General features: G+C 43.6%; 3 protein-coding genes and 1 pseudogene across 3 annotated transcripts; 3 read left to right on the top strand and 1 right to left on the bottom strand.

Moving 5' to 3' along the window:
• Positions 1 to 11,452: 11,452 nt before the first annotated feature.
• LOC136460061 (uncharacterized) lies at positions 11,453 to 12,728 on the bottom strand (annotated as a pseudogene).
• Positions 12,729 to 16,531: 3,803 nt separating this feature from the next.
• On the top strand, positions 16,532 to 17,851 carry LOC136460060 (uncharacterized protein At5g19025-like). Its single transcript, XM_066459898.1, has one exon. It carries the CDS (start codon positions 16,808 to 16,810, stop codon positions 17,468 to 17,470), a length of 663 nt encoding a protein of 220 aa, XP_066315995.1. The 5' UTR covers positions 16,532 to 16,807; the 3' UTR covers positions 17,471 to 17,851.
• Positions 17,852 to 44,579: 26,728 nt separating this feature from the next.
• Positions 44,580 to 48,057, top strand: LOC136460059 (NADH--cytochrome b5 reductase 1-like). Its single transcript, XM_066459897.1, has 9 exons — positions 44,580 to 44,835; positions 45,730 to 45,871; positions 45,955 to 46,045; positions 46,141 to 46,218; positions 46,414 to 46,494; positions 46,594 to 46,683; positions 47,274 to 47,339; positions 47,656 to 47,742; positions 47,835 to 48,057. Exons 1-9 carry the CDS (start codon positions 44,724 to 44,726, stop codon positions 47,925 to 47,927), a joined length of 840 nt encoding a protein of 279 aa, XP_066315994.1. The 5' UTR covers positions 44,580 to 44,723; the 3' UTR covers positions 47,928 to 48,057.
• Positions 48,058 to 62,864: 14,807 nt separating this feature from the next.
• Positions 62,865 to 65,834, top strand: LOC136460058 (cysteine synthase-like). The gene is made up of 10 exons (XM_066459895.1): positions 62,865 to 63,155; positions 63,419 to 63,528; positions 63,607 to 63,664; positions 63,746 to 64,009; positions 64,126 to 64,263; positions 64,742 to 64,793; positions 64,917 to 64,966; positions 65,079 to 65,138; positions 65,252 to 65,332; positions 65,408 to 65,834. The coding sequence occupies exons 1-10, from the start codon at positions 62,898 to 62,900 to the stop codon at positions 65,495 to 65,497; spliced, it is 1,161 nt and encodes a 386-aa protein (XP_066315992.1). The 5' UTR covers positions 62,865 to 62,897; the 3' UTR covers positions 65,498 to 65,834.
• The last annotated feature ends 6,255 nt before the right edge of the window (positions 65,835 to 72,089 follow it).

The following is a 72,089-nucleotide window of genomic DNA, read 5'->3' as shown; positions in this document are numbered from 1 at the left end:
CTGGCCGCCCCCATGTCCACGATGGCCGGCCTCGAGGCCGCGGCGCCCGCCCGCGTGTCCGCGACGGCCTGCCCTGAGGACGAACAGCCACGACTCCCAGAGACTACCGAGTTCATTTGCTTCCCTCAAAGGGCATAACGGTCTTTTCCCATTGCCTCACTTGGACAACTAACGTTAGTTGACGAAAATATCAAATAGGAAAGAAAAACATAAGTGGAGGACATATAGGAAAGAATTTTAATTTGGATGTCAAATAGAAAAGCATCATTATTTCTGATGTCAAATAGGAAATTTTCTCTTGATAAAACACCACTCGTCACAGACTAGCTAGGGCCAGCTTCTCTCTGCATGCGCACAAGTGACTTGAGTGAGTCAGCCAACGGCATAAACTATCCACAGAGAGATTAGATTACACATATACAACGTTCCAGTTCCTACCTTTGCTTTGTCTTTTTACAGAACATACATCAATACACATGTGAGCTGTCGTTGCTGCGGCCTTTTGATGCTCGGTGGAGCAGAGAGCAGATCAATGAACACAAGCGAGCGTTGGAAGTTGGGGGGCTTGGGGCAGGCACTCCACTCACATGCACTGTTAGCTTAGCTAGGCCGGACGGACGGCCGGCCATAGTGCAGATCACATGCTTGGCCACTCGCACAGTTGCAATTTGCGTACCCCACCACACTCACGACGCCTTTACCGCCACAAAAGGCAAAAGGTTCAGTTGATGATCAACATCATGCATCATGTTCGCTTAATCGTATCAGCCATGTTTATCAGTTATAATATATAGTGTTTTTCTCTCACAACAAAACAACATCAACCAGCTTATAAGCCACAGAAACGATCAAGCGAACATGGTGATGGCTCGTGCAACAACACAAATGTCATCATAAATTAAAGTTTTTTTAAAATATCTGACGCACGCACTAGCAAGTAGCAACTCATCAGCTAATCTTTGATTTTATGTGTACGTCGTCTCTATACTATACAGGATGAGGGTGCGGTGGGAGGTGGAAACCTGGGCGAGGTGGCGGCGAGGATGGACATCGAGGTGAACGACTACCCTGGATCCGGTGCCAACAACCGCCATGAGCCTAGGAGCCCTGGGAGACCATGAAGTTGCTTGAAGCCCATCCCGGCCTGCGTCTCAGAGAAGAATGAAGCGCATGCCAGCATGGCATGGAGTCTTGAGGGTTTTACAAAACTAGCACGAGTACATTGTTAATTAGCTTAAATTATACTAGTACTAGAGGTTAACGAGTCTTGTCGCGTACTTAATTAGCTTACTACGCCGTATCGTCGTGGGTATACGGCACGGTGCTGATGGCGCCTAAGCTAGCTGTAGCATATTTGTAAGGGTCTTCACCACGCACCGTCAGATCGAGTGAACGAGCTGGCCGTGCTGTTCCGTGTATAGCTAGCTAGCTAGCTAGCGGCGCCTCTCGAATCTCGACCAAGAAGAAAAGGAAGCTGGCCGTTCGTTCTGTATGTACGTCGAGTCGATGTCTCCTGCTGTGACTCGATCGTTTTCACTGTGGATGGGTTTGTTTTCGTACTGCTCGATGTCAACGCCGGATCTGCTTGAGATACCTTTTGCTATCTTGATCTGCAACACAAGCATCAGTTAGCATCGTCAACAACTATAGTACTCTTGATCTTTACTTGTGCGGCTTTCATGGCCTGTGTGTGCTGACGGCCGGCTTCGCCAGTTCGTCAACAACTATATATGGCTGTCCCTTCACAATGCAAGTCGCATTCGCCTAGGACTTGGACTCGACCGAGACCTCCTCTGTCCTCTGGCGTGTGCCGGTTTGGCGTCAATAAAAGATGCTGAACTGTTAAAGCTGTAATCTGACGCAACGACGGCTACCTTACTGTGCACTGGCCAGGGGCCTGCAGGTGGGCGGCGTGTCGCCACACGTCTAGTGTCAACTGTGGGCTCACGAGTGAAAGAAGAATGGCGCGAACGTCGTGTCGTAAAGTTGAATAGGAAGGATGAGCAGACGAGCGAGCAGCAAACGCGAAAGAGATGGGTGAGATCGAATTGCAGGATTCACTGGGGGGATGGACTCCTTTTGAACGTAGTAACGGCAGGGGGAATGAACTCGATCAATCGCGATTCGGTTCAGTGAATATAGGCAGATTAGCTCCAGTCCTTACTTAATACGGAGTACTACAGTACATCCACGTTCTTACTGGACTAGTAAGCTGTAAAGTGCAGCTAGGCTATTATTTTTCTCAAATATGATCACTGATCACATATACTTCGATAAAGAAAAACTAAATGCAGCGTTAAGGTATTTTTGAATTATGAATCTAATTTTATACTAGTTCTTATATACACCTAAGCATGCATGTCAATGGTTTGATTAACGTTGTACGTAATATGTTTTTATTTCAAAATGTACTATCTTTGGACTAACACTACTCTTTTCTTTCAAAAGCTGGAATCTTAGTTAATCACGAACATGAAGCTCTAAACGTCTAGTATGTCATTGTTATGCTTCTGTCATTTGCATATTATTGTTCAGATGTTAAAAAAAAGGACGCACGAATCACGGGCTGCAGACAGTAGTTGCCGACCACAAAGGATGCATACAAACCAGTTCTGTCTTGGGGTGGCGACACACTCTCAGAAATGTCAGAACAATTCGTCCGGTTCCTTCCAGTGGCGCAGGAGAAATGACATGTGATCATAATAGACCATTTATTTATTTATATATAATAACGTCCAGGTCCAACTAAGACTGCATCTCAGCGTCTTCCACGCTCTCTATCTGCACTTTGACTCTATCCCCGGCCCGGAGAGGGGAATCAACAGCTACAGTACTGACAAAGCGCAGTACAGGTTTAGGCGGCTGAATTTGCCGCCGCCGAATTTCCTGTAGCCCACTGTATCATTCGTTTGTATTTGGTAATAATTGTCTAACCATTGACTAATTAGGCTCAAAATATTCGTATCGCAAAGTACAACCAAACTGTGCAATTAGTTTTTGATTTCGTCAACATTTAGTACTCCATGCATGTACCGCAAGTTTGATGTGACGGAGAATCTTCTTTTTGCATAGTGTCTAAGTTTGGATTTTGGGATGAACTAAACATGACCTTAGCCATTGTACTATTGAATTTCTACAATCAAAGTTGACAAACCAGGGCAAGCTGCTAATGGTTTGAGTTCAGAGCGACGAATACAGATATGGGCTCAAAACCCCTCCTGTTCTCTCTCTCTCTAAAAAAAAACAAAGAGACCATCCTTTTCGTTGTGTGCTGCCATCCGCGGGTCAGCAGCTCATCAGAGCTGATGAAACATCTGGCGGCTAGCACTAGCTTTGGTTGCGCTCTCGTTATCTTGTCATCAAAACCATCGTGTACGGATCAATTCAAGACAGATTAAGGTCTCCTTCGTTTCTCTCGGATCGGAAAGAGGTCCATTCCACCTGGATCAGGCCAGCACGCAGGGACGGACATAGCGGTGGGGCGGAGGGGCTCAAGCCCCCCCTACCCATATCGTAGCAGTGGAACCCCTGTGGAGCCCCCATGAATTTTTAAGGCAAAGTTCTATAGCTGTTGTAACATGGCTTTGGCGGGTGGCGAAGGCCTCCGACAGCGAGGTGTCGCCAAGGCGTCTTCGACCGTCTTAGGGCGGAGACCCGACGCTGACTAAAGGAACTTTCCCGGCTATGCGCGAAGAGTGCTGAATCTCCTTTTCATCGCGGACTCCGCCAAGGCCAGGCACGCATGCCTCCGACCGCTCAGGCGGACGCCGCCCCGTTTTCGACTTACGGGCGTCTCCGGTAATAAGGGCGGAGGCCGCCCTACCTCTGAACTAATCAAACAAACGATCTTGCCTAAGTGTGTGCAGGTACTCAAGCACAGGCGCTCGCGGCCCGCGCAAACGCGCCAGCATGGCCCCTGCGCGGCCGGGCGGAGACCTACGGATGATGACTCCGCCCGGACCGGCGGAGACTCTCCAAGGCGACGGCGCGCCCCTGGAGATGGAGGCCAGCACCGAGGTGCGCGGCCGGGCGGAGACCTACAGATGATGTCTCCGCCCGGACCGGCGGAGACTCTCCAAGGCGACGGCGCGCCCTTGAAGGCGGAGGCCAGCGTCGAGAACCATGGCCCCCGCGCGGCCGGGCGGAGACCCGCGGGTGATGTCTCCGACCGTCCGGCGGAGACCCGCCGAGGCAGCGGCGCGCCCCTGAAGATGGAGGCCAGCGCCGGGGACCCAGGCCTTTGGGCCGAAGACCGAGGTATGGTGGGCCGGCTGCTCATGGAAGCCCATCACTTGAAGACGGTATGGCAGGATTGCCCCGCGAACAAGAGGCTAGCGGCGGAATATTCCAGGAATATACTGTAGCAGTTGAGGGGCATTGTAATAAATTCTGTTATGTAGTAGTTGAGTCCTATAAATAGAGGACACTTGTAACCGTGCAGGTTGGTTGGTAGATGGATTAATGAAACCATAGCTTTCCGTGCCATTCTCTTACTCACCACTCTCCCCCCTGTCGTTCCTATCCCGAGTCTCCGCCCTAGGGCGGCGGCCGACGGGCGGAGGCCTCGGTCTCCTCCACGTTGTTGAAACCGCCAGTTTCAACAATAGCGTAGGGGGGCTGAGACTTAAGATCGAACAGCAGTGTTGTTCAGCCCCCTAAAATATTTTCTGGGTCGGCCGCTGCCAGCACGGAATGAATACAGTCCAGCATGGAATAGGCGTTCGGTTAAGACTGGAACCAATCCCCACCTATGACCCACAGGAACGAATCCCTCTGAAATTTGGGTCCAGGAATAAAAAGTGGGCCGGATTCAAGCCTGAGCTGCCGAACGAGGCCTAAACCAAATCTGTCGTGGACTTCGCTTTCGCCCTTGTAGTTGCACCAAAACCGTGGTCCGCGCTCCATTCCGCGGGCTCCAGAGCTATACCTGAATCTGACGCAAAAAAAAACAGACGCTAGATCAGGGGTTGATTAATCATTACAAGATAACGAGCGCGCCCTACAAATGATTTAGGGGCTTGCCTTGATAGAGGCCTGGCAAGCGTTGTCTAGCCAGGTTATGGTGCCTATGCGTCCAAAATCGTACGTTTGGGGTGCTACTTGGCTGCCGTCTTGGCGTCTTCATTGAAACAGTTTCTAGATGTATTCGTGGTTCTAAATATTTTAGCTACAGTGCAAATTTACAGCTACAATACTTCTAAAACAGCCAGCCGAATAGGCCCATTGTTGCTCTAGATAATTAGACTGCTAAAATGTATCCAAACAATTTTTTGTAAAATTGTGTGTGCGGTTCCTAAAATTTGATCTCAACATCTCTTGCCTCACGCAAGGCTTCCCTATCAGTACACCATAGAGTTATTTACTTACGATGATGTGCAGAACGCTATCATTTTATATTGATTTCTACAAATCTTGTGTTAAGTACTTTGATGTCTAAATAAAAATTTCAAATGTAAAAAGTTTTTACTTTAAAGTTTTAAATCTTATCGAGCACGATAACTCTGGTACAGAGCATCTCTCCACCCGAAGTTATTCGAAAAATATAAAATTTTGAATTTCAAAATCTAAGAAATTAAAACATATTTTTTGGAACCCTAAACGATTTCAAATGAAAAAATCATCAATTTCAATTTTGTAGATCCCTTCAAGCTCAATAAATTTGATATAAAGTTTGTCTTCATCCTACTTTAGTTTTAAAAAGTTATGAATTTTTTCGGCTAAACTATTTTTAGATGCTAGTCAATTTACTAACCCTGGTTGAAAATCGATTTCTAGAGTTGGTTGGTGTTTTGAATTGTCTCTCGAAATGTCTCTATTTCTAGAGGGATTTTCTAGAGACAGTCTGTAACACCCACGGCTCCTAATAATGAGTGCATTTCAAGGACGAATGAAAACACCAACGGTCTCTGAAATTATTTTAGAGATGGTTTTTGATACCACCGTTGTTGAAAAAATGAGTGGGCCTCCGAAATCCTTCTATGTAGTAGTGAATATGAATGTTTGATTATATCCGTGAGTAGTTGTCTGATTGAATGAACGTGAAGTAATTACCTAGAGACATATTCCATGGAGCGTTGGACACATATTTGAGTACTTGTGTTCATGAAATTTTCTCAATTTTACATTTTTGTGCATAATTAAATAGAACCTTTCGTATTTTTTGCATGTTGCAGGGAAATTTGCAAAACCACCTTAAATTCCACTTCACATAGAAGGGCATGGTCAGGGACGTGCCACCCCACGCCCAATTTTTTACGATTTGGCCTTTTTTTTAAAGAAAATTTACGTTTGGCCCCTTGGGAGACGTAAACTCATCTTTGGACCCTGAAGGTCAGCGTCAGGACTCATGGCGCTGAGGTAACACGTTTCGGCGCCACAGATCTTGGCTCCGAGGTGCCTGGCCGAGCACAGTAGGGCATCCTAGGTGGCGTTGACGTAGCCAGTACCTCGGCGTCAGAATACATGGCGCCGAGGTCGGCGCCACAGATCTTGGCGCCATGTATTCTGGCGCCGAGCATGGATTCAAAACCCACGGCCAAGTTTCCCTTGCCGAGACTGCTTTCATTTCTTCCTCCTACCTCTCGGGTTCTTCCTCTCCCTAACCCGTCTAATCTCTTAAATCGACGAATTTGACCTTGGATACTTAGATTTGATCCATACATCTTCACGAGCAAGGTATCCTCTCTCCCCTTATTATTTTTTACGCATTGATTTGGTATATATTACGTCTATTTTACAACCCTAGATACGTGATTACCTAATGTTTAAAGTGATTTTATATTTTTTGTATTATGTAACGGTAGGATGCCAAGGCGTGGTAAAGCTAGTAAGCCAAGGTAATCTCTTATCATCGTGTTATATTATGTTTTCATTTATGTGCAACAAATAGAAAAAACCTAGGTATAGGGTTTAATATTCATTGCTTTCGGTTCTTAGAACAAATTTGGTTTAATTGTAGTTATGGCCAGATGACCGAAAATACCTTCGACCTATTGCCTCTGCCTAGTGGTGTTCCAGTGCCCATGTGCTGGTGCGGTGATCCTTGCAAGGTAGCCAAGTCCGATGAAGATGACACGTATAGGCAGAGGTATTGGATGTGTGCCAATTTTACGTTTGAGCCTACACTTCGTCAGCGCCGCATTAATAAGATGGTGAGAAATTGATGTTGTGTAATAATTATTTTGTGTCAAATGAAGTCTTGCATGATTTATTTGTTTTGTAACAATTGCATTTGTTGCAGACCCCTCCACCGCTCTGTGATTTTGAGCAGTGGATCGACACTGAGATCAAGTCGGAAGACAGGGAGTGGATGCAGAACTGTTACGGTGGGAGGCAGAGAACAATGAGATGATGAAGAAGAGATGCAGAGAGGAGGCTCTAGAAAAGAGCACAGGGAAGAGGAGGAAAGGAGGTGTGTTGCTTCGTACAGGGAGGAGAGGGAGAGAAAGCTTGAGCGTGCACTCCAAGTGAAGGCAGCGATGGAGGAGAATTCCGATGCCTAGAGGAAGGGAAAGTGGCATCGTTGCACTTAGTAGTCTTCATGACTTGCTAGTTCTATAGTTTATTCATAAACAATGTTGTCTAATCTTGGATTTTGCATTGTGTTGTCATGTAATACACTTTAAGTATGGACGTACCTAGGGCATGTTCTGTGTTATTTAGTTTGTCGTGATGTACTTCAAATGTTGTTATGTTGATTAATGTACTCTATTATTGGACCTTTCATAGTGTTGTTGGTTTCATTATTTGTTGTCATAATATTGAGTTTAATATTGCATAGATAGTGAAACGAGCTCACGTAGTGCAAAAATAAAACATAACAAAATAGTGGATTACCTAATTCAACACACACAACATATGAAATGGCATGTGATAACATGTACCAAACTAGAGTACAGAGGTCCTGGACTAAACTTAACATGCCTTAGGTAATTAAAGCAAATAACAAGCACATGAAATGACATGTGAGAACCTGTGCCAAACAAGGGTACATAGTTCCTTCGACTAACCTTAACATGCCTTAGGTGATTAAACCAAAAAAACAAACACATGGAGGGGGCAGGGGCGACAGCCGGTGCCTCCGGTATCGGTGGCGGTGCCGCTGCGCCGGAGGGGGAGGAGGGGACGGCGCGTCGGAGGTGGACGCGGCCTACTGGCGGGCACCTGGGCAGCGGGGGCGGGGGCAGGGGCGGTGGTCGGTGCCTCCGGTGGTCGGTGCCTCCGGTTTCGGTGGCGGTGCCGCTGCGTCGGAGGGGGAGGAGGGGATGGCGCGTCGGAGGCGGACGCGGCCTACCGCTGCGTGGCGGGCATCGACGGCGGCGGCGGCGGCGGAGGAGGAGGAGAGGAGAGGATGGGGAGGCGATCGGCGCGCGGGGGACGACGGGCGGTGGCCTGCTGCGGTGGAGCGGGCGGCAGCCGACGGAGGAGGCGCGGGCGACGGTGAGGCTGGCTGGCGGCGGCGCTGAGAGGGAGAGACAGAGAGCGTGAGAGAGGGAGAGATAGAGCGCGAGAGAGAGCTGTGGCGGCCACACGCGGTTATCCATGCTCGGCGCCAGAGTGCGTGGCGCCGACCTCGGCGCCATGTGTTCTGGCACCGAGGTACTGGCCACATCAACGCCACTAGGATGCCCTGCTGTGCTCGGCTAGGCACCTCGGAGCCAAGATCTATGGTGCCGACTCCCAGAGTCAAAAGATGAGTTTACGTCTCCCAGAGGGCAAACGTAAATTTTCTTTAAAAAAAGGGTGAAATTGTAAAAAAAAAAATTGGGCACCTCACGCTTGTCGAAATGTCTCTCTGTTTGCATGTTGCAGGGCCGACGTCAATAGGTCCACTTGGCCCAAAGTGTTTTCTGACCCATCTAAAACCAAGCCCGTCGTAGATGTAGATATCAAAGGTGCACGTATACCCAAATCTACTTACCCAAGAAGAGCGGTTGGGTTCCTTGTTGCAGAACGGCCTTTGACTTCGTGAATCTCGAGATCTGTTGGCTTAGTTTTTTTTGAAGGTGTTCATAAAAATAGAGTTTGTGTACATGTGTTCATAGGGGTGAGTATACATGCGTATTGTAAGCGTCTATGTTTTACTGTGTAATTCTAAAAAAAAGAGTCGTTGCCAAATTTTGAAACCAAAGATTAAAGAAGTCATAAAAAACACCTCAATATAAACAACCATGGTTAGTCAAGACTCAAACCCAATGATTAGATTCCACCGTAGCAAATCTAACCAATGGCCTTGTTCGGCTTACCCCATATTCGATTTGTTCGGCTTCTTTTTTCAGCCGGAACAGTGTTTTTCTCTCACAACAATTCAGCCGGAACAGTGTTTTTCAGCCAGTTTTAGCCAAATTTCAGACCAGCGAATAGGACCTGATTTTTGCCATCGAAGTATTGTAGTTCCACTTATCGATATTATATTCACTAAAAATATCCTTTTTAAAAGATCTGGTACAACCGGCTTGTATTAATAAGAACGAGTTAGAAAATTACACGGGCAAAAAGCACACAACAACCATGCACGAGCAGAGCTGCCCAACATGAACAAAAGAAAAAAGAAAGCTACTTTTGGCTAGCTAAGAGCAACTTCAAAAGACTATCTATATCATTTATAATTGCTTAGAATAGAGATTTTGATACCCTCCAACCCTTGTTTGGTTGGTTATCCACATATAGCCATCTTCTATTTTTGATTTCTCGCTAGCCAAAAATAAAGAGTTGAAAAATGGCTACAAGATATAGAAAACTGTCGGAGGTAGAAAAAATATAGATAACATTTTTATGACTCTCCAAATTATGATTTAGAGAGTAAGCTTTAGAAAGACTGTTGTAAGTGCCCTAAGGACGGGCACCAACAAGGTCATGAGAGGCTCCCTCACAGTGTTCCTGGGATCTTTGCTTCCGCTCATGCTGAATGCACTACATGGTAAGGATATCAAGGGGTGTTTGGTTCCTTGGACCGCGCTAGCCTCGCCTAGCCTAGCAAATCAGCGCACATTTGGTTGGCCGGTGAGCAGCTCTCATTTTCTACGGTGTCCAGGCCAATGTGAGCGAGCCAGAACTGCTCTCCGACGTTGGCAAGCCTATTCTTGCGGAACGAGGCGAGACGAGATTGCTGGACAAACCAACCAAACACGTCCCAAGTGTGCGGGCTCCTTTGTCCTGGGCCAAAAAAGCCATAGCAAGGCTTACCCTACCTAAACGAAAAACTAGCGTGAGTGCATGATGATTTTTGTGGTTTGATTGACTGTTGCTATACCTAAGCAACAGGTGGATAAAGAAAACAACAGGTGGCAGATTTTTGTGCTTACAGGGTGACCTAGGAGTTTTGGAAAACTAGAGACGATGGCTGTGTTTTCTCTAACACGCTTATCAAATCACCGAAAAAATGGTGGCTCACAAGATCTTTGGATTTCTTCAGCGATGGTAGAAAATGGCTAGGAAGGAAGAAGTAAAGACGTTGGAGGATTTGACCGAGAAGATGAAAGGAGGCTTGCTGCCCTGGTGAATACCAAGACCGTGCGCTCCTAACGGACTTTTGCCTTTTTAGCTTAAAATTAAAGACGGCGAGGAAAGATGATTTTGATGATAAGAAGGCAGGAGAAAAGTGACGCAAGACGAGGAAGGAGGAGGTTTTGTAGCGTTTGTGTCTAAAAAAAATATCATGTAACTACATTTTTACATTACACTATCATAAAATAGTACATTTTTTTTGCTACAAAGATACTATTATAAAGCAAACCTTGGAGTTTTTTTTTTGGGGAAAACATGGATTTCATTAGTTTCATTAGTGGGGACCTGGGCAGGTTGTGCGGCTTTCAAATTGGAGCACTGGATACACTAAGGCCTTGTTTGGCATGACTCCAACTCTGGGTAGAGCTGCTCCACTCCAGAACTCCTGGTGGAGTCAGCTCTGGGTGGACTTGGAGTTGTCTGATGGAGGTGTTTGGCTGTGAGGGTGTCCCCAGCTCCAGAAAAGAGGAGTTTAAGGGTAGATTGCCATTGTTGCCCCTCGTTCGATTTGAACTACTTCTCACAAATATAAAATGAAAGTACATGCAGTGAAGTACTACTGTTGTACTATGCCAAGAAGATTTTAGAAGGCACACGTTTGACTGTCATCGATCTGTGGCAACTACTGTGAAAAGATGAAGAGGTAGCTGCTGCACTAGCTGATTGGTGAAAAGATCTGTGGCAACTACCGTGAAAGTACATGCACTAGCTGATTGGTGAAGCTGGCGGCCGGTTCAGAGTGGCAGAGCAGCATTGCATTGCATTTGCATTCGGAATTTCAGATTTCGATTCAAAATTGAACAGAACAAGGCAGTTCAGACAATGAAGAATGACCTCGATAATGGTCATTAACCAACTGCAAATGGTTGCAATGATTGATCTGAGTACACATAGATCCAAAATAAGTTCATAGTTCCAAAATAAGGTCGTTACAATAATCATTGCACTAATTCCATGCTAGGGCGATGGATGTAGCCATATTATCACGAAATGTGTCCATAGTCACAAAGCTTGATTCCGAAGTTGATCCATCGGAGGCATGTTGAGACACGGCATACTTGTTGTACCTTTCCAGAATAGTAGGATGAAGGTAGGATCTCTATCAAAATTAGCAAAGTCCACATCAACACTAGCATGTTCACGTATGAAATTGTGTAGGACCATGGTAGCAGCAACAATCTTCTTTTGTGTGACCATTGAATAACCGGGCATCTTGTAAAGGATTTGCCATTTCATTTTTAATACTCCAAATGAGCGCTCAATAACATTACGAACAGATGAGTGTATACGGTTGAACTTCTCTTTTGGAGTATTTGGTTCCATACCTCGATGCCACTCGGGTAAGTGGTATCTTTCACCCTTGTATGGAGCTAGGTACCCCGGACGATTAGGATAGCCCGCATCTACAACATAGTACTTGCCTACACATATGTAAAACAAGATAAGTTTGTGCATACAAATATGAAAAGAACGTAAGCAAAAATATTTACCTTGAGGTGGATGTGGGAAGACATCTACATCTGCTTCCAATGCATGGTACAATACACTAGTGTCATGCAAAGAACTCGGTTGACCCGCAGCCACATACGTGAAGCGCATATCAAAATCACAAATGGCAAGCACATTTTGAGTTGCAATTCCGGTCTTACCAATATATCTCACTTGTTCTTCAGGTGATAAAAACACACGAATATGGGTTCCATCAAGTGCACCAATGCAATCCTTAAAATGTGGATATGCTCTCTTGTCATTCCTAATCCTCTTGTGCATATTGCGGAAATTAGGATCTGTTGGTCTCAAGAAATCTTATGCCATGGCAACCACACAATCTAGAACTTCATGAAATTTTCTACTAATGGTTTCACCTGAGTGTTTGAACTTATTTTGTCCTCTTCTATTTGACTCACACCCACCACATGGGAATAGGAAAATGGCCAACATCTCATATGTATTAATGTGTTTCGATGATTTTAATTCGTACCTCTCAACCAACACATCATGAAGATCATGAAAAATAACCTCATTCATCCGAAGCATTCGATGACACTCCCCTGGAGTGTTTACCGTCTCCATCAGCCATCCCATTCCACTTTGTTGTGAAAACATAAACCTCGGCGGTGCCTTGTCCATATACAATTCATGATAACTTTGTGCTAGTTTTGCACTGCTCTCAACCATTTTAAAAAAAATTCCCCATCACTAGAATCATCAGACTCACTTGAAGACATCTGTGAACATTGACATAAATGAAATATAAGATACAACTGCCATACAACTGCAAGAAAATGAACTACACAAAGCTACAGAAAAGCTACAGAAAGCGTCCTCCTAAGCCAATTGACATACAACTGCAAGTACAGAAAGATACAGAAAGCTACAACTGCCATACAACTGCAAGAAACGTTTTTTTTCTCTGTAAACAGTGGCATTGGTGGGTAATTACTCATCAACTCTACGAGGAAGTTCAAAAGAGAGAGTTCTAGAGCAGCAAAAGAGGTGCTCCAAAACTCCATCTCCATTTGCACTACAGCTTCATGGAGTTGGCACCTCCGTGAAGTTTTGGAGTTGGGGTGTTTGGCTGAATTTTTTAATGGAGTTGCTGGAGTTTAGAAGTGGAGCCATGCCAAACAGGCCCTAAGACCTTAATTGATTGGTGGCCCAAATTGTCTGTATTTTCGAGTACTCTCGTTAGCGAAGTCTCGATCCTAATTCCTCATATTTGGCCCAGCACAAAGTCACCCAGCACAGAGCCCAGCCCACACACTTTCCAAGCTGCTACCGCGGTGTACTTTCAGGTACTTTATTGAATCCCCTAAAAAAAGGTACTTTATTGAAAATACCTTTTGTTTCAGGAAATACAATTGCAATTTTTTAAGCACGTCAAGCGATAGGCGCCCTTCGTCCCCACCATCATCTCAGCACCAAGACTTGAAGCAGGGCATCTGGCTGCACTGGCCGACCTCAATTCAGTCAAAATTTCCCACCATTTGCCTATTGACCGCTATGCTCGTCACTCGGAAGTGCCGAGTCATTTTCTATCCCCATTTCTCCTCTGACTGACCGTGCAGGCACGGTCGGCCGCCCACGGCGGCGAATTGGTTGGTCATGGCGATGGGTCGGGTCTGGACCAAATCTCCCTCCCTGCGCACAACACCAGGGAAAAAAAAGGAGGAAAAACCCGGCTGCAACAGCCAGGCGCTGAACCACACGAAACCTCCCACGAACGGCTGGCGTGCCGAAACGGGGTCTCATCAGCCTCGGGAGGGTCTCCATGTCACAGGTGTCGAAGCCAGCAAAGTCAAGCAAGAAACTTTCAAGTTTCAATTCCCTGGAGCTGTAACTGTAATCAACCTTGAACTCCGTTTGTCCACCCATGTGAGCTCACATGCCCATCCAGAAGCAGGGGGCGTGGAAACGGTCAAACGGAGCCGTCGGCGCTGAAACCCTCGCAGCTGATCACGGATCGAGAGCAGTTTTTCAGCCTGATTTGGCCACGGGAATCGATCAGAAGGGTGCAGGCATCCATCAGGGTGTTTGCAGGTCAAGAGCAGCAGAGAGCCACGGCCGACTGCGACGGTTACGTCCTAGTGCCTTTGTTTCGTCTGCTTGGTAGGGGTAGCCATTGTAGGCTTGTTTTCGTCTTGTTGGACCATCTGATGGGTGGTACATATGTACACGGTAGCCGGTAACGAGGGAGAGAGGGCTGGAGCAGTCGTGATCTAACCTGATGTGAACGTGTTTCGTAGGGTCAGTAATGAAGTTGTTTGCAGTCCTTTCTTTATACCTTGTTCATTCACCACCCTTGAGAGGTAAATAAGAAATGGTCACCTCAGAGAAATTACAAGTATTTTCGCTGTCGCTTTCTTTGTTCGTCTTTTGCTCGATCGGTGTTCATGCCTCACTGTATCGTGTCAACCGTGGCTTACTTTTGTGGTGAACAAGCTTGAATTTTTCCTCTGTCACTCTCAGGTGCCAGCCCGGTCCGTGTATGTACTATTTTTTAGGATCCTTTCAACTTCACTAACAATCTTGACGGCAGGTTTATATAGTACTAATCTACTCGCCCATCTTGACCCATTCATCGGGGCTCGTTTTCACTACCGAGTCCATCACAGAACCTTCCTCGAAAGAATATACAAACGGTAGGTTCCAAGTCCAGAGACCACGTCTCCCAAAGTTCCAACTCCACGCATGGCGGGCTTGTTTGGTTGGAGATCTGGACAACATGTCTGATAAAAAGTGGTGCTTGAGAGTTGTCTGAAAATTTAATGGTTTTTTTGCTTAGCGAAGCAACTTTAAAGGATATGTGTTTGGTTGGAGACACGTGCCTGGGAACACTAATTAAGATATATTGCGTATTAGTCTTGTATATTGCTATAACTATTCATAGAGAATTGTATATATTTGAATCAGATAATTGATTTGTGTTGTCACAACGTTGCCTGTTATTTTGAAAAGAAAAAAGAAAGACCGAATGGTGCTAATCACCTCCATTAATGCCAGACAAATATGGTTGCATGTGGCCAGGCATCCAGAAACATGTGTCGGAGCCAGGCAACCAACGCTAATTACCACCAGGCCAGGCAACAGGATCATAGTTCAGGGTTGCAACCAAATAAGGTACAGGCAGCGTCCAGTCCAGACAGCTACTCTCCAGGGCAGCATCCAAACATGCCCGGCATGCCCCGCGTGGTGTGATCCACGAAGATCCGAGATGTGGCACAGAATCATTGTTTCCGGATGGATTACTCGCCCTGTGACATCCCCAAGTGACAATCACAGGGGTCCAAATGCATGCCAAATATACTATAGCACCAGTATATATTTATGAATTATGAATGGTTTGGTTTGTCTTTAGCGTACAAAAAGCACGATCGAGGATGGCGAGACGGCAATACTTAAATTCAGTTGGTCACTGGATCAAAGGCCAGACCCATGTGAAACCGAGGGAGTTTTTTCGCCGCGTGTGATGGCATGCGGTCATCACTCATCAGGTCGTGCCGTGCCTCGGCTAATCAATTTGCTTGACCAGTGCTTCCCACTTGGCTGATCCCCAGCCGTTCACGCGGCCGCTGATTTTACTGACAGCACCGAGAGCTCTCCCAAAGCACGCAACACCATCTACTACTATGACGCTGTCATTTGACCAACTGTGGAAAGAAAAACCCCATCTGAATTCTTCTTCCTCCAGTTTCAGTGGAAAGACAAAAGGATGGGTTTGGTATCTTTCAGTTCCTCAGTTTCGATCGATGGGGGGCACATGACCGTGGAGTGTGTTACCATTGACAATACCCAAAGTTAGCATCGCATCGGCGTCTAGTGGCCGGCTAACATTGCTTGTCAGGTCAGAAGGGAGACGTTGTCTTCCCGAAAGCCAGAATGCGCCAAGGCGGCACGGAAAGGATTCATCGAAAGATGCAAAAAGGGGAGATCACGACACGGCACCGCGACCCAGGGGAAGAAAAAAAAGGAGAGAAGGAGAAGGATGGAGCCGAAAGTCGCTGATGAGCCATTCTTGGTGGCTCAAATTCCGCCTGCTCGAGCCCGACGTGCCCTGCGACGCCTTTTTCTGTAACGTGCGCAGGACAGGGAAAACCTGGTGCAGGAAACGCAGAAAAAAAAAGGGGTGGGTGGAGTACGAACGGAGCAGACACGAGCGATTAGCAGCGGCACCACCACGGAAGCCGTGACGCGTCCGGCGTCCGGTCGCGTTGACATCTCGGCGGTGCGGCTGCGTGTGGGCAGCCGTCTATCCGTTCAAAGGGAAAGCTACTGCGGCATCTGTGCTGTCTGGCCGATCCGGCGGCTCCGCCTAGTGCCGTAGCGCCTAGTAGTCCCTCCCACACGTCAGCCGGACGTGACCTCCTCTGGCGCCCCTCCCTTCCCTCCACGGCTTTGACATCACGTCACGGCGGGGCCTGACTGCCTCGCCCGCAGACTCGCAGAGCGGCACGGCCCCGGCCCAGTACCACGCGACGTACGCCACGGAACGAGGCGCCGACCGAGCCAATACACACCTCCCCCAGCCGGGAGGGGAGGGACGGGCAAACCAAACCCACCACTCGTCGTCTCGTCCGCACGCGCACCACGCACGGCGCGGTGCCGACTGCCGAGTACTACCCCACATTCGCATTCCCCAGCCCCACCGATCGGATCGGCAAAATCCCCCACCAGTTCCCCACAGATCCCGGCGCCCCCACCACACAGCGCTCGCGCCTCCCTGCTTCCCTTCCCCATCACCACCCGTTGGCCCGGCCGCGCGCGGAGCAGCCCCCCCGTCGCCACGCCACGCCACGCCACGATGGCGGAGTGCCGCAGCCTCATCGAGTTCCTCCGCGCGTTCGAGCACCACCGCAGGGCGGCCGACAGCTCCGCCTCCGCCTCCGCGTGCTCCCGATCCAGGCGGGCGGCCTCCTCCGCCGCGGGGGCCTCCGGCTCCTTCTGCGACAGCACCCCGATGGCCGTGGTCGACGCGGTCATGCTCCTCGCCGTCGTCACCGCGCTCGGCTTCCTCCTGATCCCGTACCTCAAGCTGCTCTTCCTAGAGATGGGCGCGCTGCTCCACCACCCGGCCGCGTCCTGCCTCCCCGCCGCCGCCTTCTTCGGGGCCGCCGTCGCCGTCGCCGCGGCGGTCGTCGCGTGGGAGCTGCTGGGCCACCACGCGCGCAAGTGCGGCAAGCCCAGGTGCAGGGGCCTCAAGAAGGCCGTCGAGTTCGACATCCAGCTCGAGACGGAGGAGTGCGTGCGCGGCCGCCCCGGCCCCGCCGCGCGATCGGCGCTGCTGGCCGCGGCCGGGGCGCGTCCCGTGGAGCTAGGCGACGAGCAGCGGGAGCTGGAGGCCGAGCTGCGCAAGATGGCGCCGCCCAACGGCCGTACCGTCCTCATCTTCCGCGCCCCCTGCGGCTGCCCCAAGGGCCGCATGGAGGTCTGGGGCGCCAAGAAGGTGCGCCGGATCAAGAAGTAAAGGGGGGCAAGGATCGGATGGTTACTAGTTAGTGCAATAGTACTAGTGCACTCTTGTTCCTTCCTCAATCCTCGATCATTAGTAGCTACTGCTAGAAAAAAAAATATAAATCCTCAGTAAGAATAAGTATAAGTATAGGGAGAAATAAATGGAGCACAGAACCAGTTATATCACAGATAGCTTATATAGACAATCATATACTCCTTGTATTATGAACCAGTGGGGAATTTGGACAGAAATACATGCTGTTTACTTGTTCATTCTCTAATTTTCATGGGGGATCCTGGATAATTGATACAGTAGCAACATAGACAGTATCTTAGTCAGTAGCTCTCCTTTGGCTGCCTTTTGAATCCTTGATTTTTGTCTATATATTGTGGTGCGGGTTTAGTTGCTACTTATCTGTCTTATTTGAAATGTTTTTGCTGTTGAATGTTATTGAGGTGAAGTTTTAGCTCCTTGATGGTAGATTGACAGCCAACTCTCTCATTGTTGTTAACTGTTGAGGTGAAGTATTCTAGTTGAGATTGTTCTTTCAGCTTCTGGACACTCCTACTGTGGGCGTGGTAGGATTTGTGTTATCCAGCTACTCTGAAACTGGTACTCCAATGAACTTTAGAAAGTTTCAATGCAATGATCTGAAATTCAATCATCAAGAGTGGTTTCTGCTACGTTAATATGTCTTCCCTCAAAAGAGACCTTTACTTTATTACAAGTTGAAACCTACTTTCTATGGATTCATGAATAAAATGTTGAGTGTGCATGGGTACAACTTTGTTTTAGCTGAGGAGTCCTGATACTGTCTTTTTTCCCCTACCCATGCCTAAATAGTTGCAGTTCCTAATTTTAGTTCATGTGCCTTAGTTTTCTTTTTTACTTAAGCAATAGGCCGATTCACTTTATCTTACTTATAACTGGAACAATCATAATCTTGAATCTGTGACATGCCTGTGTGCCATACCAACCAGTTGAAGTGGTGCAAATCCTCATGTACCAGCGATATTTCCTACTGTCCCGTGCTGCCTCTAGAAACACCACAATCTTTTTGCTATTTGCCTCTCCTTTTTTTTTTGCACAGTTTGTTCTTTGCTTCTTTAGGAGTGATTCTGTAATGTAATATGGTATGTTTTTCCATGTCATATAACATCTAACACTGCCATCTTTTATCTACTTTCTATGTTATTATATTATGTTCTGGGTGCTTTCAGTGAGACTACCTACTTTTTAAGTGTTGAATGTTTTTTCATGTTCTTTTCCTGGCTTACCTGCTTTTCAACCATATTTTCCTCAGGCTAAAATTTACTTTTTAGTTTAGCGGCTCCATTGTCACAAACAGAGTAGCAGACCTTTGCAGAAGACTCCCTTTTTCTAAACTATAATACCACGCACACTTATAGTTGTTTTCTCCCAACCTAATCCTACTTAGTTGTCTTGGTTTCATAAACAGACCTGTCATGTTTAACTGGTTTTCAGTCACGTACTGTGTTCATGAATTAGTCTTTTCAGTCTTATGCAAGCGATGCACTTCCTGGACTTCTGCACTTTGTAAAAAGAATTATGATGTGGAATGCTATACCTTTTAGTCTTTACTCCGTTGTGAGATGATCCGGAACAAGAAGAGTATTTTGATTAAGGAAAAGTCAACCAAAGTACATTTTGATCTTGATTTATCTTATAAGTTTTTATGTCCTAAACTTGTATATAATTTGATTAATTGTTGAGCAAAGTTTGTAGAATTTGACTTTTCCCTCTATAAAATACGCTTCTCTTTCTGGGACAGAGTAATAGGCTAGTAGTACAAGAAACACAAACGTTAACATGAAACTGTTTTTTTGGATTCCTTTGTAACTGGACCTCTGTAAAATATGCTTCTCTTTCTGGGACAGAGTAGTAGGCTAGTAGTAAAAGCAACACAAATGTTAACATGAAACTGTTTTTTGGATTCCTTTGTAACTGGACCGTATTGTATGATTTTAGCTGTATTCTGTATAACTGAAACTTTTCGAGCCAAATGATTTTAGTTTCCTTAGCATTACTGATTCTGTGAGTGCTCAAATCAAGTTCCGGTAAAAAACAGGCTTTGAATCTTGTGAAATGGTTTCTCCTAACTGTTCAACTCCTTGTTTCTTATGGTTTGGTCCTCTGAGATAAAACTCCCTGCTTGTTTGTATTTTCTGTCAGAGAACCATTTCCGCTGCATTCGCGATCCTTTTGACTTCTAAAACGTTGGATTTCAAATGTCAATACTCTTATCGACTCACATCGTGCAGATGATACGAGACATCCAGCCCTCTTCTCACTGGTGCAAACTCGTTGATCTTCCATGGTATGCTTTCCTCCATGGTTTGTGCTATCTCATATATTCGTCAGCAGCAAAACAAATTTTTTTGATCGGCGAATTAACTGGACTCTCTTTGTCCTAAGATTTTAGGTTTTTTTTTAATTTTCATGTATGTTTATAACTTATTGCTATATCGTTGAGGACAAACTGTGAGTATGGACCGTTTCTTGATTGTTAACTTTGCCTCTTCCAAGCTTGTGAACTACTCCATTCGTTCCAAATTATAAGTCGTTTTGACTTTTTTTGTTCATCTATTTTGCTATGTATCTAGATATATTATTATATCTAGATGCATAGCAAAATGAATGTACTAAAAAAAAATCAAAGTGACTTATAATTTGGAACGAAGGGAGTAGTACCAAATTTGCTTTCCAAGGCTTCCTCAAAATAACTGCTTGTAGTTCTACTGGGGCCTCTGAAGTTGTAAATCCCACTTTACCTAATGCCCTCAGATTTCTGGTTAAAAATGTGATCATCGAATAAATATACCTCGAAATCGGTACTGATGTATAATTAAACAATTGCATCCTGGTATCTTCATGCATAGCATAGCATGATTACACAATGCTATTTGACTTGCTCATCAAGTGTTTTGAGCTGAAAGACGTTACAATGTGCGCAGTAACAATTTTTCACGCGGGCTCTCTTTTGACAATAATATGGCCCCGTTCGCTTCGCTGAAAAGATAAGCCGAAATACTGTTCCGGCTGATTTTTTTGAGAGAAAAACACTGTTTTTACTAAAAAAAACAAACTGAAAAGTACGGATTATAAGGGAAGCGAGCAGCGCGGTTACAGAAGTTCAAAAAGGCGAGATGAAATTCGATAGACCTACTGCATCATCCTGGAAATGGGCCATCCTCTGTAGGCCCACAGAGATGTATGTGTTCACGGCATTTGTTTTTCCAGGCTTCCAGTTGCTCTCGCTCACTGATGTAATATTACGTTTGCATATTAAATAAAATCCAACCCATTTTCTAAAACAAAAAGGTTGCTCGCTCACTGGATACTAGTGCTACTGTCTTCTCTAGAAGAAGCAATCTACTATTCTCTATATTTTTCATTCTAAATTATAAGATATTTTATTTTTTCTAGATATGCTAAAAGATACCCTGTATGTTGTTTTAGGAATTACGGATGATTTAAAATGAAATCTTACTACTTATATTTACTTATATTAACAGATGAATACCATAACACATGTTAGTGGATGGTGTAGCTGTAGCATGCTGATGTGAACAATTAAATACTCCATCCGTCTCTTTTTAACTGTCGTTTTCACTTTTTGATAAGTTAAACTTATTCTACTTTAACCAAATATATATTAAAAATATTAATATTTATGATATATAATTAGTATCATCGGATAGATTATTAAATCTATTTTCATAATAAATTTAGTTGGAGATATAAATACTGCTAATATTTCTTTTCAGATCTAGTCAAACTTAAGAAAGCTTGACTGTCACGCACCCCATAACGACACTTACATAGGGACATAGGGAATACATGTTAGTGGATGATGCGACTTGCTTAATGAAGACGTAATTGCATGTGCCAGTGGGTTGTTATAATCATATATATGCTAGTGTATGCTGATGCGGTGCATGGCGAGATAGAACGCTAGTGAGGATTAAAAATATAAGAGATATATGAAAGGATCAAGATACCCAAGAGGGGGTGAATTGAGCTAATTCTAAAAAGTTTTGTAATAATTAAATCCTACACTTAGCCCACTTCACCCCTTGTGCCTAGAATGTGATTCTAATGATCTAGCGCACAAAAGTTTAGCACCCTAAGTTTCAATCCAACTCTAGCATGGCAATTCTAAGAATGTAAAGACAAGAATTGAATTGCTCAAAAGTAAATGCTCAAAGTAAAGAGAGGAGAAGAAACATGGCGATGTTTTGCCGAGGTATCAGAGAGTCGCCACTCCCCACTAGTCCTCGTTGGAGCACCCGCGTAAGGGTGTAGCTCCCCCTTGATCCGCGCAAGGATCAAGTGCTCTCTACGGGTTGATTCTTCGACACTCCGTCGCGGTGAATCACCCACAACCGCTCACAACTTGAGTTGGGTCTTCCACAAGCTCCGCCGGATGATCACCAAACTCTCTACCACCACCAAGCCGTCTAGGTGATGACGATCACCAAGAGTAACAAGCAAGAACTCTCACTTGACCACAACAAGCCTAATGAGAAGGGTGGATGCACATCTCTTTTCACTAATGAGGCCTTAATCTTGGATTCTCAAATCTCAATCACCTCACTAGGCTCTTTCTCTCCTTGGCACTCTCAAGGGTGTTTCTCAGCTGTTGAAATGGGCAAGAGTACTCTCTTGAATGAATAGAGGAAGTATTTATACCCCCTCATTCAAAATGAACCGTTATGTGCCTAAGTCAGCACTCTGTGGGGTGACCGGACGCTCTGGTCATGGTGACCGGATGCTCCAGTCAGTTCTCCCCGCCATAGAGCCGTTAAGTTGTGACCGGTCTCTGACCTACGTCAAGTCATAAAAACTGCTCTCTGAAACCTTACTGATGTTGACCGGGCGCTAGAGCCTAGAGTCCGGTCACTTCGCTGTTAAGAGCCCGGTCGGTAACCGGAACCTGACCAGCGTCTGGTCAGGACTGACCGGACGCGTCCGATCAGGATTCTCCCTCTCTGGAACCTTACTGGAGTTGACCAGACTCTGGCACCTAGTGTCCGGTCACATTTCACTCAGCGTCCGATTGCAACCAGACGACTTCACTTGATCAAATGAACTGACCGGACTCTACTGCCAGCGTCCGGTCACACCGGAACCAGCGTCCGGTCAATATTTGACTCTCCATTCACTTCCAACTCGAAATCATATGTGAATGAAGTTTTCTCCAATTGATCCTAGGGCTACTTAGGAGCTACCTAGTGCTAGATTTGACAAGTGTGCACCACACCTAACCCATTAGACTCACCTAGATCAAGCTACTAGTCCATACCCCCCTTAATAGTATGGCCAAAGAAAAAACAAAGTCCTAAACTACTCTAAGTGTCTCTCCAACACCAAATGACACTTAGAACTAGTCCATCCTTAACATTGTCGTCCATCCTTTGAAAACCGAAATGATTTCCATCGTAGGGGCATAACAACCATGATTACCCAATCAACTACCATTACCATGACCTAACTTAATTGCCTCTGCAAAACACATGTTAGTCATAGTAATCATGTATTGTCATTAATCATCGAAACCCAACTAGGGGCCTAGATGCTTTCAATCTCCCCCTTTTAGTGATTGATGACAATACAACCTCGAGTATGTAAAAGAGATGAGGTTTTCAACATGTTTGGTTCATATAAGCTTTTGACAATAAGAACAAAAGAGTTAGGCAAGCTTATATGACCCAAGCCAACATGGTGTACTCAATAGATATGAAATAAGCATGAGTACAAGACATAAAGCTCATTTGCATCGGAGTAAAACGCGAAAGCAAAGCAAATGAGCATAACCAAGTGATATGACATATATAAAGATCAAAGTAGAGAGCACACATATCACATATCACATAAATATCACTATCACTTAAATATCACGATCACACATATGTAGTTCAATGCATGAAAGTAAACATGAATGCATAATAATGTATCACACATAAAGAGCCAAATATAGTAAATAAGCTCCCCCTAGATATATCGCTCCCCCTAAGTCTATCATACTCGATCCCTCTCCCCCTTTGGCGTCAAACATCAAAACCTAAGGGTCGGTCGGCGGGGCTAGAGCAGACGAGTCGGGCGCTGAGGTGCAATGAGCGATCTAGAACTAGGTAGCATCATCCTCTAATCTGGAGCTCTGAGCAGTCTGACCCTCTGTCACTAGAACTGAAGCTGAAGCGGTATGGGTCTTCTCTAGAACTGGTGCGACCTGTGACTCTGCAGGTATAACTGTAGCAGGTGGCTCTAATGATGCAACTAATGATGGGAGCATCTCTGTAGTCCCAGTGACTAGAGCAACAGTGGAAGGTCCAGGGATACATAGCTCTAGCGATGTAGGCTACCCTGTCAACTCGCTGAAAGTAGCACCGAGGCTCCTAGAGACTGGGGTGTCTATCATAAGCATCGATGAACTCTGAGCCGGTGTGAAGCCCATATGTATAGGTGTGAAGGAAAGACCCTAGGCTGGCACTGGCGAAGCAAACCACTGGGACACCTGCTCTGTAGGTGAGGCGAACATGGTAGCTGGCTATCCCTGACTCTAAAGCCCACTGGGCTAAAAACCTAGAGTCACTATAGTGGTGGCAGGCTGGGCGAGCTGAGGTGTAAGCTATGGCGATGGAGCCCTAATAGCAGAGACAGCATGCTGCATGAATCCAAGTAACTGCTGCTACATGAGGAGCTGCTGCTGGATAGCCTGCTGCTGTCGCTAGAACTCGTCCTGTCTAGCCGGAACCTGTGCTAGAGTAGCTACGGTCTCCTGGGCCTAGTGAGCCTGATCCTGCCTTATTCGCTCAAGTATAGCAAGAAGAGCGGGGTCTGTCTACGGTGGCTGTGGTGGAGCTGAGCTGGAGCCACTGGCCTCACCATCATGTCGTCGTGGAGGCATCTGAGGGATATCCTGGTAGTCATCATCTGAACTGTCACTGGGGTCGCTCTCGACCATACCCTCATGCTGAGCATCTAGCTGCTCCTCCTCTGTAGCCGCTACGCCCCTGATGATCTCATCCTATTGGGCTGCAGTCTCTGGCACCTTTGAGCGATGGTGCGGCTGGCTAGATGTCCTCGCTACACTGTGGCAGAGCATCTGAGTCATGTTATAAGCTGGAAACTTTGTAGTAGCTCCTAAATACTCTACAAACATCTCAGGAGGCCTCACTATGACTGCCCTATGAATCAGAAAAGTGATCCAGTGAGCATATGGCAGCTGCCTGTGACCTCTAAATCCCTCTGCAAGTGTATCCTTCATCTCAGAAAGAATGAGATCCCATATATCAAATATTGTCTGCTGGATCAGGGAGTTCAGTAGCCACAACTGAATGTGAGTCAATCCCTCGTGATATCCCATCCTCGGTAGCAGGGTCCTCCTCATGATAGCATCAAGCAGTCTAGCTATGGGAGTAAGATCTCTGGGTGTCTTGCTCAACCCCTCGTCGAATGGCTCTGTGAAGCAAGGTCGGATGAGATCTGTAGGAGGCACAAGACCACCGTGAGGGCGTCTATGAGGCTTTTTATGACCATAGCAAACCTCGTGAAGGCGGATGGGTGACTCCTATAACCTAAGGATCTCTCTGACCTTGAAGCTCATCAGCCTATAGTCACGGCCTTTGAATGCAAAGTTTATGAACCTGTGAGCTGGGTCAATCCAAAGTGTAGCATAGAACTCACGGACCCAAGATGGAACATATATGCTTGTCTATCCAAGTAAATCTATCAGCCCTAGCAAGTAAGAAAGATGAGGGCGGATCTACTCTCCAGCTGCTGCTACAATGGCCTCAATAGAGCATACTCTCTAAGATCTAAAAGCCACACCACTGTTCAAATAAGCATTATAGAAATCCTCCTGTAGTGGTGTATAGAAACTCTCTGAAGCACGCTCATCCCTCCTCAGTGGGAACCAGTCCTCGAACTAAACAAACCTAAGCTGCTGCACCTGCTTGGCCGTGGTGGCCCTCAAATCCAGATGAGTCACTAGAGGTGGACCATATGGTCTAGGAGGCGGACAAGAACCCTTCCTCTGTGTCTCTGGCCTTGGTGTCACCTAGGTACGGGTACGACTAGAGCGGCGTAATTGTGGCTGAGGTGCCTGCTCTATCTCCTTTGTCTGCTCTCCCTCCTGAGTCTGCTCAACACCCTCTGACTACACTGGTGGCTATGTCTACGACTGTGGCTCCCCCTGAGGCTAAGTCTCCTCCAAAACAACACGTCGTCCCTCAAGCATGACAATCCTAGCTGGACTACCATGATGACGCTCAACCTGCTCAATGGCTGCCCTCTGTGCTGGTGAAAGCTGATCTGCAATGACAACACCACTCCGAGTACCTCCTCTCTCTGCATGCTCTGCGGCGGCGGCTACTGCTGCTGCTCTCGCTGTATCAGCATCTGCAAACTTTTGCTTCTTTGATGTAGTCTTCTTTGTCCTCTTGCCTTTCACCTCAGCAGGCAAGCGAGGTGGAGGCCTCGGATCCTCATCACCTAGACCACCTCCGGCGTTCTTGACACGTGCCATTGCTGGACCTAAAAAGAGTAATTGCCACTGACAAGAATCAACCACCAACTGTCACTTCCGAGGCTTGGCCTCGATCCATACTCATGAGCTTGGCCATGAGTTAACTGTCAACTGCCAAAGTTACCTCAAACACACCGACTCGCTGCACGATAGAATATATCAGATATATGAATAATTTCAATATACATCTAGAGATATGAAACCCTAAGAAGCAAGCAATAGATACGAAATTAGAAGCGAGGGCTTGCTACCTAATGAATCAGTGACTGAAAAGAAGAGGAACGAATCACGGGCACCACCGAATTGGCAATTAGGGTTAGGGTTTCGATGATGTCCGATCAATCCAATGTAAGCGCGGTGGATGGTAGTTAGGGCACCAATGGCGCAATGTGATGCTGTTGCAGGGAAGACGGCGCTGGCAGTGTGTGGTGGAGCAGCTGATGTGCGAGCGCGGTGGCGCTAGGGCATGGTGGCGTGGATGAATGCAGGCACGGTGGCGCTGTGGCATGATTGCGGGCGCAGGTGAGGTCGGCGCGGCACGGTGGTGCTGCTACGGGATGGCATGGGTGAGCGGTGCTAGCACAGGAGAGCGGAGCAGGCATGGGAGGATGCGATGAAGTAATGCAGCGCTGGTGAAGATGGCACGGCGGCTCGGCTCGGGAACGGCGAAGTCGGCGTGGGCGTGCGAGATTAGGTCAAGGCGACATGGTTATATTGTGGCTCACCGTGATGGATAAGAAAACAAAGAAGAGTTATAGATCCGCATGACTTCTACTGATCGGATGCTCCGGTGGCAATGACCGGATGCTGCCACCCGGAGTTCGGTCGACAATAGAGAGGTCCAAAACCTCCCAAGTCACGATCGGATGCGTCCGACCACTACTGACCGGACGCAGCCAGAGTCCGGTCGATCCTTAGATCTTCTTCTTCGCTTGACCAGACACGGGGATGTCATCTGACCAGATACAGGGAAAGAACTATTTCAGCATCCGGTCACTCCTTTGCAGCAACGGTTCACCTCCTGTAAACTGACCGGACATAGGGAGCAGAGTCTGGTATAGCGTTCGGTTACCCTTTTTTGGTAAATCTTCAATGTTCCTTCGTGCTGTCTGTTCCTAATCAAGTTCCAACTTCAAAAAGACCCAAATAAACACCAATTAAGACTGATGTGAGTAATCTCTCTCAAACCCTCAAAATTTTCAAAGTATTTTGCTTTAGGCTATAATTCTTTTTAAGAAAATAGGCAATACAAGGGTGATTGAAGAGAAATGACAAAACAACATTCATGCATATGCAATGCAATACTTGAAAGTAATTCTAGTTGCTTGTCAAGTTTGATCCAAGGTTAAGCTTCTTCACACGCTTTTCGGCGGTTATGTTAACCATGTTAGACAAGCCCTAAATGCATTACCAAAAATTAAGCATGTTGTATATTACAATGCAATGCAAGGGACAACACAAGCTCATTTTCTAGTGAAGTTACTAAAATCAAGCACATTGAGCTCATTCCTCAACCAACAAAATGTATCCTCATCTAGCGGTTTAGTGAAGATATCCACCAATTGATCCTCGGTCCTTACACCTTCTAATGATATATCATTCTTAGCAACATGATCTCTAAGAAAGTGATGGCGGATATCTATGTGCTTGGTGCGATAATGTTGAACCAGATTATTAGCAAGCTTTACCATACTCTCATTATCACACAAAAGTGGTACCTTTTCTAGAACTACACTATAGTCTAGCAAAGTTTGCTTCATGTAAAGTATTTGTGCACAATAAGCACCTGAGACAATGTATTCCGCTTGGACGATGGGAAAGCCATACTATTTTGCTTCTTGGAGGACCAAGACACGAGAGATCTACCAAGCAAATGGCACCCTCCGAATGTGCTTTTTCTATCAACTTTTCAACCGACATAATCTAAATCAGAATAGCCAACTAATTCAAATCTAGCTCCTTTGGGATACCAAAGTCCAATGCTTGGTGTGTGCTTAAGATACCTAAGGATTCTTTTAACGGCTACCAAATGAGCTTCGTTAGGATTAGCTTGAAATCTAGCACATATACACACACACTAAATATGATGTCGGGCCTAGATGTGGTTAAGTATAACAAGCTACCAATCATAGAGCGGTAGATAGTTTGATCAACCGTTTTACCTCCCTCATCTAGGTCGAGATATCCATTAGATGGCATTGTGTATTGATTGGCTTACATTCATCCATATTGAACCTCTTGAGAAGATCATTGGTATATTTTTCTTGAGAGATGAAGATTCCTTCTCTCATTTGCTTGACTTGAAAACCAAGAAAGAATGTAACCTCTCCAATCATAGACATCTCAAACTCCTTCGACATCAATTTACTAAACTCTTTGCAAGAATCTTCATTTGATGATCCAAATATGATATCATCAACATATACTTGACAAATGAAGATCTCTCCATCAAACTTCTTGGTGAATAGTATGGTGTCGACCTTCCCAATGGTGAAGCCCTTCTCAATAAGGAAATCCCGAAGGCGTTCATACCATGCCCTTGGGGCGTGCTTAAGCCCATATAGCGCCTTGGACAACCTATAAACATGATTAGGATATCTAGGGTCTTCAAACCTGGGAGGTTGATCAACATAGACTAGTTCATTAATAAAGCCATTTAAAAATGCACTTTTAACATCCATTTAATATAGTTTCATTTCATGATGTGATGCATATGCAAGGAGGATACGAATGGCTTCAAGTCTTGCAACCGGTGCAAAGGTCTCTCTAAAATCCAATCCTTCAACTTGAGAGAACCCTTTTGCAACTAGTCTTGCCTTGTTCCTCACAACAACGCCTTGATCATCTTGCTTATTGCGGAACACCCACTTTGTTCCAATGACTCTTGCACCTTGTGGTCGCTCTTCAAGACTCCAAACTTCATTGCGGGCGAAGTTGTTCAACTCTTCATGCATGGCATTTATCCAATCGAAATCTTGAAGAGCTTCTTCTACATTCTTAGGTTCAACACAAGAGACAACAGAGTGATGTTCAAAAAAAGAAGCAAGTTTTTGAGATCGAGTTATTATACCCTTTGATGGACTCCCTATGATGAGATCTTATGGATGAACTTGTAGTAGAGGTGAATTTCTTCTATCAACCACTTGAGGGGGAGGTTGTGGTGCATCAACATCTTGTGCTTGTGCCACCATTTGATCATGAGAGACATGAGTATCTTCATTTTCTACTCTCCCATCTTTATCACCATTTTGTGGCACATTTGATGAAGAAGGTGGATCAATCACTTATACATCATCATCATCATCTTTAGGCTTGACGTCTCCAATCAAAATGTTCTTCATGGCCTCCCTCAATGGTTCATCACCTAGATCATCAAGATTCTTATGTGCTCCTTGGGAGTCGTTAGATTCATCAAATTCTACATCATATGTTTCTTAAACCAAGCCGGTGGCATGATTAAATACTCGATATGCTTTGGACTTTGATGAGTAACCAACAAAAAAAACTATTATCATAATGTCTTTAAAACTTCCCTAGGTGTTGTCGCTTCTTGTAGATGTAGCATTTACAACCAAACACCCTAAGAAGGAGATGTCCAGTTTCTTCCCATTGAGCAACTCATAAGGTTCCTTGCCAAGAAATTTTTGAAGAAATAGGCGGTTGGATGCATAGCATGCGGTGTTGATAGCTTCTACCCATAGAGCTTTAGGTGTGTTGTACTTATCAAGCATTGTTCTTGCAAGTGTAATGAGTATCCAGTTCTTTCTCTCTACTATACCATTTTGTTGAGTGTATGTTGCGGAGACCTCATGCTTGATTCCAACTTCATCATAATAGGCTTCAATGTTTGTGTTGTCAAACTCTTTACCATTATCACTTCTAATCTTCTTGAGCTTCACTTCAAACTCATTTTGTGCTCTCTTGGCAAACTTTTTGAAGCATGATGCAACTTTGGTCTTGTCATGAAGGAAGAACACCCATGTATATCTTGAGTAGTCATCGACAATCACAAGACAATAAAGATTTCCTCCCAAACGCTTGTATGTTATTGGTCTAAATAAGTCCATGTGAAGGAGCTCTAGCACTCTTGTTGTTAACATGAAAGCTTTTGTAGGATGAGTGTTTGCAACTTGTTTGCTGGTTTGACATGCACTACAAAGCTTGTCCTTCTCAAATTTCACATCCTTCAACCCTCTCACCAATTCATTCTTCATAAGCTTCTTAAGTGAGCTCATCCCAACATGAGCAAGTCTTCTATGCCATAGCCACCCAAGTGAAGTTTTGGTGAATAGGCATGTCTTTAAGTTAGCATCTTCGGAGGTGAAATCCACTAAATATAGGTTGTTGTATCTAAATCCCTTGAATATAACTTGATCATCATCTTTCTTAGATACAACCACTTCCTTCTTAGTGAATAAGCATTGGAAGCCAAGATCATACAATTGTCCAATGGATAGCAAGTTGAAACTCAAGGAAGCAACATATAGCACATTTGAGATAGAATGATCATTTGATATTGCCACTTTGCCCAATCCTTTGACTTTGCCCTTTGAATTATCTCCAAATGTAATTCTTTCTTGGCCATCTACATCTTCATCTAGTGAGGTGAACATACAAGGATCACCGGTCATATGTTGTGTGCAACCACTATCAATTACCCAATGACTTCCACCGGTCTTGTAGTTCACCTACACACAAGAGATCAAGCTTGTTTAGGGACCCAAACTTGTTGAGGTCCCTTGACTTTCTCTACAAGTAACTTTACAACCCAAATTTTCTTAGGCCTATTCTTGTTGAGAGGTCCTAAGAACATAACTTTTATTTTACCACTAGAATCCTTTCTAAGTATGTAATGAGCATTGAAAGCAAAAGGTCTAGTATGCTTGGGCAAGGGTTGTGGTGGTGGAGTTTGACACTCATGGGCAAAGTGGCCTTCTTGTCCACACTCAAAACACCTCTTTGGCTTTGGCTTTGACTTGTGTTGTTGTTGTTGAGCTTGAGCCTTCTTCTCTTGATTTGCCAAGTATCCAATTCCAGTTCTATCCATCTTCATGATGATGTTCATGAGTAGCTCACTTTGAAAATGTTGGCCTCTTGTGAATTTGTTCAACCCGGTCTTGAGATGTTCTTTTTCTAGCTTGAGTTTCTTGTTCTCTTCTTTGAGCTCATCATGATTTTTCTCCTTCTTGAGTCTCTTATTTTCTTCTTTGAGCTTCTCATTCTCAAGAGCTAGATCACTATCATGGTCAAGGTTCTCTAACACATTGGTGTTGGTGGTTGATAGCTTCTCATTCTCATTCGTGATCTTGACATACTCATCATAGTCATCAGACTCAACCACTTTCTTGCCTTTGCTACTAGAACCTTGCTCAATGCTCTCAATAATCAAGTCATCACATGATGTAGCTATATCAATCTTAACAACATGGTTAGTAGCATCATGTGGCTTATTGGATAAAAACTCTTGAGAGATAACAAGATTATCATAATTGATCTTAAGATTTGTATACTCTTTTTGTAGCATGTTATAGCTAGTGATGAGCTCATTACGTATCCCCTCAAGTTTATCATATTTATCTTTAAGCTCTTTCTTAGAAGATTTGAGCTCCTTGAGTTTGGATGACATAGCATTATTTGCTTCTCTAAGCTCAACACTAGCCTTTTCTGCTATGTCACATTTAGCTAAAAGAGAATCATTCTTAAGTTCTAGCTTTTCATTCTTAGCTCTTGACTTTCATATGATCTTAGTGTATTGATTTAGCAATTTAACAAGATCATCATATGAAGGTGATTCAAATTCATCATCATCACTATCACTATCATCATTGCAAGCATTTTCATCACCACTACTTTCATCATCATTTGATACCTTTCGTCCACCCTTGGTCATAAGGCATAGGTGTGCAGAGGATGATGGCGGTGGTGTCGGTGAAGATGATAAAGAGTCAATCACAATAGCGGCCACCTTCTCGTTGTCACTATCATCATCGAATGAGCAACTTGATGAATCAATGTCCGTGAGCCAATCACCGACGATATTGCCTTGCTATTTTTCTTCTTCTTGTGGAAGTCCTTCTTCTTGCCATCCTTCTTCTTGTATGGCTTGTTTTTCTTCTTCTCGTCTTCATCTTCATCACTTGAGTCATCTTTCTCGCCCTTGTTCTTCTTCTTGTATTTGTCTTTCTTAGGCTTGGGGTATTGATGTGCTAGATGACCAAGTTCTCCATAATTATAGCAATCCATCTCGGAGATTGGCTTCCTTCTAGTGCTAGTGAAGAACTTCTTTTTTTTGCCATCAAACTTGACGCCATTCTTGTTGACCTTCTTTAGCATCTTGGCGGTTCTTCTCACCATGAGAGCAGGACTTGCATCATCAATTTCATCACCACTTGAGCTCTCATACTCAATTCTTGCTTTGCCTTTCTCTTGGCTAGCCTTGAATGCCAAGTCCTTGTCTTTTTTCTTGGTAGAGGATGAGCCATCTTGTGATGTGATGTGCATGTACATCTCATGAGCGTTGATCTTTCCCAAGATTTGAGTTGGTGTAGCGGTGAAAAGATCACCTTGATGAAGCACGGTCACAATATGCCCATATTTGTCAATGGCGAGGACAATCAAGATTTTTCTTACAACATCGGATGGTTGTATTTAAGTGAATCCAAGCCCATTGACTTCCTCTACAAGAACATTTAGGCGTGAGTACATTTTATTAGCACTTTCTTTCGGAAGCATCTCAAATGAATTAAGCTTTTTCATAACAAGATGATATCATTCCTCACGCTCGCTCTTAGTTCCCTTATGAAGTGCACAAATATCCAACCATAGTGCATGAGCGTCTTTGTGGTTCCTTACCCGGTTAAACACATCTTTACAAAGGCCTTTAAAGATGGTGTTTCTAGCCTTTGCATTCCATTTTTTGTAATTCACTTCATCGCCTTGAAGGTGCGTGGGATCCCTAAGTTTTGGGAAACCTTGAGAGGCGACTCTAAGAATTCCAACATATAGAGCTTCTAAATACGCCTCTATGTGGATTTTCCAACAAGGAAAATCATCTCCCTCAAAGATAAGAGGAGGTCCATCCCCGTGAAACATCTTTCTCTAGACGGTTAAGCCTAAATACGTGAGCATGAGGCTTTGATATCAATTGAAAGGATCAAGATGCCCAAGAGGGAGGGGTGAATTGGGCTAATTCTAAAATTCTTTGCAATAATTAAACCCTACACTTAGCCCACTTCACCCCTTATGCCTAGAATGTGATTCTAATGATCTAGCGCATAAAAGTTTAGCACCCTAAGTTCCAATCCTACCCTAGCATGGTAATTCTAAGAATGTAAAGACAAGAATTGAATTGCTTAAAAGTAAATGCTCAAAGTAAAGAGAGAAGAAGGAACATGGTGATGTTTTACCGAGGTATCAGAGAGTCACCACTTCCCACTAGTCCTCATTGGAGCACCCGCATAAGGGTGTAGCTTCCCCTTGATCCACGCAAGGATCAAGTGCTCTCTACGGGTTGATTCTTCGACACTCCGTCGTGGTGAATCATCCATAACCGCTCACAACTTGAGTTGGGTCATCTACAAGCTCCGTCAGATGATCACCAAACTCCCTATCACCACCAAGCCGTCCAGGTGATGACGATCACCAAGAGTAACAAGCAAGAACTCTCACTTGACCACAACAAGCCTAATGAGAAGGGTGGATGCACACTTGCTACTCTCTTTTCACTAATGAGGCCTTAATCTTGGATTATTAAATCTCAATCACCTCACTAGGCTTTTGCTCTCCTTGGCGCTCTCAAGGGTGTTTCTCAGCTGTTGAAATGGGCAAGAGTACTCCCTTGAATGAATAGAGAAAATATTTATACCCTCTCATTCAAAACGAACCGTTATGTGCTTGAGTCAGCACTCTATGGGGTGACCGGACGCTCCAATCAAGGTGACCGGATGCTCCGGTCAGTTTTCCCCGCCACAGAGCCATTAAGTTGTGACCGGACTCTGACCTACGTCCGGTCATAAAAACTACTCTCTGGAACCTTACTGATGTTGACCGGATGCTGGAGCCTAGAGTCCGGTCACTTCGTTGTTCAGCGTCCGGTCAGTAACCGAAACCTGACCAGCGTCCGGTCAGGACTGACTGGACGCGTCCGATCAGGATTCTCCCTCTCTGGAACCTTACTAGAGTTGACCGAACTCTGGCACACAACATCCGGTCACATTTCACTTAGCATCCGGTCGCAACCAGATGACTTCACTTGATCAAATGCACTGACCGGACTCTACTGCTAGTGTCCGGTCACACCGGAACCAGCGTCCGGTCAACATTTGACCCTCTATTCACTTCCAACTTGAAATCATATATCAATGAAGTTTTCTCCAATTGATCTTAGGGCTACTTAGGAGCTACCTAGTGCTAGATTTAACAAGTGTGCACCACACCTAACCCACTAGACTCACCCAGATCAAGCTACTAGTCCATACCCCCCTTAATAGTACGGCCAAAGGAAAAACAAAGTCCTAAACTACTCTAAGTGTCTCTCCAACACAAAATGACACTTAAAACTAGTCCATCCTTAACCTTGTCATCCATCCTTTGAAAACCGAAATGATTTCCATCGTAGGGGCATGACAACCATGATTGCCCAATCAATTGCCATTACCATGACCTAACTTACCTGCCTCTGCAAAACACACATTAGTCATAGTAATCATATATTGTCATTAATCACCAAAACCCACTAGGGGCCTAGATGCTTTCAATATAGATATAGATATAGATTGCTTTTACTATATATTTAGACATAGCGTATATCTAAGTGCATAATAAGAGTCATGTATTTAGAAAAGCCAAAACTTTTTATAATTTGTAATGGAGGGAGAGTAGTGTCACGACTATTGTTTTAGCTTTTGTTTTTCTCCTAGTCAAAAGTCAAAAGCTCAACCTCTCAAGGCCCTATTTTGGAGATGTACCTTTTCCAAAAGCACCTTGTCGGTGTTTTGAGTTACCACCGACGAGTAAATTTCTAATATTGCACATCTGGCTCGGATGGTGTGCTTAGAGGACACAAGGTTTATATTGGTTTGGGTAGAAAGTCCCTACGCCCAGTTCATCGCTGTTGCTCGTGTTACTAGCACTGAAAGTTTATAGTAAGGGTTATAAACGAGCGAGAGAGGGACATGTCCCAAGTCTCTGGTGAAAGGAGTGAACAGGTGCTAAGAGCTTGGTTGCTGCTCAGCCGTGTGTTCGTGTCGTGCTTTTGTGTAGATCTGGATCTGATCGGTTCGAGGTTGGATTGGATCCGATGGTTTGATCGGTCCCTTTCATGGGACGCCCTGCTTTCTCTTTTATAGGCCAAGGGAAAGCATGGGTTACAGCGAAGGAAAAGAGAAGAACGAGAGAGAGAGAGGAAGTCCTTCAGGATCACTGGGTCTTTTTATCCTTCATGCGGGCCCTGCCGACCCTGTCGATGTCAACAGGGATAGCTCCACGTCGCGGCCCTGTCCGCCACTAGCGCCATGTGTAGGCGTCGTCTGCCGGTCATGGCGTTCCATTCCATCGTAGTGAACGTCGTGGTGAGCTGACGCGCTTGTCAGCATTTGTACGAGGGTTAGGTAGAACAGCACCGGTACGCTCGACGCTGTTCTTGATGTGAACCCTCAGGTATGGCCCATCATGGCCACGGGTTACATCGGGGCATGCCAGTCTCTTCCTTGGTGTCAGAGTTTTGACCCAGGCCTATATGCTTGGACCTGGAGTGGTTGGCGATGGTATGGGTCCTCGTCGGGTGAGGCGGATGTAAGGTTGAGATGGCAGACTAAAGGGGGAGGGTGAATAGTCCTTTCTAAAATTAATCACGTCGGCTAACCGAAACAAGTGCGGAATTAAAACTATTGGTCTAGCCAAGACTACACCTCTCTATTTATGTTCTCTAGCACCTTCAAAGATACTAATTAAGCAACAAAGGTGCCAGGCTAACTAGAGCACACCTAACCAATTCTAGGAGCAAGGTCACACAAACCTATGTCACTAGCATTTCAAGCAATGAGGGAGCTCCTACACACCCCTCTATTTCATTCTTCACCCATATGAAATGAATACCACTTATGATCAAGTGCACTTTCTTGTTGTGGTTGACTTGCTTTATCTTTTGATCTTTGCTTGCATGAAAGTATCAATTTGAGAATACCACTTGAAATATCATGATTAGCTCTCTTTTGGGTGTTGCTTGCTTTTCTTGATCAACCCTTTTGATTGCTTCAACTAAGCATCTTAAATGTTCCTCGGATCACCACTTCCATGTTAGCCTTCCAAGTACCACACTTGGTTTACCTACACATAGGCGGCAAGCCCCTACACTAGAGAGAAGTGACCTCTTTCCAAGAATCATTGTTGATACTCACTTGAAATAACTTGATTGATTGATCCAAGTGATGGACTTAACTTGATGAGTGAACTTGATTCCTTCTTTAAGTCCTTTTCTTTCTTCTTGTTTAAGTTCTTTTCTTTCTACCAAATGATTTCCAATAGTCACTAGAACTTAACCTTTCAACTTCATCTTGAGTTTAATCTTGATCTTTCAATTTGAGTACCGAATGTGTGCAAAGTACACTTCACAATCAAATGGCCTTGTACTCATATCTTGTCATGCTTCTAGATCATCTCAAAACCAAACTTAGGTACCTCAAACACTTGTAAACATGTTTCCAACTTGAGGACCTTTCAATCAAGGTGACTCTTGATCAATCCAACATTTCTTACTTTTTTAATAGATTTTGTACCCTTCAAAAAAATAAGCATATCTCCCAAAGTACAAATCCAAATACCACAAAATTTAGTGGAGGTGTGCAATACTAAGTTATCTTAGCAGCTGTAAAAATTTTAGCTCCATTTGACTTCTAGATTGCTGCCATATTTTAATTCTTCCACCACTGCTACATGCTGAAAACTGCTGCACTATAGCTGACAAGATCCACTCCAAAACTGAAGCATTTCTTATCCAATTCTCATGAAAATTTTACAACATCTTATACCATAAGTCTAGAGCATATACACCAATTTTCATGCCAATCCAATAAGTTTTGATTTCTCAAACATGGCTAAGTTCACAGCTAGCTCAAATTTTACAATATAGGATAGATTTCAACAATTGAGCTATACTTCATCAAATATGAATCAAACTTGATACTAACTTGTTTGAATACTTTCATAAGACATATATCCATTCAAACCACTTACTAAAAGTCATCTCATGAATTTATCCAACACAAATCAATCCAAACTTGATTACTAAGCAATTATCCATTCAAACATCTCATAGCAAGCAACATTGCATATTTATCCAATTCAATCAACTCATATGCACCCAAATGAAATGATCAACAAGAGATATACCTTGGTTAGCTCATGATCATCCAACTAGCAAGCTTCAACTCAATTATTTGCAAGTCATCAAATATTCCAATAAATCACCCCAACTTAAATATGACACTTGTATGTTGTAGCACTTGGACTTCATTCAATTTTCATTTAGCATTGGGTTAGATATGCACTAAGCTTCAATGCTTGATTCAACATATGATAATTAATATGAACACAATTGAATCAAGTCTCCAATGCCGATGGTACCTACAATCAATCATCCACTTTTTGATGGTACCCAAACAAGTTTGGGTCCTCTCAAGTTAGGAGCAACATACTTAGGCATAGCCTTAGTATGAATAGCGGGATGTTTTGCAATTGCAACCAATGAGGTACCATTGCCATCCTTTCTAAGCACATTATTATCAACAATTGAAGTAGGCTTAGAAATATCACCTAGGAGACATGAATGTGCCATGTGTCCCCTTTCCTGGCATGAGTAGCACTTTCTCTTTGCTTGAGCCTTCTCTTCTTTGCTCATGTGGTGCTTCTCATTGCCTTGCCTCTCATGGATTGCTTGAGCCTTCTTCTCAAGCTTGGTAGGACACTTAGAGGCAAAGTGTCCCATACTTCTACACTTGAAGCACTTGATGTGAGCATAATCTTTCTTCTCATCTTCATTCTTGCTCATCATCTTGGCATCTTGAGTTTGCATTGGATGCCTTGCCTTTCCACCCCTTCTTGTTTTCTTCTTCTTTATCATCAAATCACCATCTTCATGATTGATCTTGATTTGCTCTTAGGGTGTCTTCTCTCGCTCAACTTGTGGCTTTGGTTAAGGCTTCACTTGTTGCTTCATCAATTGCTTGGTTGGGCACATTGAGGTAAGATGACCCCAAGTGCGGCACTTGAAGCACTTGACATGCTTTAGCCTCTCTTCTTCTTTTATATTCTTGAGCTTCTCAATGTTTGGGCAACCATTTGCAAGGTGTCCCGCTTCATGACACCAGTAGCACATGGTATGAGAGAGCTTTCTTTGTTGTAGCTTCTTTATCTTCCTTTCTCTCTTTCTTTCGCCCTTTGTCATCTTCTTCTTGAAGCCAAGGCCACACTTGTCACCATAGTTTCTTTGAGTCTTCAATATGTGCTCAAAGGTGACTTTTGAGTTGTAGCACCTCTCTAACTTACTGCTCAATTTCTTCACTTCACTTTTGAGCTCATTGTTCTCCTTCAAAAGGTTAGTCTCACAAGACATAGAAGTAGAACAAGCATCTATTTGCGAAAAGCATGGCATATCTAATAAATCATCATAAGAGGTGGATACATGCTTCTTGCCTACATCACAAGGGTTAGCAATAGTATGTGATTGATCAATTGACCCATGTGATGAACTCTCATTGTTTTTAAGTTTCTTTGTAAATACTTTAATGAGAGAAGCATGTTGTTCTAATAATTCATCATGAGATGCAAGTAGTGTCTCATGATTCAATTTAAGCTCATCAAGTGAAGATTTATATGCATTCAAGTAATTTCTTATGTTCTTCACAAGAGTTTTTTAGAAATGAGTTTTCATTTTCTAATTTCAATGTTTTAGCTTTCTCATTTTCTAAAGACATGGTCATGCTAGCAAGTCTACTAACAAGCTCATCATATGAATGAACATGATCAACCACATCATCATTTGATACCTTAGTGTCACATTGTGACATGAGACAATGTGGTGTGGTGGTTGGGCTTGTAGTAGCATTATCATGGCTTGAGCATGAACCATCATCACCATCAAGTGTGCATGGGGTAGCATCATCACTTGCAACACTTGTGGCATCATCATCAACGTTGTCAAGTGAACTTGTAGTAGATCGATCATCATCATCATCACTTGACCGTGAGCTGGAGCAATCTTTCATAATCACCAAATTGTGATCATGCTCGACACCCTCATGCACCTCCTTCTTGGGCTCATCCTCCTTGAATTTGCCATTATCCCATGTGGAGAAATCACCGAAGGTTTCCTTGATGGACTCCCATATCTCACGAGCAGTCCTCTTGTAGTTTACTTGCTTCATCAAATCAAAATGTAAAGCATCCAATAGAAAACAACAAGCATGTGCATCAATTTCATAGATGACTCTTTGAGCTTTGGTTAGAGTTCTATGATCCAAGACATGGGCGAGACCACTAGTGACAACCCACCAAAATTTAGATCCCTTTGCACGAAAATAATCAAGCATGTGATTTTTCCAAAGTGCAAAGTTTGTGCCATAAAAAATGTGTGCCCCACAAACATCTAGCCCATTAGACGCCATCCTCTCGGGTTGGTGAAGACCACAAATAAGAGACCAGGCTCCGATAACACTTGTAAGGTTGAGATGGCGGACTAGTGGGGGTGTGAATAGTCCTTTTTAAAATTAATCACGTCGGCTAACCGAAACAAGTGCGGAATTAAAACTATTGGTCTAGCCAAGACTACACCCCTCTATTTATGTTCTCTAGCACCATCAAAGATACTAATTAAGCAACAAAGGTGCCAGGCTAACTAGAGCTCACCTAACTAATTCTAGGAGCAAGGTCACACAAACCTATGTCACTAGTATTTCAAGCAATGAGGGAGCTCCTACATATGCTAGTAAGCAAAAGCACAAAGACAACTAAGCTCACTAGCAATGCTCAATAACAAGGCAACCAATGCCAAATTAGAGAGCGCAAATACTTAGCTACACAAACTAAGCAAAGTGACTAACAAGGTTACACAAACCAAATTAGCCACGCAAGGGAGCTACTTCTATGCTACACAAGCAAGAAGGTAACTAGTGAGCTACACAAGCTAACTAATTACAAGAGCAACTATACAAACATAATGTATATAAAAGTAATCACAAGCTTGTGTAAGGGCATTGCAAACCAACGGGAAGAACAAGGTTGACACGGTGATTTTCTCTCGAGGTTCACGTGCTTGCCAACACGCTACGTCCCCGTTGTGTCGACCGCTCACTTGGTGGTTCGGTGGCTAATTGGCATCACCCGCCAAGCCCGCACGTCGGGCACCGCAAGAACCTACCCCGAAAGTGAGGGTAGCTCAATAACACGCTCAACTAGAGTTGCTCTTCGTGGCTCCCGCGGGGCGAGCACAATGCCCCTCACAAAGCTCTTTTCGGGAGCACCGCACAAGCTTCTTGCGGGCTTCGACGGAGACCACCACCAAGTCGTCTAGGAGGTGGCAACCTCCAAGAGTAACAAGCACCACCAGCTTGCAACTCTATCACCTAGTGCCACTCGATGCAATCTCACAATGCAACGCACTAGAATCACACTCACTCGCAATCGATTCGCACTCTTGCAAGCACAAGTGAGTTAGAGGGCATCCAAGCACTCCTACACAAGCCACATAGGCGTGAGGGTGCTCAGCAAGCAGCCCAAGGCCGGTCACCACTTCTATTTATAGCCCCATGGGCTAAACTAGCCGTTATCCCTTCACTGGGCAAGATTCGGGACGACCGGACACGCAGGTCATAACGACCGGACGCTGAAACCCAGCGTCCGGTCACTTACAGAGAGGTTCCAACTATGTTTTTCAGCGACCGGACGCGTCCGGTCATCACTGACCGGACTCTCCTAGCGTCCGGTCGCTTCTGGACACGCTAAAAACACTGACCGGACGTTGGGACCAGACTCTGGAATCCAGCGTCTGGTCATTTTTTGTGCAGCGTCCGATCACAGACCTTTCGGCGCTAAAATGACTATAACTCTTAGCTCCGAACTCCGATTTCGATGATCTTGGACATTTTGGAAAGCTTACTCAGAGGGCTACACATCCCACATGCATACTTGATCCAAATCACAATGGATCAAAGCAGTATTCCAATCCAAGGATCATCCTATAGTTCGGAGTACACCAAAAAACCTTTTTCTCTTCTCTAAGTTGATTCACAACAACTCTAACTTCTTCTTTGCAAATGTGCCAACACCCTAAGTGTACACCACCATGTGTATGTGTGTTAGCTTTTCACAAACATTTTCCAAAGGATTAGCCACTCAACTTGCCACGCCACTCGATCCTAGCAATGATACAAAGTTAGATCACTCAAGTGGCACTAGATGACCGATATACAAACAAGTTTGCCCCTCTTGATAGTACGGACATCTATCCTAAACCCGGTCATCAACTTCTCTACACACCTATGACCGGTGAAATGAAATGCCCTAGGTTATACCTTTGCCTTGCGCATTTCATTCCATCTCCTCCAATATCGATGCAACACATGCACCAACATGATCAACAATGATATGATCCACTTCATATCATCACGTGATCATATTGGTTCATCGATCTCGACTTCACTTGCTTTTCACCATTGCCTTCGTCCATCGGCGCCAAGTCTTGCTCAAGCTTCACCGCCACGCGGTCCATCGCTCCAAAGCCTCCGACTTGCCCTTCACGCTTGCAACCGGTCCATCAAGCCAAGTCTTGTCTTGATCTTCTCCACCTTGATCACATGACTTAATGTCATGTCTCATGTGCAATAAGCTCCTTCATCATCACATGTGTGAGCTTTGCAACATCTCCAAACCATTTTCACCTTCACAGCATATGTTGCTCACACACATGTACTTGTGGACTAATCACCTGTGTATCTCACATAAACATAATTAGTCCACCTAGGTTGTCACTCAATTACCAAAACCAAACAAGGACCTTTCAGCGGAGCCTGCCCCCAGAGGTCGGACGAGGCGGAGCCTGCCCCAGAGGTCGGGCGAGGCGGAGCACAAATCCAAGGGTCGGGCGAGACGGAGCATAAACCCAAGGGTCGGGCGAGGCGGAGCCTGTGGCCTCGGGGTCCGGCGAGGCGGAGCCCGCTCCCAGAGGTCGGGCGAGTTGGAGCTTGCGCGCCTGGGGTCGGTTGGAGCTGTAGTCGTGCCCTTGACTACTCGGATGAATCAATGTTGATGGTCATTAGCTCCCCCTCTTCGGATACCCTAGTATTGGTCCTGACATACCTCCTCGAGAAACTTCCTGAAAGAGCTAAAAAAAACTCCTTTGAGCAAGCTTCTCTACTTTTTGAACGAAGTGTAGATTTTAGAGCTTTTGACCGCTTGAAGAAGCAAACCTATTTAGAGGATCTGGCTTGTCAAGCTTTTTGGAGAAGTAAAAAATGCCCAGAAGCTCCCTTAATTATAACTGAAATCAACTTTATGAAGTAAAAGTTGCATGTATATATATTAGGAGCCTAGAGCAGACGTGAAGGCATTTTGCTGGCTTATATATACCCCTCTTAGGGTATTATATGTAGCATTATACATTTAATTGGTGAAAAGGAAAATCTACAAAGATATAGCAAAAGAACAAACAAGCAGGCACTCAGTGCTACTCCTCTCCTCGGTTCTCAATTATAGTTCACTTTAGATTTATGCTAAGTCAAACTCTTTTATTTCGACAAAAATATTAGAAAAAAATATCAATATATATTTACATCATTAAGACATGTTTCATGGATACTTTAATTAAGTGGGTGTTTGTTTCCACCTCCTAAACTTTAGTCGCTGTCCCATTGGATGTTTGGATACATGCATGTGGTATTAAATATAGACTAATTACGGATTAATTAGGCTTAATATAGATTGACAATGCGGTGCTACAGTAACCATGTGCTAATGACGGATTAATTAGGCTTAATATATTCGTCTCGCGGATTACTGACGGATTCTGTAATTTGCTTTTTTATTAGTATCCGAATACCCCATGTGACATCCGATTAGACACCTCTTAAACTTTAGTCCCTGCATTCAAACACCCCCTAAACTACTTCGGCATTGTAGATGTGGATTTTTTTTGTATAAACTTTTGCCAAAATTAAAGAAGTTTGATTTAGACAAATCTATAGTGAACTACTTCATTCATTCTAAATTATAAGTCATTTTAGCCTTTCTAGATATATTATATTGTTTTTATTATGTATCTAGACATAGCATATATTTAAATGCATAGAAAAAGCTATTTATCTAAAAAAAATTAAAATATCTTATAATTTAGAATGAATGGAGTATAATTTAGAATATGGGGATCATAGTCTAGTCCAATACATATTACCTCCACATTTTAATGTGTACGATGTATTAAATTTAATGGTGTGGAGGTTATACCATCAATCCCAACTAGATTTCGAAGCGGTATACGTTTCCTGAGTGGATCGGTGACTAGTGTGTGCTACATTTCATCCTTCACTCTAGGAGCTTCATTGGGGCCATAGAGGCCATGGCCCCTCCTCATTTTTTGTAATTCTATAAAGGATGCTACAGTATCTCAGTATATTTTGCAAATGAAGTTTTTTTTGGGGGAATGCAAATGAAGCTTTAGGTTAGCCACTTGTACGCTCCCTAAAATATGAATATTCTAATATTGGCTCCCTCTAAATTTAACCTCAAGCTCCGCTACTGATTGAGTCACTAGTTTTCGAAAATAATTATTTTGGGACCGAGTCACCAGTTTTCAATCGTATTTGAAGATTTTATTTCATAAAAAAAGCCTCACCTGGCTGCAACTGCGAGCCTGCGACTGCTTCCCGCTGTCACCGACTGCTCACCAACCCGCGCGCCGCGGCACGGCACGGCATTGCTGTGCCATCGCCGTGGGCTGTGGCGGTGTGGCGTGCTCCAGACCACCGATCTGCCGTGGCTGGTCCGCGATCCGACCACAGGAATGGGGAAAACAACTTTCTCGAGTCACCTACCGCGTCTTCAGTCGTCACTTCGTCAGGCCACAATGCGACATGCAACCATCTGATGAGTATCTGAAAGGTTGTTGGGACCCGATGCTTCAAAATTGACGCTGAACCAGTGATTGGTGTCAGAGTAGGGATCTACCCCCAAGTCCCCAACTGTAGATCATATATGTACTACTCCCATCACCGTATCCGTATGCACTGGCGTGACTCGTGAGCGAATGCACTGCGAAATGCTGCCGTTCAGATCTCGACTTACAATTCTGAGGCCTCGTGTGAATGTAGTTGTTGTTCTAGTAAGGATGGGATGACCATCGAAGCGAGTTAAATTTGAGATGAGTATTTTTTACTGCTACAGACTACAGTGCAGTGCTACTTCAATTAAAAAAAAACATGAAAGTATACAGCAATGTATGGACTCTGCAGTTTCAACGAGGGCAAAACGGGAAAGAGGAAAACCTTGTGATCTCCGTCTGCAGCCATCTACCCTGCTCCTCCATTTTCTGATCTTCCTCCCCGAACCCGCTGACACCGAGCTACCTACCCCCCCGCGCCGCCTCTAAAATCCCCCCGCGGCCCAACCAAAGTACCAAACCCGCCCACGGATTGCTAGTAGTGGTACCGAGGGAGGCCGCACGCAGACATGGATTTCCTGCAGGGGCAAAGCATCGAGACCACAGTGGCCGTCGCCGTCGCCGTCGTCGCCATCGCCGCGGGCGGCGCCTTCCTCCTCCTCCGATCCAGGAAGCCCAAGGGTATGGAGTATGGACATATATACACACACTACCATTCTAGTTGTGCGGATGCGTGATGCCTCTGTTTCGTGTAAGATCTGGTTGCCAATGGGCTCCGCGCTTTCATTAGCTCCAGTGGAATTAGTGTGCTAGTTCAGTTATTTCGGAAAGTTACTGGGGAAGGGGTTTCAGTGCGTCATACAGTATAGTTTTTTTAATTATTATTTGGACTCCATCTGTAGAGTTTCTACTTGCAGCCTCCAAGGTAGTAGTTCTTGGGATAAACAAAAAACGAGACAGAAGTTTATACCCATGGATTCATGCTCGTAGTTGTTGTAGGCTGTCAATCAATTATACTCCCTCCGTCCCAAAAAGAGTGTCGTTTTTTACTTCTAGACATCTTGTTTGTCCATCTGTCTTATTCAAAATATTTATTTAAATATCATCTATTTTGTTATGACTTATTTTTATCATTAGAGATACTTTAATAATGATTTATTTATTTTATAATTTATACAAAATTTTTGAATAAGACGAATGGTCAAATATGATGTCTGAAAGTAAAAAACATCATTCTTTTTGGGACGGAGGGAGTAGTTAAGTTTAACCTGCTTTCACGTTTTGGTAAATGGTCTTTGTTATTACCTGTGTAGTTGGAAATGTCTGCTATTGTTGATTTTATTGGTTCTGATGTGATTTTAGTGACCGAGAGCCTTATTCTCTGCAATATGGTTGTAGTTTCATTTGTTTATTCATGCTTCTGAACCATCTACAAGTATTAATTGTTGGCAGTACATGGTAATTTACATTTTTTGTTTATCACCCAAAAATTATTTGTGCTTAAGTTTGCTTCTGCAACTCAAGATTAATGCATTATAGCTCAATTTGATTGTTGTGCTGTTGTTTTGACATTAGGCTGCTTGGATCCTGAGAACTTCAGGAAGTTCAAACTTGTTGAAAAGAAGCAAATAAGTCATAATGTTGCCAGGTTCAAATTCGCTCTTCCAACTCCGACTTCTGTATTGGGCCTTCCAATCGGTCAACATATCAGTTGCAGGTTTTTTATTCTGCCTTTTCCGTAAATTTTGCTTTTACATAATTTCTTTTTAACTATATTTGTGTTCCCTTGTTTTTATGCAGAGGACAGGACGCTACTGGTGAAGAAGTTATCAAGCCATATACCCCTACTACATTGGATTCTGATCTTGGATATTTCGAGCTTGTCATAAAGGTAAATATTTAGATCGATTTTCCTTGTTTGGATACTTTTTGTGCTTTGCACTCATATGTTGACTCACCAGTTCTTCAATCCTTTTTATCATGCAGATGTATCCTCAAGGGAGAATGTCCCATCATTTCCGCGAGATGAAAGTTGGTGATTATTTGTCCGTGAAGGGACCTAAGGTGATCATCATGTTGTGAGCTGCTGATGTAGTCAGCTTAGGTTTCTTTTGTGGTCACAAAAAAGCACTGGTTACTTTGAGCGCTGAGGTGAATTCAAATGGATTTTCCTCAAACCCTATGAAGCGCCTCACAATTTCTGTATCATGCACATTTGCCTTCAGTTAGGAGGTTAATATGACTTCTTCTCTGATATAGGGCCGTTTCAAGTACCAAGTTGGCCAAGTGAGGGCATTTGGAATGCTGGCTGGTGGATCAGGCATTACTCCAATGTTCCAGGTAACAATGAATCCTGAGTTGTATATTGCGATAGATCATGCTACAAAACACTTCGTTTTCAAATGATCAGTGATCTTATTTTTGTTTCTGCTACCACAGGTTGCCAGAGCAATCCTTGAGAACCCTAATGACAACACCAAGGTTCACTTAATTTATGCTAATGTCACATATGAAGACATTCTTCTGAAGGTAGAATTTTCAATTGCGATGGTTGTGATACAGTCAATTTAAATAACATAATATATGGTATTTTTCTTGTTGATGTGGTGGTTAGCATTTCATCAACCGTTCCTTCTGTGGTGTATATGATTTAGTTGACTGTTGTGGATATGTTTACTATTCTATATGCACACTAATTTTTGTTGCTCATGAGAACCAGTGACATTCAGTTTACTAATGTTCTCTTTCTGCTCTACCTAGCATATTTTCAGCATAATTTTAAGTTATTATCTAACTCATGCAAATTGTTGTGCACAAAATAGCAGTGAGTTATACACTTGAATTTAGCAGCCAAAGCTTATCCTTTAACACATAACTTTCTGAAAATTTTCTTCAGATGTATGTAAAATGATATAATAGCAGCAACATACTGACTTTAATAGCAGCAACACATGCTTAAGAAAATGTTTCCATTGCCAGATAATGTTATACTGATATAGGATTCTTTACACTGTTATTATGGATTCTTATCTTTTATCTGTCAGATTGATTTACACATGCTCTTTATGATGGACTGCCATACTGACTTTAATAATTTGTATTCAATTCAATTCACGCAGGATGAGCTGGACAGCATGGCCAAAACCTATCCTGGTCGCTTTAAGATCTACTACGTGTTGAATCAGGTTTGTGCTACATTCTTTAGAAGTTTGATGATATTACTGTATCAACATTCTTGATTTTGTGTGTAGGAATACATTAGTTTTTTTTTAAAAAAAAAAGCAGTGGCCTCCACTGTTTCAAACTCTCCATTTTTTTTTGAAACTTTTAGAAATGTCTGCAGAATTCCTGTTATAACTAAAACAATATCTGAATATACTTCCTTGCTATGTTGTTCTTTATTTTCTAAAGTTATTATGCTGAGAAATCTGCTTTACATTCTACTAATTAGTGCATTGTTTCCAAAGACATCTGACATACGCTGTGTTTTTACATATGCAGCCTCCTGAGAACTGGAACGGTGGTGTTGGGTTTGTGTCGAAGGAAATGATCCAATCGCATTGTCCAGCGCCTGCTGAGGACATTCAGGTGAATCTTGAGTCTTATTGTTTCTTTTTTCAGTTCACTATGAGGATTGATCGTATCTAACCTGGACGCTTACATGTGTTTACCTATTTCAGATCCTGAGATGTGGTCCTCCTCCGATGAACAAGGCCATGGTTGCACACCTTGACGGGCTCAACTACACAAAGGAGATGCAGTTCCAGTTCTAAGCAACGTAAAGTTTGCAAATAATAACTAGTGACCAGCATGGTTCTTCGGTCACAGGAATGCTGCCTGACTCTGTTCGTTAGCTGATATCAGGAATTCAGGATTACATGATAATTAGTTGTGCGCCAGCAATTTTTGCAATCTCTATTTTTGAGGTTACATGATATCTACCTCAACAGAAATCCACATTGGCAGAGACAACATTGTAATGTGCAACCTCTTCTCTATCTTACGAAAGCAGGGCCAAGCTCGGTCACCTGATTGGGCCACGTAGCCCTTTTTTTCTTAGCCATCGGATTTTGATCGAACCATCGAAAAGCGAGCACATGAGCTAGCGTTTCCCGTGCCTTCGCGTTCCTCCTTCCCGTCCCTGCAGACTGCAGCCGCCGCCTCCCTCCGCCTTCGCCGGGCTGTCGAGGCAGATCAGGTGGCTGCTGATCATTGTTCGCTTAAACGGTCGTTTAGTCCAAAACATCATGTAAACGCTATACAGTGGTGTGCCGTTTTCGTTTAATCACCCGTTTATCCTGTTTAATTGGCCGTTTAGCCTGTTTAATGGGACATTTTGTCCGAATAATGGCTAAACGGTAGGTGACCGACCGTTTAGCGTTTAGGAAAACACTGCTGCTGATAGGGAGGCGGCTCTCCGCTTCGCCGCCCTCCACCTCCTTGCCTCGGCGTGCCTGGCTAGCCCGCTTTGATCTCCGCCGTCACGTGGCGCATCTCGTCCCTACCCGAAGAGAGCAAACCCCTGTCACGGTGACGAGCCATGGCGGCCAGCCCTTGGCGCAGCTCGAGTTCGAGGATCACTGCTGGACGTATTGCCCCCGTGCCTCCACCTATGTGACGGCCGGTGATTCATATCATGTCGGGCGTCGTAAGCACGGCGCCTCCCATGGGTCACGCTCGCTGACTCTTCGACGAAGTGCCAAGCACGCCATGGAACAGCCCTACTGTATGCGTTGTGGATAGCCACGGCGAGCTATGCACTGTGCGTGCTGTGCTGCAGCCTTTGCGTCGCGTGGCTGGCGTATCCCGGGGTCTCGTGCTAGCCATGAACGGATCGCCAGGTCCAAGCGTTAGCCTTATAGCTGTTGGGTAAGACAATATGTGCTCATAACATTACCTTGCAACTTGCATTTATTTTGTCAAGTTAGTTATTCGACATTGTCAACAGTGCAATTTGATTTAGACATTACATGTCTCAGTGTAGCAGAAGCAATGTGTGCTGTACCCGTAATCCTGTATGGTCAAAGGCCATTGCTAAGCCTGGCATGACTTGTTTTCTGGTTGCTTGGACACATAGTTTGACCAACCATTAGATTTGGTATAATATCGCCAGCTTGAAGTTGGCATAAATGAAAATAGCATACTTGAAATCAAAGCCTTTTAGAGAAGGTATTCAGAACAACAAAATGCAGCCTTGCAAGACCTGCAGTTCAGATCCAAAGATTGCACTTACGAGGATAATATGATGGATTGCAAAATTTTTAGAAAAGAACACTTCTGCAGCTGCAACCAAGAGATCCTTTCACTAAAAAGGTTAGCTAAAAAATTAACGTTTTCTATTTCTCAATGTAATATGATTAGCTCCCGTAATTGGGTGACCATTTCTGGTATTACAGAAGGTCAAACTTGGTGTTATCGAGCTTATAGAGTGCAGGTTTAGAATGCAACCTGATGCTAATACTTATAAATGCAACAAACAAGGCTGTTCATTCGCTTAGGTTGTTTGGAGGTAAATTCATTTTACACATACATACATATGCAAGTATTAGACTATTAGTTATAAGATATTAATCTTGATCAACCATTTACTGTAATTAACAGGTACAAGGTACCATTCCTTGGTATACTGATAAAACTTACAGACTTGAGTTTATGTTACTTGAAAACAATGGAACAAAATTGATTAGATAGACTTGAGTTTATGTTATTTGAAAACAATGGAACAAATTTGATTAGAAAAACTGTTGAAAACCTTCACAAGCAGTACAGACCACATCTATTCTTCTGCTACAAGCTCTCTTTTGGTGAAGAGCTTGACTTGGCAAGTTTAGCAGGATCTTTTCCTGCATTTAGACCCTGTTGTAAATTGAGATTTATGCAGGGGCGGAGCTACAGGGTATGCCAGCAGATCCAACATATACTGGAGTATATATATTGTATTTAAAAAAAAACAAAAACAAAAGAACACTTATCTCTAGGCTGGAGAACTGAAAATGAACGCAACGCTAGCAGCCCAGCTTTGCTACTTTTCTCTAGGGTTCAGGGCCATGCGCCCAGAGTCACACGGATGAGAGATCCAGGACCCAGGTCCTGTCGTGGTGACACATTGGCAAGTCCTGACAACTAACGCGGTGACGCCTTGGCTTCTAGGATCCAACGCACCATCTGCCCTCATCCATTCATCTACCGCAAGTTTGGAGCTAGGGAGCTCGGTTGTTGCCTGCTAGCTGCGCGTGCATGACTAACAAGCAAAGACGACTGTCTGAGACACCAAGACGTAATTCAGTCTTTGCCCTTTTCTCTTCTTTTTCATGTAGAAAAATCTTGTCTACTTTCATTGCTAACAACATTGAGTCATCCCTACGTTACAAGTTTTACCACTGCTACTGAATTACTATTATCAAATCATGTTCCAAATTTAACTATTATTACCGAATTACGTTGCCAATTTTACTACCGTTACCAAATTGCTAAATGATTTGCCAAATTATATAGAAATTTTTTTGGACGGCATACCCCGAGGTAAATTCCTAGATTCGCCACTGGATTTATGTATATTAAGAGGTCTATCATAAACTTTGATCATACGACGTCTTCCTCAATCTATAGCATAGTACTCCTTTGCTACCAGCTTCGATCTTTTCTAGCAGTATAAACAACCAAAATGAGCTTTTAATGTTTAGAAATCAAGCAGGCCTTGATGGAGTAACATGATTGATGCAGAAATACTACATATATAGGCCCCGTTCGCGTGCCCTTAAACTCGGCTTGATCCGCTTCTTTTTTCATTCGAAACAATGTTTTCTTTTCATAAATTCCTCTAGAATTCCTCCAAGTAAACGGGGCCATAGAGTTGGTCAGAAAGATATTGTGATACATGTGTATACATAGAAAGAGAGTTTAAGTTAAACTATGCTAATAACTTTCGCACCTGGTTTCCTGAACCATTGCTCTTGCTTTTTACTATAGATATCTGAAAGAGACCTTTAGTTAAGCTATATATACTTACAACTTACAAAAAACACTTGTTCACTTATGAACTTGTTGATTTCATACTGTACATTTCTTCTAAGGGCCAGTTTGGTTGCCGAAATTTTTGGCAAAACGACACGGTAGCGTTTTCGTTATTATTTGGCAATTAGTATTCAATCATAGTTTAATTAGGCTTAAAAGATTCGTCTTGTGGATTTCGTCTAAACTGTGTAATTAGTTTTATTTTTTATTTATATTTAATACTTCATACATGCGTTAAAGATTCGATGTGACGAGGAATCTTGAAAAATTTGGCATTTTAGAGGGAACTAAACAGGGCCTAACTACGTGAGTCCAGAAGTAGTGTGGTGAGGAGCCTTAAGTCGGTTGTGCCAAAAGCCGGCTCCAAACATTCCCTGAAAATGGTACTCACAGTACAGTCGGACCATGTGCTCATGTAACGCAATGGCCTTCAAAGAAAAAAAAAAACCTGGCCCAGCTCAAATGGACATGCCTGTAGAGGTGATGTAGAAAATATAGCTTTGATAACTAGGTATATTGTTTTCGCTCTTTAAGAGAGACATGGTTGTTTAATTTTATTTTATTCCGTATTTTATGGAGAAAATAAATATGAGGTCCTGAGCTTAGCCGAGAACATGTACAGTAAGAATAGGGACGAGAACTCTATATAGGATTCCAGAAGAATCTGATTGAACAACATAACAACACAAACAATGATGCATCTGGTACAGATGGCCTGGTCTACGTGTGCTATGGCGCGGCTTTGCCGCGCGTTTTTTCTAGTTAGATGCTATAAAAAATGTCTCACTATCACCGGTTAGCAATGCAAAGAATTACTTTTGGGTTCATTTGTTTTTTAAATTAGACAGTACAACATTGACGTTGACAACATACATGCACATTTACTCCTATGAACACATGCATGTAAACCCTACGAGCACCTCCGAAGGATTGAATCTGCAGATCTCAAGATTCACGAAGTCACCACAAACGTCTCGCTATGGGTGGGGACGTTGTTTATCATTAAAGCATAGCGTTGTTAAATCTTAGAATAAATCCATAAAAACACGAGCATCCGTGCCGAGTCGAGGAATACCCAAGTGGGCAGGTTCTATCACAAGAAACCCGATCAAATATGATCAGTTCACTACTTTTGGGTTCATATATAGCGCAAAAGCAAACATTTTGGTTATGCAATTACCTGAACGCGTGATGTGGTTTGGGAATAGCTCTTCTTAATAGGACTAAACATTTTGGTTATGCAGTTACCTTAGATCACTGAAGTAGCCGTTAGCAGGACAATTTTGAGACACAGAGTTGAGAGCATCTCCAAGAGTTTCCTACTTTTTTCTCCTAAAAACTTATAGTTTGGCAACTCTTAAAAAGATTTGAGGAGAAAAAAAGAAGGTCATCTCCAAGAGTTTCTAATAAATGACATCTAAAAAATTAAATTTAGGGCCCATATGAATTATGTTGCGGCTTTTTTTCTTTTTCATGCATCTTCCTCCTCTCACTTCCGGGCGGACCCCACATGTCATAGACAACTGAAAGCTCTAGTTTGGTTTTGGTTAATTGATGAAACCCTAAGTGCTAACCTAGTTTATCAAAGTGATCATGAGATAAGTAGCACTACTCCAAGTGATGAAGCAATGACAAAGATCATGACAATGGTGATGACATGGTTATGATCAAAGGCTTGAACTTGGAAAAGAAGAAAGAGAAAAACAAAAGGCTCAAGGCAAAGGTATAAAATATAGGAGCCATTTTGTTTTAGTGATCAAGACACTTAGTGAGTGTGATCATGTTTAGGATAGATAGCCGTACTATTAAGAGGAGTGAAACTCGTATCGAAATACGGTTATCAAAGTGCCACTAGATGCTCTAATTCATTGCATATGCATTTAGGATCTAGTGGAGTGCTAACACCCTTAGAAATATTTGTGAAAATATGCTAACACATGTGCACAAGGTGATAAACTTGGTGGTTGGCACATTTGAGCAAGGGTGAATGAGATAGAGATAATAGAGGGCCAGTCTTGCTGTTTTACAACTGACCGGACGCTGATCTCAGGGAGACCGGCGCGTCCGATCAGGCGTGGCAGTGATACCCTGGCGTCGGTCATGTGACCGAACGCTAGGCCTCTGACTGACCGGACGCTGGAAGGCAGTGTCCGGTCAGAGCTGACGTAGCTGCACAGTAATCAGGATGACTGACCGGACGCTGGCTGTGTCCGGTCAAGTTTTTCCGTCTTTGGGAGCTTACTGGAAATGATCGGGCGTTGAGGGTTCAGCGTCCGGTCACTTGTGGCGGAGCGTCCGGTCAACTGTCGACCGTTGAGATCAGACGACTCCTGTTGAACGCAGGATGACACGTGGCTGCCATCGGGCGACCGGACGCTGAGCCCTGCGTCCGGTCAGTAGGACCGGAGCGTCCGGTCACCCCGATCAGTATCCAGTGAAGGGGTACAATGGCTCTATTTCATGGGGGCTTCTATTTAAACCCCATGACTGGCTCAAGCTCACTCTCTTGCATATTTTCATTGACATAACAACCTTGTGAGCTTAGCCAAAGCACTCACACTCATCTCTATCATTGATCCATCATCTTTGTGAGATTAGGAGAAAATCCAAGTGTATTGCTTGAGTTATTGCATCTAGAGGCACTTGGTATTCGTATTGTGCTGCGGATTTCGCTTGTTACTCTTGGTGGTTGCCACCACCTAGACGACTTGGTGCAGCGGCGGAGGATCGGCATGAGTTGGTGATTGTTCGTAGCCGCCTTCGGCGATTGTGAGGGGAGTTGTACCTTCTCCAGTGGAGTGCCGAAAGATAACTCTAGTAAATTGCTCGTGTCATTGAGTTATCTCACTTGTGGGGAGGTTCTTGCAATGTCCAATCGTGTGGACGAGGTTTGTGACACATCTCTTAGCCGCCGAACCACCAAGTGTTGGTCGACACAACGAGGACGTAGCGTGTTGGCAAGCACGTGAACCTCGGAAGAAAATTGGTTGTCTCGTGTCATTTGTATTCTCCCGGTGATTGGCATAATCTTCATCTTGTGATTGGTTTATTCCTCTATACGACGGTATAATCATCCTACTCACTCATTTACATTCTTGCAAACTAGTTATAGCAAGCTCTTTAGTGTAATTAGATTTGAGAGCTTGCTTTGTTTTTTAGTTCACCTAGTGGAGCTCTTTAGAGTAGCAAATTTGAGAGCACTTAGTGAGTAGTGACTTTACAAGTTGTGTGCCTAGTAATCATTGTAACTAGAATTATTGGATAGGTGGCTTGCAACCCTTGTAGAGCTAGAGCAAGTTTGCATTTCGCTATTTGTCATACTAATCAAATTGCTCTAGTTGATTTATAGATTTTTAAATAGGCTATTCACCCCCCTCTAGCCATATTAGGACCTTTCAAGTGGTATCAAAGCCATGGTTACCATTTGATTGAAGGCTTAACAACCTCGGTATCAAATTATGGCTCAAGTTGTGTTCAACCATATGGGGGACAAACCACCGTTCTTTGATGACACATGCTATGATTATTAGAAGAGGAAAAATGAGGATGTATCTTGGTTCAATCAATGATCAAGTATGGGAAGTGACTAAAAATGACTATGCTATCATTGATCCCGATGATCCCACCAACCAAGACAAGATCAACAAGCAATGCAATACAATGGCTCTCAACACCATCTACAATGCCATTGATTCCAAGGTGTTTGAGCAAATCAAGGATTGTGAAAGAGCAAATGAGATGTGGAAGAGATTGAAAGAAATATATGAGGGCACACCGGCGGTGAAGAGTGCCAAGTTGTATATCCTCAAGGACAAGTTGACAAGTTTTAAGATGAAGGATGATGAGAGCATATCGGAGATGTTCCATCGATTGTAAGTCATTGTCAATGATTTGAAGGTATTGGGAGAGAAGATGAAGGATGATGATGTCTCTCATCGTTTCTTGATATGCCTACCTTTAAGATTTGAGATGTTGAGATTGCTCATCATAAGAGGAGGATTAAAGGAGGTTACCCTCAACCAAGTACTAGGTGATGACATGACACAAGAGACATACTGTGTGGAAAGGGAGGGGGATGACAAGGATGAGAAGAATGAAGAAGAGGACAAAAAGAAGAAGAGTATAGCATTCAAGGCTAGATCATCATCATCCAAGAACAAGGGCAAGTCCAAGAAAGAATCAAGTGACTGATGATGATCTTAGTGACATTGATGATGAAGCCATGGCCCTATTTGTGCGCAAGATGGGTAAATTCATGAAAAAGAAAGGGCTATGGTGTAAGAAAGAGAAGAGATCATACCAAGAGCAAAGAGTATGTGAGAAGATGCTATAATTGCAAGAGCCCCGATCATAGTTGTAGCAAATTATCCTTACAATAGTGACTAATGATGAAGATGAGAAGAAGAAGCATAAGAAAGATAAAAATGAAAGAAGGAAAGGAGAAGAGAATGACCTTCCAAAAGAAGAAGAAGGGTGGAGGATTTGTAGTCACTTGGGATAGTGATGGTTCCTCGGATGGTGATAGCTCTAGTGATGATGACAAGAAATCTATCAAGAGAGCACTAGCAAGCATCAGCCATCAACAAGAAGCTCTCCATCTTCGACACTCCATCGACATGCCTCATGGCAAAGCCTACCAAGGTAAAATATGATGAGAGTGATGATGATGAATGTGAAAATGACTCTTGTAGGAATAATAATGATGATGATGAAGATGAGGAGTACACCAAGGAGGAGCTCTTAGATATGTGTGAGCAAGTGCACGCTTGCAATAAGATGAAGAGAAAGGAGTGCAAAGAATTGCACAAGAAAGTAAAACTTCTTGAGCAATCTTTTAATGAGCTCAATGCTACTTATGAGAGGCTAATGGAAGCCCATGAGGAAGCTTGGCAAAGCTCACTCTAAGCTTGAAAAGGCTCACTCCTCTCTCATTGAGCAAGTCAAAGTGGAGGAAGCCAAGAAGGAGCAAGTGATCATATCATGTGATGTGGGACTAACATGTGATCTTATTGATGAATCTATTTTTGTTGCTCCCACTAATACTTCTTGTAGCACTATCCCTTCTACTTCACCTCTGAGTGATAGTCTCACTTATGAAACCTCACTAATGGTGGAAAATAAGACCCTCAAGAAGAGGTGAATGAGCTCACTCGTACCTTAGGCAATGCCTATGATGGAAAAGCCCGCTTGCTAAAGTGCTTGGGTAGCCAAAGATTTTCTCTCAATAAAAAGAGATTAGGCTATACCCCTAAGAAAGGCAAGGCAGGCCTTTAGTCACTTCCAAAGCTAGCTTTGTGAAGACAATGATCGGTTTTGTAATAGATACAAGCAAGTTGGGCATATAGAGCAAAATTGCAAGACTAACTAAGAACAAGCTACCTAATATATCCTCAATCAAATTTGATTCTTGTTACATGTTTTATAAGGGTGCCAATAGGTGTGAATGATAAGTTCATTGGTACACCAATTGTGGGTTCCAAAGAAGAAGGTCATTTGGGTACCAAAGACCTTGGTGACTAACCTACAAGGACCCAAGCAAGTTTATGTACCTAAAAGAATTGATCTTCTTTTGTAGGTAAATTATAAAGCCGAAGGAAGATATTAGGTGCTTGATAGTGGATGCACACAATACATGACCGGTGATCCAAGAATATTCAATTCAATCAATGAAAATAAGAGCAATGGGTTTGATAGTATCATATTTGGTGACAATAGGAAAATGCAAGATCAAAGGTCTTGGTAAGATTGTAATATCCAATGACGAGCATTTCTAATGTGCTACTAGTAGAGAGCTTAACTTCAACCTTTTATCGGTAGCTCAATTATGTGATCTTGGTTTTAGGTGCATATTTGATGTGGATGATGTAGAGATCATAAGTGTAGATGGCTCTAACTTGATATTCAAATGATTTAGATATGAGAATCTATACTTGGTTGATTTTAATACTAGAGAAGCTCAGTTGTCAACATGTTTGATCACAAAATCTAGCATGGGTTGGTTGTGGCATAGAAGGCTTGGTCATGTTGGAATGAAACAATTGAACAAGTTAATTAAGCATGACTTAGTTAGAGGCTTGAAAGATGTCACTTTTGAGAAAGATAAGCTATGTAGTGCATGTCAAATCAGGAAAACAAGTTGGTAACACACATCCTAAGAAAAAGCATAATGAGCACATCTAAGGCATTTGAGTTGATGCACATAGACTTATTTGGACCAACCACATACACTAGCATTGGTGGAAAATAAATATGGATTTGTGATTGTGGATGATTTTACTAGATACACATGGATCTTCTTTCTTGGTGACAAGAGTAATGTGTTTGCAACATTCAAATCATTTGTTAAGGGCATTCACAATGAGTTTGAAAACAACTATCAAGAAAGTTAGAAGTGCCAATGGTAGTGGTCCTGTTCGCTGGTCTGAAACTTGGCTGAAACTGGCTGAAAACACTGTTCCGGTTGAATTATTATGAGAGGAAAATACTGTTCTGACTGAAAAAAGAAACTGAACAAGCCAAATATGGTGTAAGCCAAACAGGGCCAGTGAATTTAAGAACACTAGAATTGATGAGTTGTGTGATAATTTTGGAATTAAACATCAATTCTCGGCCAAGTATACTCCTCAATCAAATAGGTTAGTTGAAAGAAAGAATAGAACCTTAATTGATATGGCAAGATCAATGTTGAGTGAGTACAATGTGAGTCATTCATTTTAGGCCGAAGCAATCAACACGGCTTGCTACTATAGCAACCGACTCTATTGTCACCCCATGATGGAGAAGACACCTTATGAGCTATTAAATGGAAGAAAGCCAAACATAGCATACTTTTAGGTATTTGGTTGTAAATGCTATATATTGAAGAAAGACACTAGATTGAGCAAGTTTGAAAAGAAATATGATGAAGGTTTTTTGTTTGGTTACTCCACTACTAGCAAGGCTTATAGAGTTTGGAATTTGACTAGTGGTACTCTTAAGGAAGTTCATAATGTGAAGTTTGATGAAACAAATGGTTCCCAAGAGGAAGATGAAAATCTAGATGATGTGAAAGGAACTCAATTGGTTAAGGCAATGAGAAACATAGACATTGGTGAGTTAAGGCCTAGAGAGGTGATTGACGTTGAAGATAATAAGAATCAAGTGCTCTCTAACTCTAATGTGCAAGCTAGTAGTTCTCATGATCAAATCCAAGCAAGCACTAATGATGGCAATGTGCAAGATCAACAAGTGGCTAGTTCATCATCTCAACCAAGTGATCAATCAAATGCTAGCAATCAAGTGCAAGTGCTTCAACCAATCAATGTTGCAAGAGATCATCCATTAGACACTATCATTGGTGATATTTCAAGAGGTGTGCAAACAAGATGAAGATTAGCTTTATTTTGTGAGCATTTCTTATTTTGGGAGAGAATCCAAGTGCATTGCTTGAGTGATTGCATCTAGAGGCACTTGGTATTCGTGTTGTGCTGCGGATTTCGCTTGTTATTCTTGGTGGTTGCCTACCACCTAGATGGCTTGGTGCAGCGATGGAGGATCGGCACTGAGTTGGTGATTGTTCGTGGCCACCTTCGGCGATTATGAGGAGAGTTGTACCTTCCCCGACGGAGTGCCGAAAGGTAACTCTAGTAAATTTCTCGTGTCATTGAGTTATCTCACTTGTGGGAAGGTTCTTGCGGTGTCCTAATCATGTGGACTGAGGTTTGTGAAACACCTCTTAGCCGCCGAACCACCAAGTGTTGGTCGATACAACGAGGACGTAGCGTGTTGGCAAGCACGTGAACCTCAGGAGAAAATTGTTGGATAGGTGGCTTGCAACCCTTATAGAGCTAGAGCAAGTTTGCATTTCGCTATTTGTCATACTAATCAAATTGCTCTAGTTGATTTGTAGATTTTTAAATAGGCTATTCACTCCCTCTAGCCATATTAGGACCTTTCAACAGCAACATGCATCTTCCTCCTCTCGATAGTAGGGATGCCGCACTCACCCGCTGGGGCAGGCCGTGCTCGCCCACTGGGGCTAGCCGTGCCGCGCTCGTTGGCCGGGGCTGGCCTGTGCCGAGCTCACCGGTCGGGGCTGGCCGTGCCGTGCTCTCCAACCGAGCCGCGTCGGCCTGGGAGGCTGTGGGGGCGGAGTGGAGGCGCGTCGTGTGGGCGGCGGCCAGGGTTCATCGGAGGTGGAGGGGCAACGGGGCCACGGAGGTCAGGCGAGGGCGTGCAGGAGGCAGCAGGCTTCGCCGGAGATGAAGGGGCAGCGGGCCACGGTGTCCTCTATGCTGGATCTGCCGTCGCGCCTGCCGCCCGGGCTAGGGCCTGAGTCCCGAGTGATTCGCCGCGTCCGCGCCAACCGTGGCTGCCCGTGCTCGTTGGCTAGGGCTCCCGCGCTCACTGGCAGCGAAGGAGGAAGGGAAGGAGCGAGGAAGGGAACGCTGGTCGTCTGCCAGTGCCATTGGAGCCACATCCGCGTGACCGGAGCAGGCGCCGCCACCGAGATAAGACACGCCCCCGCTTGGGATAGGACCATGTCGCCATCGAGGATGGGGGCAGAGATGCCCAGCAGCCGACAGGGGAGGATCCGGAGGGAGTAGCGACATGCGAGAGGCAAAGAAAACCAAGCGAGAGTCGAAGGATACGCGCAAGGCTGCGGCGCGTAAAGTTATGAGGATGAGGGGGATTTTTCCAACTCCTAAAATATTAGGAGACTAGGTAGCGTGCCCGTATAGTTGCTATGGGATAACTAACAATTTATACTAAAAACACACGGATCGCACGATAAGATAACAATACTAGTAAAAATTAAATACCAACATTAAAGTAACATTTAATCCAAAAAGCAAAGTTTATGAATTTAATACAGTCATGGAGTGCGCGGCGTCGTAGGCTCATAAACTCTACTTTATAGACCTTTTCGTGATGCGGCTAAGATAATGTTTTATATTGACAGGAAGAAATCTCTGATATCCATTTCTTTCATTGTAATCCATTTATCTGGACAATGTTTAAGGTGAGGGCACGGTTACAGTTTTTAGTAGCTTTTGCGATATTATCTGAAGCTATGAGATGATTGATGTCTTACAATGATCCTTTCATTAATTTAGTTTTCTATCTATGTTTAATTGTTTATTCAGTCTATTTTATAGGCACGTCGGTAGATAATGGATGATAAAATTCAAGCATCCATAATTTATCTCTTTGACTTTGAGCATGAGTTTTGTTTTTATTTTTTAATTGATATATTGTCCTTTTGTTTTTACCGTAGAGTTAGCACGGACATACATAAAAAACGAAGATGTCTTTGCACTGCAGAAATCTTTCAAGAAGATCATACATAGATTATTCTTGTATTGAATATTATATATATACAATCACCTAAATATTCTAATTAAACTATAAAATTTTGAATTAGGATATGAGGTAAGACATGCAAATAGATATTTTAAAACTACTTGTAGAGTCCAAAGAACTTAATAAATAAATCATTCTGGAGGCCATGCAAATTCTCTCTAATCTTTCATTTGGTATAGTTAGTGTTATCATAGTACCCGCATGTATTCATGTGAAATAAATCGTGGACAAAACGTGGACATTTTTTGTGTGATATTCCAACATGGGTCCATCGTCCTGCCAATATCCTTCTAAAAAAGCAAACTTCGTAAAATTAACACGGTCACGAAGAGCACGACGTTGTAAGCTCACCGACTCTACTATATAGACCTTTCTAAATTTTTGTTGACTCAGATAATTAACAAATAAGCAATATCCCGTCATATTTTTGTTGACTATTCATTATGTTTTTTTAAGAAAACATGTGATGGAGAGACATTGTTGGTTTTTAACTTTTTTTATATCATCACTAATCCAACTGAAGAGAGAGGACCATAATTTTTTTAAGAAAACAATGTCTATGAATTGTCACATTCTCATAAAACTGAACTGGTTGTCATCTTTCTATTTTTGCTAGTAAAATTATCTAAACTTTATATGTATAATCCTGAAAACTGAACTACTTGTGATCTTTCTATTTTTGCCAGTAAAATTATCTGAGCTTCATATTTATAACCTGGACTCAACATGGCCATGCCAAGACATAAAAAGCTACCTTAGTTACAATATCATTATATTAAGCTCAATAACATGGCAACTGATTGTGCTCTGCATCAAGCATCAGTGTATCAATACCATCCATTAACTCATCCTATAGAGTTTACAAATGTAAGACATGGCAATAAATTACAACAATTTAGGGACAAGTTCAGTGAGAAATCCCTCTTTTTCAAGGTTTAACTTCATGAACGAGATTGGTACAGACAAATGGCTAACTATGCTAAAAAAACAATGACATCCAATGTGCAGGCACACAATATCGAAAAAAATAGATGATTAACTATATAACAAGAACGTCTGCAGCATCATGAACTATGGTTGTGTAACATCATGAACAGCGAGCGATGGAGGACGGACGACGTTAATCAGTCTACATATGCGAAGACGACGGCTCGGGTGCACGACTCAGGTGGCGTCGAGGTAGCGGCGCGGTAGCCGAGGACGACGGCTCGGGTGCATGGCGCGGGCGAACGGCGAGGACTACGACGCGGACGTCGTGGAGACGGCTGGTGTTTCCAGGTGCACGATGCGGGCGAACGGCGAGGACGACGGCGCGACGTCGTGGAGGCGGCAGTGTACGTGGTGTACGGGGAGGATGACGGCGCGGGACGCACAGACCAGACGATGGAGCAGGTCGTGGAGGAGAGATCGCACGGGGAAGGGAGATCGCACGAGGAGGTGATCTTGCGGCTGACCTTGCGGCGATCGATGATGTAGCCACAGGTGTGCATCCACTGGTAGACAGACGGTGGATGATCCATTATTGTTGCTTCTCCACTACACGACGAGGAAGAAATAGGGGTGGCTCGAATCGTGCAGGGGCTTGAGGAATAGGGCACATGACGATCGTCTCCGTGCAACGACCAGTGACACGCTTGAGTCCTACCAAGAAGACGCGTTCGATCGTGCCGCGACGAGCGACAATGGTCTTTCGTGTTTGTAGCGCATGCAAATCAGGATCAAGAATTTTATATTTGTGGCACGAGGGCGGTATGATCGAGAGTGAGACGTAGGTGATCGTTTTTCTTGTTTAAGGCAATTAGGGTCAAGATTTTCCGTGTTTGTAGCGCATACAAATTAGGGTCAAGACTTTTCGTATTTGTAGCACATGCAAATCAGGGTCAAGACTTTGCGCGTTTTCTTTGCACCAAAGGACGCAGCATGCAGGAGATATCGTGGGATCGTAGGCGTGGGTAGACGGACGAACCAAAATAAATGTCGCACTAAAAAATGTCCATATTTTGTTCTTTTTAGTTGTAGGAGATTGTATTAGGAATTGTTAGAGATGGATTTTTTTTGTGGATCTTTCTAAAAACTTAGGATTAGAAGGAGGCTTAGGGATTTGCTCTGACATTTGTGAACGGTGATTTGCAAATTCTGCTAACGGGCCAATTCTCAAGCGGATCCCGGAGGGCAGGCGCTTCAGAATCCACGATCCAGGTATCCAGCCAATGAGCCATCCCCCAGTAGACCAGTCCAGGAGCTCACGCGGAGCAGAAACTGGGCTGGAGGACCCGATCCGCAACCCAGTCCCTTCTCCCCTTATCCTGAAAACTACTCCCCTGTCCTCCCTAAACCCCCCGGGCAGCCGACAAACAAGCACACAGCACGAGCGAAGAGACGCGGCCATGGCGATGGCTCCGCCGCCCGCCTGCTCGCTCTTCCTCCGAGTCGCCGCCGCTGCGCCCAGTTCCGTCACCTCCAGCTCCGTTTTGAGACCGCGTGGCCCTGTGCTTGGTCTCCTCCCTTCCCCGCGTCCCGCTTCCGCCCGCCGCCACCTCACCGCGGCATGGTCATCGAGGGCCGCGGCCTCCGCTTCTGTCGAAATACAGGATGACTACGCGGATGAGATGGACGCGGTGAACATTGCGCAGGATGTCACCCAGGTGCATGGTCGCTTCCCGTCCTTACCTTCCCCCACCCTCCACACCCCCTATAGTGATTTGGGTATGCGGAACTGATGACTATATGCGTTCTAGTGTTTTCACCGATTATGACTCAGAATCGTTGAATTTCTTTGTAAAATAGGACATTTTCTACTTTTCATTAGCTAGCAACTGTATAGGGGATAGTTGGCAAAAGTCCTTTTCTTTTTCGTTTCAGTATGACCAGTTGCATCTCTGATAAAATGTTTATGTCCTGTTAACAGCTAATTGGGAAAACACCAATGGTGTATCTCAATAGTGTTGCTGACGGTTGTGTCGCTAGTATTGCTGCAAAGCTCGAGTACATGGGACCTTGCCGAAGTGTCAAAGATAGGTACACTTTTGTGCTGGCGCATGATTTCATGCCCCATGATGCAATTATGTCTGTGTTAACTCATGGGTATGTTTACAGGATTGGATTAAGTATGATTAATGATGCTGAAGAGAAGGGTTTAATTTCGCCAGATAAGGTTTATATACCATTCTCATATTATTAGCAATATTATCACGACCAACGTTGTAATATATGCAGATGGTTTCTACCTGTGCAGACCATTTTGGTAGAACCAACAACTGGAAATACTGGTGTAGCCATTGCTTCTGTGGCTGCAGCAAGAGGATACAAGTTGATAGCAACTATGCCTTCATCATTAGATGTCGAGAGACACATTCTTCTGCGTGCATTTGGAGCAGAGATTGTGTTAACTGATCCTACCAAAGGACTAAAAGGAGCTTTTGACAAAGCTGAGGAAATAGTTTTAAAAACACCAAATGCGTATATGTTTCAGCAGTTCAACAATGAGGCAAATAGTGAGGTTGACATTCAAGCTTTATCTTTCACTCATATGATCTGTATTGCAGCAAATGCAAAGTTCATTTGCTTTCTTTTTTCTTTAAAGATCTATTGAGAAACCACTTGGGTAAATTACAGATCCACTTTCAAACCACAGGCCCAGAAATATGGGAAGACACGTTGGGTTCTGTTGATATACTTGTTGCAAGCATAGGAACAGGCGGCACCATTACTGGCACTGGGCGCTACTTGAAAAGGATGAACAAAGATATTAAGGTTCCTACTTTTGCCTGGATTGATTCTTGAATGAGTTTTGCATTAAAGGGATTGCCTTGTATTTTATTAGCTTAGCGATTATGTGTATCTTGTTCAATGCTGTTGTGCTTAATCTTATTCCTTTTTGAAGTGCTTAAAGCTTTCGTATCAAACTAAAGTTCAAGGCCTTGCTTGTAGTAAGCCTATCTACGTCGCCATTAACTATGCTTCTTTAGGATATGTGCAAATTAGTTATTTTTGTGAGAACATAGCGAGTTTTAGCAAAAGGATAGTAGCAACATCATTCTGTTCTCAGATTTTTTTTTTTTTCATTCTAAAGTTGTTCAACTCTCACAATTTCTATTTTGAGAATACAGTTGATTTCTGCAAGGCTGATGTCCATATGTATGAAATTTATCTGGCCTAATTTTCATGTCACTGTTTGGTTTCGTTTGTATAATTTTCCTCCTATCATTTCAGGTTATTGGGGTCATTTCAGGTTATTGGGGTAGAACCTGCTGAAACTAGTGTGATTTCTGGTGATAACCCTGGTAATGCATTAACTGCTTAGCCCCTTTGTAATAAGCAATTCAACATGCTTGGAAACAAAAGCTTGTTGAATATCTTTTCCTTGTCACTGACATATACTGTTGGTTCGTGCCAATAAACAACAGGTTACATTCCAAGTATATTAGATGTCCAGTTGATTGATGAGGTTGTGAAGGTCTGTAATGCTAACTTTAGAACCACTTTTATGTCAAGCAGATTTTCTTGGTAGTTTTATATTTTTTTCAGTCTGATGAGTTAATTAGTGATTATCATTGTTGCCTTTGCAGGTTAGCACAGCAGAAGCCGTTGATTCTGCAAGGGAACTTGCACTAAAAGAGGGCTTGCTGGTGAGTAGTGCACTGCAAAATGAATTGCCTTTGAGTTTTCTTTTAGTTATTACAATAGCATCTCCAATTTCGTTGCTATGTGATTTGTGATTCATTCACGGGTTTGTTTGCAGGTTGGTATTTCCTCCGGTGCTGCAGCAATTGCTGCTATTAATGTTGCCAAAAGACCTGAAAATGCCGGAAAGCTGATTGCGGTGCGAGCATGCTAATTTCATTTATATGGCATTTTGCCATGATTCAGACAATTTACCAGTCACGTGGGTCTGCAGGTCATTTTCCCCAGCTTTGGGGAGAGATACATCTCCAGCATTCTATTCCGTCCGATATATGACTCTGTTCGAAGAATGAGGAAGAGATAGCGAGCCTTGTACAATTTCAAGCGCATTGCCCGTCCCTTCTCTACACCTGACAGGCTTCCATGATATGATAAACATGAAACAGTGAAGACCCTGATTGATTGCAACAAGCAGGGTCTGAAGTTTTGAAACGCTCCCAGCACTAATACTAGACCTTTGAAGCTGCACAGAATTTTGTCAAGTGAGCTGCAGGCCTGCAGCTTGGTTCTAGGAGTGCCTCATGTTTAGAACCTGCTTGTACAATCCTGGCGAAACATGCAGAATTGGGTGCCGCAGTTAGCTTAGACTCTTTCTTTCAGTAGTCTAGGACCGGGTACAAACCGTTTGTAACCTGATACGAACTTGAGCTGATCTTAGCGTCCAACTATCTGCAATTTCTTTTTGGATTTTGAATTTTGATTGATTGTTTCATCTTTTATTTGGCATCTGCTTTACTAATTAGTATTTGCTGAGCCTAACACTGAGGATCTACAATTTTCTTCTCTCTTTTTCGTCTCTGCAAAAGATCAACGGTCGAGTTTGCAAGACACGAGGATTATGACAGAGCTCGAGCTAAAAGGAGCCTGAGCGTTTCCGGTAGAACAGGTGAAAGGTCCTTGTTTGGTTTTGGTAATTGAGTGACAACCTAGGTGGACTAATTGTGTTTATGTGAGATACACAGGTGATTAGTCCACAGGTACATGTGTGTGAGCAACATATGCCATGAAGGTGAAAATAGCTTGGAGATGTTGTAAAGCTCACACATGTGATGATGAAGGAGCTTAAATGCACATGAGACATGACATTGAGTCATGTGATCAAGGTGGAGAAGATCAAGACAAGACTTGGCTTGATGGACCGGTTGCAAGCGTGAAGGGCAAGTCAAAGGCTTTGGAGTGATGGATCGCGTGGCGGTGAAGCTTGAGCAAGACTTGGCGTCGATGGACGATGGCAACGGTGAAGAGTAAGTAGAGTCAAGATCGATGAACCAATATGATCATGTGATGATATGAAGTGGATCATATCATTGTTGATCGTGTTGGTGCATGTGTTGCATCGATATTGAAGGAGATGGAATGGAATGCGCAAGGTAAAGATATAACCTAGGGCATTTCATTTCACCGGTCATAGGTGTGTAGAGAAGTTTATGACCGGGTTTAGGATAGATGGCCGTACTATCAAGAGGGGCAAACTTGTTTGCATATCGGTCATCTAGTGCCACTCGAGTGATCTAACTTTGCATTGTCGCTAGGATCGAGTGGCGTGGCAAGTTGAGTGGCTAACATCCTTTGGAAAATGATTGTGAAAATGCTAACACACATACACATAGTGATGTACACTTGGTGGTGTTGGCACATTTACAAAGGAGGTGGTGTTTGTAGGGGTGAGATGGGTTTGGGTCCCTCTCGGCGGGATTCGGCGCTTTCGGGAAAATGAAATGTCTATTTTCTATTGCGCCGGATGCAAATTCTGGTGGTTAGCTCATTGGAGCAAGGGTGAAGAAGTAAGAAGTGAAAACGAGTTGGTCGCGAAGATGCTGGCGTCGGTCAACTGACCGGACGCTGGATCTGAATGCACCGGACGCTGGAAGGCTGCGTCCGGTCAGGCTGACGTACGGTGACGCAGTAGCTGGAGTGTGACCGGACGCTGGCTGTGTCCAATCGCGTTCGACCGGACGCGTCCGGTCATGCTCGGGAGCTTACTGGAAACGACCGGACGCTGGGGGTTCAGCGTCCGGTCAGTTGAGTGCTGCTGCGTCCGGTCAAGTCAAGTGACCATTGGAACCGGGACACGTGGTCGTCTGCGAGCGACCGGACGCTGAGGTCCAGCGTCCGGTCAACACGACCGGAGCGTCCGGTCGGCCCGACCGTTGTCTAGTGAAGGGGTAACGGCTAGTTTAGCCCTTAGGGCTATAAATAGAAGTGGCCCTCGGCCATAGCTGGTGTTGAGCACCTTGGGGGACTTTGTGTCCATGCTTGAGAGTGCTTAGGAGCCCTCCATCTCACACATACTTGATAGCGATCATTCGATTGTGTGAGTGAGCGATTCTAGTGCGATTGCATCGTGAGGTTGCATCGAGTGGCACTAGGTGATCGAGTTGCAAGCCGGTGGTGCTTGTTACTCTTGGAGGTTGCCACCTCCTAGACGGCTTGGTGGTGGTCTCCGTCGAAGCGCGCAAGAAGCTTGTGCGGCGCTCCGGAGAAGTGCTTGTGAGGGGCATTGTGCTCGCCCCGCGGGAGCCGCGAAGAGCAACTTTAGTAAAGTGTGTCATTGAGCTACCCTCACTCAAGGGGTAGGTTCTTGCGGCGCCCGACGTGCGGGCTTAGCGGGTGATGCTAATTAGCCGTCGAACCACCAAGTGAGCGGTTGACACAACGGGGACTAGCGTGTTGGCAAACACGTGAACCTCGGGAGAAAAATCATCGTGTCAACCTTGTTCTTCCCGTTGGTTTGCATCCCTATTACACAAGCTTGTCATTACTTTTATACATATTAAGCTTGTGTAGTTGCTCTTGTAATTAGATAGCTTGAGAAGCTTGCTAATTACCTTCTTGCTTGTGTAGCATAGAAGTAGCTCCCTTGCGTGGCTAATTTGGTTTTAGTAACCTTGTTAGTCACATTGCTTAGTTTGTGTAGCTAAGTATTTGCGCTCTCTAATTAGGCATTGGTTGCCTTGTTATTGAGTATTGCTAGTGAGCATCGTTAGCTTTGTGCTTTTGCTTACTAGCATGTGTAGGAGCTCTCTTGTTGCTTAAAGTACTAGTGGCATAGGTTTGTGTAATCTTGCTCCTAGAATTGTTTAGGAGAGCTCTAACTAGCCCGGCACCTTTGTTGCATAATTATTATCTTTGCAAGGTGCTAGTGAACATATATAGTGGGGTATAGTCTTGGCTAGACTGATAGTTTTAATTCCGCATTTGTATCGGTTAGCCGACGCGACTAAGTTTTAGAAAAGACTATTCACCCCCCCTCTAGTCGCCATCTCGACCCTTCAAGTGGTATCGGAGCCCGGTCTCTCATTTGTGGTCTTCACCGACCCGAGAGGATGACGTCTAATGGACTAGATGGTTGTGAGAATCACATTTTTAATGGCACTAACTTTGCACTTTGGAAAAATCATATGCTTGATCATTTTCGTGCAAAGGGACCTAAATTTTGGTGGGTTGTCACTAGTGGTCTCTCCCATGTCTTGGATCATAGAACTCTAACCAAAGCTCAAAGAGTCCTCTATGAATTTGATGCAAATGCTTGTTGTTTTCTATTGGATGCTTTACATTTTGATTTGATGAAGCAAGTAAACTACAAGGTGACCGCTCGTGAGATATGGGACTCCATCAAGGACACCTTCGGTGATTCCTCCACATGGGATGATGGAAAATTCAAGAAGGAGGATGAGCCCAAGAAGGAGACACATGAGTGTGTTGAGCATAACCACAATTTGGTGATTGTGGAAGATTGCTCCACCTCATTGTCAAGTGAGGATGATGATGATCAATCCACTACAAGTTCACTTGACAAGGTTGATGGTGATGCCACAAGTGTTGCAAGTGATGATGCTACCCCATGCACACTTGATGGTGATGATGGTTCATGCTCAAGCCATGATGATGCTACTACAAGCCCATCCACTACACCACATTGTCTCATGTCACAAGGTGACACCAAGGTATCAAATGATGATGTGGTTGATCATGTTGATTCATATGATGAGCTTGTTAGTAGACTTGCTAGCATGACCATGTCTTTAGAAAATGAGAAAGCTAAAACAATGAAATTAGAAAATGAAAACTTATTTCTAAAGAACTCATGTGAAGAACATAAGAATTTACTTGATGCTTATAAATCTTCACTTGATGAGCTTAAATTGAATCATGAGACACTACTTGCATCTCATGATGAATTATTAGAAAAACAAGCTTCTCTCATTAAAATATTTACAAAGAAACTTAAAAATAATGAGAGCTCATCACATGGGTCAAATGATCAATCACATGTTGTTGCTAACCCTTGTGATGTAGGCAAGAAGCATGTATCCACCTCTTGTGATGATTTATTAGATATGCCATGCTCTTCACATATAGATGCTTGTTCTACTTCTATGTCTTGTGAGACTAACCTTTTGAAGGAGAACAATGAGCTCAAAAATGAAGTGAAGAAATTGAGCAACAAGTTAGAGAGGTGCTACAACTCTCAAGTCACCTTTGAGCATATGTTGAAGATTCAAAGAAACTATGGTGACAAGTGTGGCCTTGGCTTCAAGAAGAAGATGACAAAGGGCGAAATGAAGAGAGAAAGAATGATGAAGAAGCTACAACAAAGAAAGCTCTCTCATACCATGTGCTTCCGGTGTCATGAAGTGGGACACTTTGCAAATGGTTGCCCTAACATCGAGAAGCTCAAGTTGAAGAAAGAAGAAGAGAGGCTAAAGCATGTCAAGTGCTTCATGTGCGGCACTTGGGGTCATCTTACCTCAATATGCCCAACCAAGCAATTGGTGAAGCAACAAGTGAAGCCTCAACCAAAACCATAAGTTGAGCAAGAGAAGACACCCCAAGAGCAAATTAAGATCAACCAACATGATGGTGATGATTTGATGATCAAGAAGAAGAAAACAAGAAGGGGTGGAAAGACAAGGCATCCAATGCAAATTCAAGATGCCAAGATGATGAGCAAGAATGACAATGAGAAGAAAGTCTATGCTCACATCAAGTGCTTCAAGTGTGGAAGTATGGGACACTTTGCCTTTAAGTGTCCTAACAAGCTTGAGAAGAAGGCTCAAGCAATCCATGAGAGGCAAGGCAATGAGAAGCACAACATGAGCAAGGAAGAAAAGGCTCAATCAAAGAGGAAGTGCTACTCATGCCGGGAAAGGGGACACATGGCACATTCATGTCCCCTAGGTAAAATTTCTAAGCCTATTTCAATTGATAATCATGATATGCTTAGAAAGGATGGCAATGGTACCTCATTGGTTGCAATTGCAAAACATCCCGCTACTCATACTAAGGCGTTGCCTAAGTATGTTGCTCCTAACTTGAGAGGACCCAAAGTTGTTTGGGTACCATCAAAAAGTGGATGAATGTGTGTAGGTACCATTGGCATTGTAGGATTGATTCAATTGTCTTCATAGCGATCATCATATGTTGAATCAAGATATGAAGTTTAGTGCATATCCAATCCCAATGCCATGACAAATTAAGTAAAGTCCAAATGTGCTACAATATACAAGTGTAAAATTCAAGTTGTGGTGATTTATTGAAATATTTGATGACTTGCAAATAATTGAGTTGAAGCTTGCTAGTTGGATGATCATGAGCTAACCAAGGTATATCTCTTGTTGATCATTTTATTTGGGTGCATATGAGTTGATTAAATTGGATAAATATGCAATGTTGCTTGCTATGAGATATTTGAATGGATAATTGCTTAGTAATCAAGTTTGGATTGATTTGTGTTGGATAAATTCATGAGATGACATTTAGTAAGTGATTTGAATAGATAGATGTCTTATGGAAGTATTCAAACAAGTTAGTATCAAGTTTGATTCATATTTGATGAAGTATAGCTCAATTGCTTGAAATCTGTCCTATATTCAAAATCTGAGCTAGCTATGATCATAGCCATGTTTGAGTGATCAAATCTTATTGGATTGGCATAAAAATTGGTATACATGCTCTAGACTTATGGTATAAGATGCTGTAGAAATTTCATGGAAATTGGATAAGAAATACTTCAGTTTTGGAGTGGTTCTTGTCAGCTATAGTGCAGTAGTTTTCAGCATGTAGCAGTGGTGGAAGAATTAAAATTTGGCAGTTCATATGAGATCAAATGAAGCAAAATTTTTTATGGCTGCTAGATAACTTAGTGAATCTCATCTCCACCAAATTTCATGGTATTTGGATTTGTACTTTGAGAAATATGCTTAGTTCTTTGGAGAGTACAGAATCTAGAGTCACTTTGATTGAAAGGTCCTTAAGTTGGAAACATGTTTACAAGTGTTTGAGGCACCTAAGTTTAGTTTTGAAATGATCTAGAAGCATGACAAGATATGAGTACAAGGCCATTTGATTGAGGAGTGTACTTTGCACACTTTTGGTACTCAAATTAGAAGATCAAGATCAAACTCAAGATGAAGATGAAGTTTAAGTTCTAGTTGTGATTGGAGATCATTTGGTAGAAAGAAAAGGACTTAAACAAGTAGAAAGAAAAGGACTTAAAGAAGGAATTAAGTTTACTCATCAAGTTAAGTCCATCACTTGGATCAATCAATCAAGTTATTTCAAGTGAGTATCAAGAATGGTTCTTGGAGAGAGGTCACTTCTCCCTAGTGTAGGGGCTTGCCGCCTATGTGTAGGTGAACCAAGTATGGTACTTGGAAGGCTAACATGGAAATGGTGATCCGAGGAACATTTGAGATGCTTAGTTGAAGCAATCAAAAGGATTGATCAAGAAAAGCAAGCAACACCCAAAAGAGAGCTGGTCATGATATTTCAAATGGTATTCTCAAATTGATGCTCTTATGCAAGCAAAGATCAAAAGATAAAGCAAGTCAACCACAACAAGAAAGTGCACTTGATCATAAGTGGTATTCATTTCATATGGGTGAAGAATGGAA

The sequence above is a fragment of the Miscanthus floridulus genome, chromosome 6 (assembly GCF_019320115.1).
Source record: "Miscanthus floridulus cultivar M001 chromosome 6, ASM1932011v1, whole genome shotgun sequence".
NCBI classification, from domain to species: Eukaryota; Viridiplantae; Streptophyta; class Magnoliopsida; order Poales; family Poaceae; genus Miscanthus; species Miscanthus floridulus.
The sequence above is the reverse complement of the archived record's forward strand: the minus strand, read 5'-3'. Positions and strand labels throughout refer to the sequence as shown.

What these genes read in the sequence shown, in the direction of transcription:
- LOC136460060 (XM_066459898.1), top strand. Translation starts at nt 16,808, where the DNA reads ATGGCGGAGTGCCGCAGCCTCATCGAGTTCCTCCGCGCGTTCGAGCAC.
- LOC136460058 (XM_066459895.1), top strand. Translation starts at nt 62,898, where the DNA reads ATGGCGATGGCTCCGCCGCCCGCCTGCTCGCTCTTCCTCCGAGTCGCC. An exon ending in TGCCGAAGTGTCAAAGATAG is followed by an intron (nt 63,529 to 63,606) that starts GTACACTTTTGT and finishes GTATGTTTACAG; the next exon opens with GATTGGATTAAGTATGATTA. An exon ending in GTTTAATTTCGCCAGATAAG is followed by an intron (nt 63,665 to 63,745) that starts GTTTATATACCA and finishes CTACCTGTGCAG; the next exon opens with ACCATTTTGGTAGAACCAAC.
- LOC136460059 (XM_066459897.1), top strand. Translation starts at nt 44,724, where the DNA reads ATGGATTTCCTGCAGGGGCAAAGCATCGAGACCACAGTGGCCGTCGCC. An exon ending in CCGATCCAGGAAGCCCAAGG is followed by an intron (nt 44,836 to 45,729) that starts GTATGGAGTATG and finishes TTTTGACATTAG; the next exon opens with GCTGCTTGGATCCTGAGAAC. An exon ending in CGCCTGCTGAGGACATTCAG is followed by an intron (nt 47,743 to 47,834) that starts GTGAATCTTGAG and finishes TACCTATTTCAG; the next exon opens with ATCCTGAGATGTGGTCCTCC.